Source organism: Callospermophilus lateralis, chromosome 10 (genome assembly GCF_048772815.1).
Source record: "Callospermophilus lateralis isolate mCalLat2 chromosome 10, mCalLat2.hap1, whole genome shotgun sequence".
In the NCBI taxonomy this organism is placed as follows: Eukaryota; Metazoa; Chordata; class Mammalia; order Rodentia; family Sciuridae; genus Callospermophilus; species Callospermophilus lateralis.
The window spans coordinates 74,860,263-74,932,351 of NC_135314.1; the positions used below are offsets into that span (position 1 = coordinate 74,860,263).

The window sequence follows — 72,089 nt, forward strand, 5'->3', positions numbered from 1 at the left end:
TTTATATTTAAGATTAGAATAAAATTTTTAAAAAACTGCTAAAATATATAATCCTCTAGTAGAGAAGTACTTAGATTTCAATTGTACTAGAGACTTTATTACTCACAATCTTCTAGAAAAAGTGATATTGTTACTATTTTACTATTTTCTAAGTAGAAGAGGGATTTAACATTATTTATTTATAGTTCCTTTATCTCTCAAGGAGGTCAGGAAATCTGGGACTGTAATGTAAATGTTCTTTGGCAATCTATAGGAAAAGCAATATAAGTTTTTAACACCTTATAAAATTTATCTTTCAAACTGAAAAAAAGAGATGATCTGTAAATGACTACTTTAGAAATGTTTGAAGGTAAGCAGCCTGTGTTCCCTAAGCCTATCAACCTGAAGGTGTTAAAACCAGGGAACAAAGAATCATGTCAGTAGGCACAGAAAGGTCACTTAGGGTGCTAAGGTAACAATCTTCACCTTCTACAGTGGAAATTCATCTGTATCCGGATAAAAAAACTTAAGTAGCAAGCTGCTGACTTCAAAATTCCAGGTGCAAAAGAAACATGCTGTATGATAAAGAAATGCACAATATGATAACATAAAGCTCTTTGTTGTTTGGAAGATATCCAAATGTACTAAACACAGAAACATAGATGGGAAGAAAGCATACCAGCTTTATGACAGTGATTTTTTTCTGGGCACACAGATAAAAGGATTAGATTAGAAAGGGGGACAAAATGGACTTCAATTTACATGGAAATTTCTTTTCATATATCTGAAGCAATTAAAACAAAATATGCATACTTGTTAATCCAAGATGGTAGAACGTCTGTGGTTGTTGTGTCACTTCATTTATTTTTCTTATAAGTTTAAAAGTTCCAGAAATTAAAAAGGGAAGATTACAGATACCTTTAACTTCTCTTACATTTTGCCATTCACTTGGCCTCTTTTCTCAAACCTCACTTCTACCCTTTTCTAACTTAAATTAGATGTACATAAAAACAGAATTCACACAAACTTCCCACCACACCAAATTTTATTTACAGGAAAGGAAAACAAGGTTAAAGAGAATGCCTGAAATCATCATGGCACAATGCTACAGGCATTTTGATGACAAATTTATGAAATTAAAGAAATGCTGGGTGGGTATCCACTAACTGAAAAGAAAGCATGAAAATTTGATATATCTCTTAATGAGTGAATCACCTTTGCACTGCATTGTATTTAGAGAATAAAGTGGGACCCCAGAAAAGCACCCGTGATTTTTCCCAGATTTTTCTCAGATTCAAGAAGTAATATTGGGTTCGATTCCTTTCACAGTAGGAACTCAACATTATTATCTGCCATCTTCTTTGACCTACCACACAAACATGGGAGCAAAACAACAGCATTTAAATAAGTCTAATTACCAATTAGTAAATATTACTTTTAAACAAGTATAATTGCTCTACAGAAAGCTTGCATTTTAGTCAATTTTTCACTCCTATTTAAAAAATAAGTTCCAAAACTACATTCAGGAGGAGAAATAGCTTCGGGACTTGTATAACTCTGAGTTAAGAATTGCATGAAATTGTCTAACTGCAACTCTCCCAGGATTTCCAGTGTGAGTTGATTAGTCAAACCAGCAGGCTTACTCAGTAACAGATTCTGCTTTGGGCGATGCTAGTCTAGCTATGCACCTGATCAAATCTAACCAAGGAATTTGGGCCACACTGTTTTTGATTGAAGATCCATGCCATAAGAGCTCTGCTCTTTTCTATGTAGGACATGAAAAGGGGAGTTGACGTAATTATGTGCCAATTAAAGTGAAAAAGGAAACATCCAGATACTTAAGGCAAAGGGATTGCAGGTTTGAACTATGCAGATAGCAATCTGAGTTCTCATTTTCATTCTGCCTAGAATAAAAAGCATTTTATAAATAAACAGTACTGAGCAGAGATTTATAAATATTGTGTGTAGTATGATGAGCAGAGATCCCCCAAACCTATTCTTTCCTTGCTATTTGCAATCGTGGTACTAATCAAGGCCATTTTAGTTCTTTTCATGTTTTTCAAATTTGCAGAGACTGATGCTGTTTGTCCATGAATTATCAGGCAATATATTCTCACATGTATGAAAATATAAATTTTTTTAATCCAATTTCCACTTACCTTGGAACTCTGAAGGAGACAGGCTAACATCATGTGGAATATGGGTAACAGCTATCAACAATTCTGGTTTGTCCTCCGGCCTGCAAGCTAGTTCTTTCTAAGAAGCAGATTCTCCTCCGGATCCCCATCACTTTCCTATTACCTTCCCTTGTTATCTCTGCTACCCTGTTGTATGCTTTTCATTGCTCTGACGTGTCATCACTGGTAATATCATTTCTCTTCTCTTGGGTACAAGCACCTTCCACGCCAACCCTGTAGGATGTGGATCCAATGGGTACTTCAGACCATGCCTACTTGAACCCTGTCTGTCCTGATGTTGTGGAATAATTTGGCATGACTTCAGAACACATCACTGCTCTTCTACTCATAACTCTGTCTTTTTTTCCCTTTGATCCATATTATTATGTTAATGTAAATTAAGACTCTGCTCACGAATCTTCATATCAACGTATTACACTATTATTACAATATTATAAAACCTATTCAACTGTACTGCAAAATTTGGTAACACTTTTATTTATTCATTCATTATTTGCTTCTTTTTTAGCAGTGTGATATATACAGTCTATCAAAAGTCTGAATAAAACAAAAAGTCTGATGTTCCTTGAGTAAGAGGGAACCCCTCCTTCCTCACTGAAACATCAATTCTTCCTGGGTCTCAGGTCTGCCATCTTTCCAGTTTGAACCACACTATGAGTTCCTCTGGGTCTTTAGCTTGCCAACTGAAGATTTTGGGACTGTTTAGCCTCCATAATTACACAAGCCTAATATATATATCTCCTAATACACCCAGGTATTTGTTTTGTTTACTACCCAAGTTTTTTTTTTTAATTTGTCTTCTGAATTACAAATTTGTATGGTTTTATTTCCCCCACTTGTAAATAATTGAAGAACCTCAATCCCAAAAGATCTATGACCACCTTCATCCTTTCTCTCCTGTCAAGTGCTCTGGGAATTTCCCAAACGATGCCTCATATGTGTTCATGAGCATGTGTCTCCCATCAACTTCCCCTGTTCTGCTCTCACTCCTTGATGTCTGCCACCTGTGAAGCTTCTTAAAGTGACCTCACATGTTCCACCACTGAGAAGCCACCCCACCCTCACCCATAAACCAGTAGATCTTGTGATCTTCCCAAAGCCAATTGCTGATATATGAGTGCTCAGAGTAGTGCCCACTTCTGTATGACTGGGTTATCCCTACACCAGGCAAAGGATTTCCCCTCAACACTGTGTCATTTCTCAACTCACCCTCATATGATAGCTAGACCCTGCTGGGACTATTATGAGAGCTTGTGAAACTCTGGAAAGAAGCTGAGCTATGTTTCTTTCCAGGTTTACTGTATCCACCCAAGTTTTAAAATTACTGGTTCCATTAGAGTCTGAGCTCTAGCTCAAAGAAAGGGTAGTTCCTTTCTTTAGATGATATAAGGCTGTGTAAGCCTTGGCCATGTAGCTCAGTATCAAGAGGACAGACTTTATCTACCTGCAGAGATCAACAACCTTGAAATAGGCAGCTTATTTTATACTAAATCTTCTCAACATTTGTGAAAATAAAATAGGATATTGACAGTAGATATCTTTAAAAAAACAATATTCTCAAAATATTCATTTGTAATTATTTTATTAAACAATCATCTTTTACATGTCATCAGACCTCACCCCTGAAGTGCAAAAAAAAGAAAAAAAAACAGTTTGAGGTATTAAAACTGAAAGAACATTTGCACATATATTTGTAAGGTTGTTATACTACAATTACCAGAAAATTCACTAAATACTACATATAACTTCAGGCTTATTTAAATCTACATGAAACAAACATGGTTTATCTCATTCAGTTCTGATTCTGCCATTTATGATGAAAGGGTGGAAAAAAATGAGACTTAAGTTATTTCCAAAATGATATGTGTCCATTATTCAGTTCTATCAAATGGAGTATAGGATTTAAAAGGTCAACAGCTGAAATAGTAGCCATCCCAAAGCATAAAAATCAAACTGACAAACTAGCTTCAATGATATAATATCCCATTGGTAGAACTTCATCTTCAGATCAATGGCAATTCACTTAAGTAATCTGAGATAGATTTACCAGAATATTTCAATATTATCCATGTACATATAAGGTCACATTAGTAGCAGAGTCAGTTAATCATATTAACACAGATAAAAGTTCAGAATAGTCACTTCAAAGATAGTTTGAAGTAACATGGAAGAAGAGATTGGCTTTTTAAGTGAGTTAAACATTTTTAATATTGAAGAAATTATCCAGAGACGTTTTAGGTCCCATTTTACTTTGTGTCTACATCTTGAAATAGAAAAGTTAAGGCAATTATATAGTTAATTATCATACTATAAACATTTGCCCTGAATATTCAGGTAAATTGGAGAAAAAGTAGTTTTTGACTTGGTGATTGATTTAATTGTTAACTCAGTGTAGACACTCATGTGAAGGAAATCTAAAATCGTATAATTATTTGCATGTATCATAGTAAAATAATTCCTGAACAATGGGTCACAAATGTTGAATAAAAATTAGTTTTACAGCAATATTTAGTTAACACAGCATTTCTAGTAGCTGCATATGCTAAGTTTGGGTTTTGTCATTGAATTGTTTCATTTGCTCATTGTGTGAATAACTTGAACAAATAGAAGGTTGATTTTTTTTTTTTTATTAAAGTGTGGACTACTTAAAATTTGGCATTTTTATTTTTTACAAAACTGATAAAGGATCAAATTGTCTCACATGTACTCTTATAGGAAAATACTGTTTATTCCATGGCAATTATGACATCTATATGAAGATACCTTAAAAAGAAGTCCTCTCTAGACTATTTGGTTTGGCTGGCATCAAAAACTGGGGTAGGAAGGGAGTGCTGGGGTTGTAGCTCAGTTGGTAGAGTGTTTGCCTTGCATGTGTGAGGCACTGGGTTTGATTCTCAGCACCACATAAAAACAAATAAATAAAATAAAGGTATTGTGTCTGTCTACAAATAAAAAAAGAATTTTAAAAAAAAGAGTGGATTAAAAAAAAAAAACCTGGGGGAAGGTCACTTGTTTTTTCCCACATAGACTATAATAAATTTTTGTAAAATACACTTAATGTAAATTTTCTATTTGTTTCTAGGGGCGGGGAAAGAATATGGTTAGTTAGAAACCCTTATAGGAACTCCAAGCATATGTGGTAGTGACAATGTCCTCTTCCCACAAACATGATTTATTTACTTATGTAATGATTTTTAAATTAAGAATAACACTTGCAGGGCTGAGGGTGCAGCTCAGTGGTTGAGCAGTTGCCAAGTATGTGCAAGGCCCTGCACACAGTCCACAGAATTGCAAACAAGAAAACAAAACAAAATGCAAAAAGAATAACCTTTGCAAGGTTGCTGACTGCTCTAAACACAGCTGCAACAGCTGAATTGTTTACCTGTAAAGAGAGTAAACTAAACGGTGCTGATGGTCTCATATGAATCAGGAGAGAAAACCCATTATAGACTATTCCTTTCCAAGTTAATATGATCACTTAGTATCCTTTGGAAGTTATTTTCATTATTTTCTACACAAATGAATGTCCCAGGTTAAAATACATTTCCCAAGAGTTTGGTTTTTTCATTTGTATTATTTTTTAGTGAATGTTGACAGACATGAAAATCAGCCCCAAACACAGGAGGTCATAAAGTGAATAGTTAAATCTCAGGCATCCAAATTGGACAGTCCAATTACTATATACCCCCAAGCTAGAATTATGTGAAATAAAACAAAAAAAACCTGTTATTTTTAGGATCAAATATGCAAATCTAATATCATTGCATTGGGCTTTAATGTGTGGAGGGAAAAATGCAATATATTTTATTTTTTTCTATACCTACCTTTTATTTCTTAAAGCAACAACCAAAAGAAAACTGAAATGAAATGAAATATGACTGATCCTGTGAGATTTAAGTCTTGAATATTTAAAAATTATTGTCATTATGTCCATTGGTGCCATAAAAATAGGGTTGACCATGTTTATAAGTGACAATAGAAATATAATAAAAATTATTTCACTATCATCATGCTGGTAAGCTACACTATGTAATCTATCACATCTACAAACATCAAGTGCTGGCTGTCATTCAACTCAGAAGAACACTGACTACAGACACACACCATAGTCAGTGAAGCTTTCCCAGAGTTGCACCTGTCATCTTTACTCAAAGACTGGGTTTCTTATGCCATTCAACACCAAACTGGTGGGTCCCTTTCTGTGTAGAAGGGTCAGTGAGCACAGGAGAAGGGAAAAACTCATGACTCCCAGAATGACGATTCCTGATATCAGCGCACTGGTGACGGTGTTCAGCTGGAAGGGAGGCACATCCCGGGATCCTGCAAGTAACAACACACAGTTGCAGAGGCCCCGTATCATCTATCTCACGTTCCCTCAATCCATACCTGCAAAACATCTGCCACCAACATCTTGTACAATAATAGCAGGACACTAGATTATGCTCTAATCTATTTGGCTATAATTCAACCCAATACCCAGAGAATTGCATGGGTTAGAGGCTGGTATCACAATCAAGAACAGCCCCCAAAACTGTAAAATGCTATTAAAATTGACCAGCAGATCACATATGAGTTCAAAACTCCTCAGTCAACTGTCATGTAAAATACAGCAAACCTGTAAAACTAAAGCTCATTACATTTAGTAGCTTACAGTTTTGTAACTGTGCACACACACAAAAAATTAAAACATAGCCCTTTTGTTTATAATACATGTTAATTATCTTACCAAGCTGTGAATTGTTGGTTGGAGTCTCATCTGAGGGGGGAAAAAAAAAGGAAAGAGAAGTGACAAAGTCTCTTTGAATATTTACTTTTGTTAATTCTGACTCCATAAAACCTTTTTACCTACATCTCTCTTGACCTCCACTCACAGGCTGCACCAGGAAGGTACGAATGAAAGCCCTCCTTAAACCATTCTGCATTTCCATTTTCTGTTCCAAATGTTTTACATTTCATCATCAGTCTATTCCCTGAGCCCATAGCCTGCCATCACCCTGAGTATACAAATATAATCGCAAAATATATTGTGTTGTATTCTTTCCTGCCAACTTTGTCTCATCATTATCTTTCCACTCAGGTTAGTGGGGGCAGTAACTGTTAACAGCTATTACATTTTTTATGGCCCTATAACCTGCCATTTGTTATTCTGTTATAGGGAAATATTCATTATTTAGTGTCACTCTGTTTTAAGTATTGCCAATTTGCCCAACATTATCTGCAAAAACATCATTTTAAGTTCCAAGAAAATAAATTCACACTTAATAACTAAATGAAAGGAAAACATGACTCCTGAGCTCAAGTTGTAGTTTATTTGCATCTGCTAAGTACAAGATTGAAGTTGTTGATTTTTCATTTTTCCTTGGCAAACATAATAATAGATGCAATGAACACTTTCATTTGGTTTCTTGATATTTGTAGTCCAATTTGTAATCATTTTGCTATTAACCCTTGAGCTTATATAACCAGTTAATTTCATATTTGTGTTAACATGTGGGTGTATATGCGTCTGTGTGTGTTATTTGAACCACAAAATGTGTGCAGCTGATTGTTTATTTCTGAAGTATAAATATTATCACAATTAATGCATGTGTAATGCCACACATTTTATAAAATGCTACTTCACATGTCATCACAGTTAATCCTCATGATAGCCATATGGCTTAGATGTTATTGCTACCCCCATTTTACAGATGAAGAGACTTCCATCTGTCACAGTGTCTATGGCAAAGCAAACATATGTTAAGTTAAAGCTTCATTTTAGTCCTTTTTAAAAATTAATGTAAATTGGCCAAGTGTAGAAAACTTCTTTGATTATGGAAATGAACACCTCAAGCTATAAACTCCAGGATTAGTATTTGAAGTAATTAATGGGATAACCTGGTGAGATATGTATAAAACTACAATGCCATTTCTTTTCAGATACATGAATCTTGGCAGAAATGATAGTTCTGCTGACTGATCTTGAAGCACAGTATACAAAATTAATATGGCACTCATTCATAGGATATTTTAGAATGATACACTGCATTGCAATAGGACAAAATAGAAAAATAACACATATATTCATTATAGGACACCCTCAGGAAGGTCTTAACCTCCAACCAACACTACTTTATAGAGACCTTTCTTCTCATGGAAATATATGGAATGAATGAACTATGATGAATTCATCCAACAAATTTATATGTTCTTTTCACAAGATAAGCTGCTTCACTTGAACAGGAGAGACTATATAATGCCCCAAATTTCTGTTTTAAAAGTTTTCTTCTTTTTTTAAAATAAATCTCAATTATTTTTAAAATGTTGTTATTAAAGAATAGAAAGCACCTCTCTACTTACAGTCTCAAATAAGAAAAAAGTATTTTGGACAGGGTCCCCTAATGTTTTCTACATCCTGAGGTTAATACTAGTCAGACTATCTCCTCTACTCCACAAATTACTGTCAACATCTATAGGAACAATAGCCTAGATGTCACCCATGAGGACTATGCTTTGTACAAAATCTGCCTGTGTGCTGGGTCAGGTCAAATGAGCACACTGGCTTCAGGTTTCACAAGTGAAAAACTAAAAGCATCCAACCACTGGCAGATGATCAAAATCAAATAATGTAGTATTAGAATACAGTTTGAAATTGTATTTGGACATAGGGAATTGTTACATCTGGTTGCTGTTTCAGACATTCTCGCTTGTTTTCATCATCATAATAAGAGACATGTCCAGCCCGGAAAGGGTAGGTAGACATTGCCTAGGAGCCTCTTGTCACCACACTCTTCAGTTTTCTCTCATACCTACTTGGTCTTGCCAAGTGCATATATGCTAAAAGGAGCACAGGAAGCCTTCTGGAATTAGAACAGATGGGAATACTAAGCTTGATGAGCTCTTCAAAGAATACTATCTGAGGATTCACAGGAGAAAAGCAATCATAGCAATGCCATAGTTGTTGGAAAGCCAGATATGGCAAAGTGTCATTCTCTGCTCTCATATAAAAAGTTAAGATAAATGAAAAATACAATAAATATCACTTATGCTCATATAAATTTTATTTATTTGTTTATCTATCTATTTATTTATCTATGTGAGTGTGTGTGTATGAATGTGTCTGTGTGTGTGTGTGTGTGTGTGTGTGTGTGTGTTAAGGGGGATAAAACCTGAGGGTACTCTACCACTTAGTTACATTTCCCAGACCTTTTATTTATTTATTTATTTTTAAAATTTTGACAGTCTTGCTAAATTGCCCAGGCTGGCCTCAAACTTGGATCTTCTTGCATCAACTTTCACATTGCTGGGATTACAGTCATGGGTCACCACACCTGGCTTCACATGAATTATTAATTACCCATAAAACTCAATGATACCAGTTCTACAAGAATTTGGTTTGGACTTCTCCACAGGGATATATGCTGAAAAATAATTAGGTATTCTTGTTTCTGAATGTTTATATCAGAATTGTACTCAGTAGGCATTTTTATACTTAATCTGTTTTAATATTTTGGAATTTAAATAAGAACACTACAGAAATTTTTGCATTTTGAAAAATGTGAATTTTTCTTAATAAACTAAAAAGAGGATTAACACTGTTGGGTAAAAATAATCAAAGTAGATTTGATTGCATTAAAAAAAAAAAAAAAACAGAACAGGAATTCTAAGGCTTAGCAACTTAGAAAACTTGACCTCAGTCAAGTACCTAGGGGAAAGGCGTGGTTCGATGAGTAAATAGAGCAAAACTTTTAAGTATTAGAGAGATTTGAAGAGAGCAAATCAAGCCTGAAATTGGACTTGTCCATGTGAAATTGGCCATAGGACCTGGAGAGATAAATTCTAGCTGACTTAAGCTAAAAATACAGTGAGAGAAAAGAAAGAGGGTAACCTTGGTCATTAGATGAACATTAAGTTTACACAGGATTTGCCTGTGGATGGACATTCTGAATTCTATGTTCTTGTGCAAATTAGAAAAAAAAAAAGAACTGAATGGATATTATACAGTCCGTAATTGTATCCAATTCTATCCATAGATTTATAATATAAACACTGTTGTGTATGAACCTCTAAGCAGTGAATCCACAGTGATCATCAAAAGTGAAGAGCACCTGTTTTAGTCAGATTAGTTGCTATGACCAAAGTAACTAATAACAACAAGTAAAAGGAGGAAAAGTTTATTTGGGGCTCATGGTTTCAGAGGTCTCAGGCCATAGATGGCCAACTACACTGCTCTGGGCCCAAGATGAGGGAGCACATCATGGTGGAAAGGCATGGAGAAAAGGCCCTGGCCTCATTCACAGCAGCCAGGAAACAGAGAGCAAGATGGTGGTGAACCTTTCCAGGGCACACCTCCAGTGACCCACTCCCTCCCGCCACTCCCCATCTGCCTACAGTTACCACCAAGTCCATCCATTCAGATTATGATGAACTATGATGTGAGGTTACAGCTCTCACAATCCAATAATTTTATTTGCAAATATTCCTGCACTAATACATGAGCTCTCAGGGGACACCTCATTCAAATCATAATACCAATATACTGTTATTTATCAAAATAATAAAAAATAAATCCAAGGAGACTGAAGGAAGACACAAGGGGATCCAGAAGGCTTTAACATGATCCTTTTTTTTTTTTTTTCCACTTTTTGCCAGTGGAAAAAACTGAGGGGACTCAGAGGCAACAGTAGTGTGTTGGTGAACAGGTGACATCCTTGTGATGGAGACACGTAAGAAGCTGGAAAGCAAGAAATCCAAGCAGGATGTTGGAGGAATCGTGCTAGCTCTTTGAGGTTTTAGCATAGCTGTTTTGGCAGGTGGACACAAGACAAGTGAAATATACAAACCCGGATGGTGGGTTAGCTATGCTGGAATTAAAGATTTCTACTCAATAAACTTTATGGGATTTGGGAGTCTTAGAATTTTGGGGAGCCTTTCTAAGAATTATACTAACAAATCATTCAAATTTTGTAATACTTAAATTTGTTCCAGATAAGAAGCTAGCAAGAGGAAAAGCCATCTATTCAAGCTAGACAGAAAACATGTCTCTTTCAAGGTTCTTTTCTCATTAGCTAACTGACTCTAGTTATGTTCCACATCAATAAAAATATTCTTTATTTTGCCTGCCCCAAAGCATTCCTAATTATTGGAAATAAGAACTGAGTTTTCATTCAATGTAGTTTTATGAACAATTTCTTACAGCTAGATAGAGATAAAAATTGGGTCTTTAACAAACCCCAAAACAGTCATTTTCAAGCCATTCAAAGCATACACAAAACCCTCAGAGAAAAGGGACTAAGTTCAAAATTTCAAATTTAATATACTTCTGCATTATTTAAAGGCTTATTAGTTTCTTTTTAAATAAGGTTATGTCTACACAAACATAGTGAAGTGAATAATTAAAGAAACTGCCTGAGCTTTTTTAGGCCAAATCCACTTCTTTCTTAATTATTTGCCGATTGGGGGCAAACTTTCTTTTTACTATGAGGCAGCATAAGGGAAAAGGAAAAGAAAATCTCACTGAAACAGCATCAGTAGTACAGCAAATATAAAATGGAGAACACATTATCAGCATATAATCTGAACCAGAATAGTCCATTTTTAGACAAATTTGGAACCACTGAAGTAGAATGAATCTTGATGCCTACTTTTTATTATTTGCCCAGAGAAAGGAAGTAAAATTCTAAGACACATGGGGGTGGGGGTTGCGGACCTAGAACCAGAACCAGTTTTTTCAACTTCAGTGTTGTTTGCATATGTCTATTTTATCCAAGCTATCTGGCTGTGGCTGGTTTCACACTGACTTAAATCTATATGCCTTTGCTGAAAGTGTACGTATATGTGTGAGTACACATATGTGCAAATACCTACTATACACATGAGGATATATTCTGTTTACAAGCAGTTGTGCCCTCTCCCTAAGAGAAACTCATGAGAATAAATGAGTGCACTGGATGAGGTATATCATATATGGGATCCTGGAGGGAGACAGTACTCAAGCTGGGCAATATAAGGAGTGTTTAATGGGACTGTTTACAAAGATATAGAGCAAACACAGAGAAAGTCAAGTTCCCTGGAGTGTGAGTCAGGGGAAGGGTTTGCAAAACCCAGAGGGAGCAGTTTTGTAGAAGAAGTGACCTAACTGAATCAGTGTGGACTTCACATTTCTAGGCCCACCCACCTGCTGACTGCACTTCTAGAACCCCAGCCAGAAACCAGATGGTAAGGAGCCAGTGGGTGCAGTCCCTATAGGTGAGGTCATGGATCACGCAGGACAGGGTGGGTAGGGCAGATTCAGAGGGAGAGGGATGAGAGGGGAAGAAGAGGGAGAGGGAGAGAAAGAGGGAGAGAATGAATATGAAGGGAAAAATTTAGGGAGGACAATATTGTCCTTTGTGTGAAAGCTGAGTAAACAGGAAACTACTGTGAAATTAAAGCTGCTTAGCAGTTTATCTTGTCTCCCAGTTAATTAGTGCTGTTTAGGAACCACTTTGAGTTCTCCTTAGAAGCCAAGTACAGAGCCATTTTAGAAACGGTCTATTACTACATAGGAAAGGAAGAGCTCTCCTACCACTCCGGGTAATGATGGGACCCGCGGAGAGGACTGCGTTGCCTGAAGTGCTCTGGGGGCTCCAGGTTGTCTTCCTCCCAGCATCTCTCCTTTCTCTGTGGCCACAAATCTGAGGTGTTAATGAAAACAAATGAATTTCCACACTAGCACAAAATTGTTTCTTTATGGCCATTTGGAAAGCAGATTCTTTTGGAAGAGATACCACATGTTTAATTTTATTCATTTCCTTCTGTGCATTTATTTAATTACTTTGTATATAACTGCTACAGTGTTTCTTATCCTGGCTTGGGCCAAATTTCTGATTTCCTTCCCCAGCAATTGTGTGCTGCCTCATTAATTTACATAGCTCAATGGTTCTCCTGAAAAAAAGAGCTGTGTTTATCAAACTTTTTAACTTTTATCTCTCTCAAGCCTTTAATAAATTTCTTCCCTAAAATGTTGGTCAGCACAGACCCAAGGTAATGCAGACTCTCCCTCTACCTCCATCGGATACAATTAGGTGAGACCAAAGAGATCAATGTGCATAAAGAAATAGCTTCCTATTTATGCATGAACTGAGCATAAATATAAGCATATTAAAGTTACTTTGAATAAAAAAAATTACCTGCATTTTTCTCCCCAATATTGATTTAACCCTAAGTGGCTTATCAGAAGAGAATTTTAGATTTTTTTTTTTTAATTCACTTGCAACTGGATCTATATTTTAATGGTGGCTTGCCCTGTTTTAGTGTGTGTGGCTTTGGTATAGAGTCTCCTTTCCTATGGAGGGTCTCTGACTTTGCCTCTCTGGGGTTCATCCATCTTAAGAGTCATATCTGGGGCTCATCTCCTCCACCAGACCTTCTAATCTTGTCTCTCTGTCTTGTCACAATGGTGAGTACTGCCTCTTACTGAGACCCATATTTGTCTGCTTTCTTGCTTTTTCTATCTCATGATCCTAAAAGATAAGCTAATTGAATTAAGATTTCATAAACGCTTCATCCCTGTGTCTCCTGTATAATGTTTGGCACAAAGTAGACATTCAATAGATCTTTGCTGGATGGATGTATAAATCCTGCTTCAATCCATTAGACCAAATGCATGTCCACTTTCTACACAGAGATTCAATCCTGCCACATGATAACCTTTCAGCCTAGATTAATCCAACAATTCAGAATGCAGTGGCTTCAAAACCTACTGGCATAAGAAAGGGGCAGTCATCGGCTCTGCAGAGCTTGGTAACGCAGTGCAGGAAGACAGTGGACATTTTCTGATTCTTGTGTTTCACAAATCGGAACACCTCGAAGGAAAACCGGCCGCGCTGGCTTCTGCCATTTTCAATGACGGTGGTCTGAGGATCTTTGTCACAGCTATAATACAGGGAGTGTGAAAAGAGGACATCACTGCAAGGAGGCACCAATCTACTGAGACTTGTAAATTAGTCTTTGTAGTATTAAAGGTACCCCAATACATTATGCACTAACAGAACCATGCCATTTTATAGAAATTTAATAAAAGCATAAGCTAATTCAATACTTGTGACAAGAGTAACCTGGATCATAAATTTAAATATATCAATTTCTGATTACAATATTACTGTCAAATTTTAGGAAGATTACACTTCCATAAGATTAAAATAACCAACTAATATAAAATGTAAATAGTGAAGTCGTCCCCCCCATTTTTGCACTGTTCAAACATCCCATCATACCATATTTTTAAAAAAGCCTTACAGACATAACTGTTTATTTTTGCATTTTTTTAGGTTATATGAAACAGAAACACAAGAATAGATTCTTATTGTTTCCACCTCCTTAAACAAATGATAGTTTTTCTTTTTTAATTTAGTCATGTACCTTAGGGCTCTTTCCATATTAATATTTAGAGAGCCAACTCATCCCTATTATTCAGTTGTGTACTATTCCAACATGCACATATGCTAGGAACTATTTAATTAGTTCCCTATTAAGGTTATTGTATTTTTAAAATAATTTTCTCTTTGAAAACGAATATATAATGAAAAGCCTTGAAATACATTATTTTGAACATGTGTAAAATGTTATCTATTAAATACATCTCTAAGACCATTTAAGAGATATTGCCACAGTGTCCTCTATAAATGTTGTATCATTTTGGACTTCAGCAGCAATTTATGAAAACAATCTTCATTTCTTCAGTGCTTCATCAGCAAAGCATATGGCTACCATTTTGGATTTCTATTTGATAGTGAAGCAAAACTATCACATATAATTTTGACTTGCATTTTTCTAGATGTGAATGAGTTTTTGTAACTTTTCATAAATATTAGAGCCATTTTGTTTCTTTACATGAAAACTGTTTTTATCCTTTGCCCACATTGTCACGTTGTTGGCCACTGCATTTCTGATTCCTATACATTCTTTATGCAACAGGAAGAGTGACTGCTGACTTGTTAATAAATTGAAAGTTGGTTTACTTTTTTTGTCTGGCTTTACTTCAAAGTTTTAGAGGTATTTTGCATGCATGCTTTATTCTATTATTTTAAAAACTGTATTTTTACACTTGAATTAACAATCTATTTAGAATTCACTATGTTATATTGAGCAAAATATAGATCCGATACTATTGTTTCTCTCATGGTTATCAATTATCCAAAGCCCTTTCAAAATTCCTTGTCTATCCCACTAATCTGTGGTACCCTCTATCAGAGACTAAATCCCTCACATGTTTTGAGATCTGTTCTTTCACTGTTTTGTAGCATTTGTCTGCATGTCTATTCTTACCTAATATCACATTCCATTAATAATTCTAAAGGTGTTTCTAATCAGGACATCTGAAAGGGCCATACCCTCCTCATTTTCATGTTGATCCTCCACTGGTATTTTTCTATTATATACCTGCCACTTATTCTTTGGTTCCTTGATCACATTAACTTAGGATTCTACTTAATTTGCTTTTTCAAAGAATCTACATTTTCTTAATTTATTTCCATTTTTTATATGTCTTAGTTATGAGTTTTCAGACTTCCAAGTGATAAGGACATCTATTTTCTAGTATTTTTTTTTAATTTACTACCTCTCAACATAGATGTTATTGGTAATGTCATTAAGATCGTCTCTCTCCACATATAATTTGAGGCCATCATAATAAGTTTCTTGAGAGGTAGATTAAATTTTATTGTGTTTCTGACTATGTCTTTCTCAATTTCCCCTAGCTTACATTTTATGAAAGCTTTGATTTCACCCAGAGCATATTTTCACTATATCAATGTAAGTTTTCTTTTAATTTAGAAAACAATTCCTGAATTATATCTAATAATAACTATTCCTGAATTATATATGACAAATTTATTACATATAATTTATTCTATTATTTTGGCTTTTTTAGGGGGGATTCTAATTATGCACACTACACATGTATGGAATTTTCTTGACCTACCTATTATTTGTATGTTTTGTAATTTAATTCATTTTATATTATCCTTGATATTTGTTTCCTTTTATTTGTATTTCTTACTTTCACCTTCTGTGCATTCTACTTATCTGTGCTCCCTTGAATATTTTCTAATTGTGTCTTCCTTCCTATAATGTACTTATTTTTTCTATTTCCATCTTAGGTTATCCAAATTTCCTTTTTAGATGTTTATGGTTTTACCATTTTCTGTCCTTTTACTTACCTGAGTTCTTATAATTCTATCTTAATAAATACGATTATTTATTTATTTATATTTTTTATTTATATATGACAGCGGAATGCATTACAATTCATATTACACATATAGAGCACCATTTTTCATATATCTGGTTGTATACAAAGTATATTCACACCAATTCATGTCTTCATACATGCACTTTGGATAATGATGTCCATCACATTCCACCATAATTTCTAACTCCATGCCCCTTCCCTTCCCCTCCAACCTCTCTGCCCTATATAGAGGTTGTCTAAATCTCCCCTGCTCCCTCTCCCTATCCCACTATGAATAAGCCTCCTTATATCAAAGAAAACATTCAGCATTTGGGTTTTTTGGGATTGGCTGACTTCATTTTGCACTATCTTCTCTAACTCCATCCATTTACCTGCAAATGCCATGATTTTATTCACTTTTATTGCTGAGTAATATTCCATTGTATATATATATATGCCACATTTTTTTTTATCCATTCATCTATTGAAGGGCATCTAAGTTGGTTCTACAGTTTAGCTATTGTGAATTGTGCTGCTATAAATATCGATGTGGCTGTGTCCCTGTAGTATGCTGTTTGTTAGTCTTTTAGGTATAGTCTGAGGAGAGTGATAACTGGGTCAAATGATGGTTCCATTCCCAATTTTCCAAGAAATCTCTGTAATGCTTTCCCTATTGGCTGCACCAATTTGCAGTCCTATCAGCAGTGTATGAGTGTATCTTTTCCCCCACATCCTCATCAACACTTATTATTGTTTGTATTCATAATAGCTCCCATTCTGACTAGAGTGAGATAAAATTTTAGAGTAGTTTTGATTTGCATTTCTCTAACTGCTAGCAATGATGAACATTTTTTCAAACATTTGTCGATTGATTGTATATCATCTTCTGAGAAATGTCTGTTTAGGTCCTTGGCCCATTTATTGATTGGGTTATTTGTGTTTTTTGGTGTTTAGCTTTTTGAGTTCTTTATGTACCCTAGATATTAGTGCTCTATCTGATGTGTGAGGGGTAAAGATTTGCTCCCAAGATGTAGGCTCTCTATTTACCTCACAACTGTAAATCCATATGCAACAAAATGAAATTAAACCCCTACCTTTCATCATGCACAAAACTCAAATCAAAATGGACCAAGGACCTAGGAATAAAACCAGAGACTCTGCATCTAATATATAAAAAAAAAGTAGTCCCTAATCTCCATCATGTGGGATTAGGCCCCAACTTCCTTAATAAGACTCCTTTGGCACAAAAATTAAAATCAAGAATCAATAAATGGGGTGGATTCAAACTAAAAAGTTTCTTCTCTGCAAAAGAAACAATCTGTGAGATGATTAATTTTTGATTATTTAAAAAAATAATGTAGGAATGTTAAATTCCAAATCTTATGTATTCACTGACTGTGTTTTTGTTTGTTTCTGGTGAATTTAAATTAAATTCTTTTCTGCCATTTTCAACATTTTTCTTGTATTACATTGAAATACTGTAGGAAATGGCTGTATTTGTTTAACAGTTGTATTTGAAAGATTTGGGTGTCTCTGGACCTGCTATTTTCAAAGGACTCCTAAGAAAACATGGAATGAGAGTGGCTTTCCTCAGGGTTCCCCAAATTAAGGAATTATTTCACTATGACAGATAAACTGTCCACACTGTAGCAACTGCATAGCTGAGTTTTTCATTTCAGAGGGCTCTGCCATCAGCCCTGAGTTCCTCAGGTTTAGTAACCATCCTTGCCCCCAAGGGTAGGACCCTGAAGTCTCAGGTTGTTCCCTTACCTTTACAAGGGCACATTCATAAAGCCTGACACTTTATGAATACTGAGGTTCTAGGCACCATTTTCTCCTCATCTTTACTGCTTTTTATCAATGTTAATGCAAATTTTGTAGGTTTTTCTTTCTTAGATTCACTAAAAATGACATTTGGGAAGTTTTGTTTGTGTGTTTTTAGAAGATTCAGGGATAAGCTACCACTATATTCATACTATTCATGCCATATTCATACTTTTCATACCATATTCCAGATTATCAATATGTAATTATTGTAGAAACTTTGGAAACCAAATGATGCATGATTCTACCATGTATAAATAACTACTATGAACTGTTCAGTGTTTTTCCTTACAGTCTTTTCTATCATCTAAATAAAGCCTACTATATATGTAATTACATGTGCTGATTCTTCACCTTCCTATTTTAATACATTTAAATTTTAAGGAATTATATATTACCAAGGATAGAAGTATCAAGAAGATGAAAAGAGAAAGGGTAAATAAAGTAGGACCAACTATCTTTTTCCATTTAATAAATAACTATATGATTGTAGTACCTGCATGAACTTTCAATTTGCTAGTTCTCCATAATTCTCTTAGCTGTTTTCTTATTGCTGAATATACAGTTCATTCCCATGTTTTACTATCTTAAATAACACTGATAGATGAGAGCATCATAAATATTATAAAATATAATTCTCAATTTGTAAAAACAGATCCAAACAATATGAAATCCTTTAATGCTTTTGATGCTTACTAGCATTTTTTCCCCAAAAATTCTTGCCCAGATCAACTCTTCCAGTAATAGGATATGTAAGAGTGTCAGTTTGACCATACCCTCTGAACATCATCTTAACCTTGATTAGGCAATAAAACATATTCTTTTGGTTTCTCGTTATATTACTCCCATCATGTGTCAATAAGCTGCAATGATCTGAGCCAACTGCACTTTATAAGCATGCTTAGAAGACATTGCTGAACTCTCAAGCCTGTTCTGCTGTCAGATAAAAAATGCTGAAAGGGAACCAGAATGACTGAATGGCTTTATGATCAATGTCCTCTTTCCCCAGATGTAGATTACGTTCACTCTATCACTGTCTGTTGGAAAATGAAGTTATTGGCTCTGATAAAAAAAAGGAGTGGTAGGCTATATTATATACTTTCATATTAAATACTGATAAATGAGATAAAGCATTTGGGGATGTAAATTATCCAGACCACTACTTTAATTTTGCTCTCCTTTTGACACATGATGAGATGGTCTAGCTGCAGATAAATAACACCCTCCCATTGCCTTTCTCTTATTGCAAATAATATCCAACCATGCTTTTCCTAAGATAGTGAAATATTCCCATATCTCCTAAACATGAGTAAAACACTTTGGGTGGACCTAACTTAATTAAAATTCTCATTCAACAATAGCTTTACCAGCATTTTGTGTTGATCTTTGGTATCTATACACAAGTTAAGACACCTACCTAAGGAAGAGGTCATACCGAATGTCATCGTTTGGATTCCCTGATGGGGTTGTATAGCAATAATCCATTAAGACATTCCATCTGCAGAGAGAAGTAAACATAATCTAGAGTCAAAAATCCTCTTTTGAGTGTTGGATATTAATCTAAGGGAAATAAATATGAAAAAAATTTCTTATCATAACCATGGAATAATTTTTTATTACTTGTTATTACTTGTTATCTCTTATTGCAGAAGCTTCTTGTTGATTAAAATTTTCTTCTAAACTGAGCTGTTTAAAAATATAAAACTAAGTGTTATCCCCACATCAAATAGGTTGAGGCTAATGCCACACACACACACACATTCACACACACACACACACACACACACACAGAGAGAGAGAGAGAGAGAGAGAGAGAGAGAGAGAGAGAGAACATGGCAAGTAAATGGTTAAAGTCTGAAAGAAGAAAACCCCAAAGTGAGCTACACAGGTATACAGATGTTCATTTTTCGCTATGAACAAGGTTACTTTGTTTCCAGAAGTTACTGTCTCTAACATAAGACAGAGAATATTATATCAACAAGTAGAACAAATGGATTTGTTGCATAAATGATGTGCCAGAATCAGTAGGGTAGAAGTGGGAATTTATTATAGGCACTTTATTAGGTATGAGAAAGCCATGAGGCAAATACTCCTGCCCAAGGCCACAGTGGGACTAAGTTTATACATTATTTCATAACATCTTTGGAATGGGAAGCAAATACCATTAATATGGGGAAAAAATCCTGCATGCAGCAAGACAATTTTTAAAAAATCATACATATTCATGATTAAAAACAAAGAAAGAAGGTAGAGAAGAACCAAATTTCTAGATTTTACCAATCTATTCAGAATGCAGTTTAAATAATAGCTCACAAGAAGCCCCAAATAAACCATTTAATATTATATTTTTATAGAACAAGATTAGAGCTTCAACTTTTGAGTTCCCTTTCAATTTTGATTACTTTGAATTTTATAAGAATTACAGTAAACCTAACTAATTTCGTTTTTTGATGATATGTTTAATATAATTTCAGCCCAGATCCTTGTGAGGATAGTTCTTTTGTTTGTCGATAAATAGTAAGATATATATGGAAAAGCACACAAATCAAATGTGTTCCCAAATAGTCATAGTTTATCTGGTTAATCATCTTTCTGATGAAAATATAGAACATTCCGGCATCCCCTAAGATTTCCCCACACCCTCTTCCAGTCATATCCTACTTTCTTTATGGGAAGCCTTGTTATTTTCCAATTAATGGCATAAAATGAGTGTCACCCCTTAGACTTTGTAATTTGCTCTTTCTTTTTATAACCATGCCTAAATGGTGTGGCAATGACAGTAGTGTTTAAATTGAATTTAAAAATGAATAAACTAACTTTATGACTCAGGAGACTTACATGTTCTAGCCAACAAAAGATAAATTTGAAAATACCTTCCATCCAGATTAGTGGCTTGAACAGCTGCAAATACTTTGGTTTTCAAAGGTAATCCTATACTTGGGATAATTAACTGCTGACTGTAGGTTGAATCCTAATAATGAAGTAATAAATAATGTATCATTAGCTTCCCAACAATAGCACATTTACCACTTAAAACAGTGTTACAGAAAAAAAGAACAGCTAAATCAATACAACCACCTCCAAAAAGGATTCATTTAATTCTGATTCTTAGCAGAAGTTCTCTTAAACCATATTCAGGTAACAAGTTGATTTCCATACATAAATCTTTTTTTGTTTCCATAGTTTAATAGCTAATGTCCATTGTGTTTAAATTACATCCAATTGTCAGTGGCTTAATTCAGTTTGTTTAATATTCAATGGCCAATGTTCAATTTATCCAAATTAGTGTTCCATTATTTTAGATTTTAAAGAGGCTAATGCTTAGTTTATTTAAATTATACTTGCTTTGATTTAAGCCCTTTCTTTTGGGTTGGTAGATCTTAAACCTATAGTAATCTTGCATTTTCCTCAACTCACTTGCCTGCAATTTGAAATTTAATTGAAAACCAGAAAACAGACCAACACACTCTCCGAGTTGTCAAAATACATGCCACAGAGTTTCTGCACCAAAGTTCTTAGTGATTACTTATCAAAAGGCCTATTTTAACTTATTTACCTTTATTTTAGATCAACCCTAGGGAGTTTATTTATATCACTTCCCAATATTTAATAGGTTAAAGCAGTAAATTCGATATTAAGAAGTGGCATCTATAATTTGAAAATCAAAAAACAGAAAATTGTAAAATGCAAAATTGAAAATCTCAAAATTTTAGCAGCCAAATCATTCCAGTTACAGAATAATTGTTTTCCCCAAATTTAGTAATTCTAAATTTATTGCTGTTTTGCAGCTAAAGAACTCTTTTAATGTTCACTATGAAATTTCAAAGTCACCAAAGAAAGAAAAAATATAAGCTTACTGTCTTTAGAAGGCTGGGATGAGAGCAACATAGTTTGAATTTCTTTAATTAAGTTAACAATACTTTTTATGCTTTGCTTTTGAAAAAAAAATGTATTCATATAGAACACTTCATTCCCAAATAAAGCCAGATAAACGAGGAACTATGTTACACTTATAAATGGTTAACATTCTATATTATTTTCTGTATTTCTAATTATTTGCTATATTTCTGTGATAAATGATGACAATTCCCTTAAAGATGTCAGATAGTTGGTATATTTATTTAATATCTTTCTGGTTCCCTCTTTCAAAGTCTCTAAGTAAACTGCACTTCATTAACTAGACTGCTGCTTCATTTTGTTTTATCAATATTGTCCCAAAGAATGCTTACTTTTATACAAGTTATATACTGTGAAGCCATTTGCAAATGATTTGTGATCCCATTGTAATTTAATCATGAATCATGATTTTTTTTCTCCAGAAATTGCTCCTAAGAGGTCTAGTTATCTACTCTTATTTGCACTACACAGTTGCTAAAATCAATTGTATCTATTTTAGTTTTTTCAAACTTTTAAAAACTATCCATAATTATCACAACCCTATTTCATATTTGCTTTTTCACCACCCACTCAGAAAATACTAAGATTTAGGTGCACTTCAAAATGCAAGATATCCTTACTTTCCATTTCAAAAGAGAAGCAATCATTTTTACCTTGCACAAACGTAAGAGCACAGTTCAGCACAGTTCAAATCAAACCACCTTAATATATGGAAATTTCACTGACAATAAATTATTACTATTTGTAAATACAATTTTCCCGAGTAAATTTACTATATTCTAGTAAACATAAGAATAAAAAAATTGTGCTACATCTAAATTGGATCCAACTTTTCCTCTCAAAATAACAAACCAGAGAATAAGAGTGCTGTATTTAGGATGTAATATAACTTTTCAACATTCCTGAGGGTAAATAACTAAATGCTATTTTCCAAAGAAATAATAAATATGGTTTGGGATAAATTAGTAAAATTATAATTTTTTTCTACTGTGAATTGGTAATATTTTAATGTCTTCTAACGTGGCAAAATACTATGATGGTACTCTGTTAAAAAAAAAAAACTAGTTTGGGGCAGAGGAACTCTTCTGTAGGATAGCAGCAATAATGAACATGTCATTATATGATTGACAAAATCCATATGACATATAACAGGAAGAGTAAATTAAATGTAAACTATGGTTTTAGGTAACAATAAGGCATCACCACTGGTTCATTAATTGTAACATATTTCACACTAACACAAGACATAAGCAAAAGAGAAAATTATGTGTAAGGACAAAGGGGGATATGAAAGAGTTCTGTACTTTTTGATCAACTTTTACATAAGACTAAAATTACTTTTTTAAAAATCCATTAATTAAAAAAATTTAAATTAGTTTGTTGGAAATTATTGAATTTTATTCAATACCTAATTAGTAAAAACTTAAAGTTTGATTTATTTTTTTAATTCAACCATTAATAATAATTTATTGCAAATTGATTAAAATGAGAATTTTGGCACCACCTATTTCATTTATAATCTGAAATTTCAAAAAATAGTTACCTCTTACCATAGACTTAAAATAGGAAGGTTATTATTGAATGATAGCCTTCTAATTAGCATCAAGATTCTGAGAACTCTGAATTGATATCACTTTAGCAATAGGGCTACAATGCCATTTCTAATAAACTTATCCTCGAAGCCACACTCCTACATTTGGATATTCTGCTATTCTAGTAAAAGGATAGTTAATTTCACAGAATATAAGGATATCATTAAATGCCATGTGGATATATGTTCCACTTTTTAAAAGACTGAGAATTCTCATCTTGATCTCAATTATAATGAATAATATTGAATCCAAACCAGTTACCTCAATTCTACCTCAGAGAATACACTTATAAATCAATAGAAATGTTCCAATTTAAGGTTATTTACATAAATATTGCTCACTACAGTAATAAATATCTGGCCATATCAGGAATGAATATGGGCACATGTTTACTGAGTATTATAGAACCAAGTAACTTGGCAGCTTCTCTTTGCAGAGGAAAGTTTAGAAATGACAGAAAGGCAATCTTCATTCCAACACATTTTAATTTGTTGTTTAGAACTCTGTGGTGTCAGAATACAAACTTATAAACACGATTTTTTTAAATGCCTTTGGAAAATGTCCTACTACAATATTTATAGCTCATTATATTCAAAGTATAAAGCACTGACTTTTAAATCAGTTGCATGAATTATAACTCAGTGCCATGATGACATGAATAATAATGCAAAAATCAGATTCATAATTTACAAAAATGTTGGTTGATAGATTGAAAAATTGATATTTAAATCAGGCATTTAAAATGTATGAATAAAAATTTTTAATCAACATGAAAATATCATTTGGGGGATTAATGTTACAGTTATAAATAGAAATCCATGTATTTTTCACGTTTTGCTGCCACTATCGATATTTACATGACAAAAGTTTAGACAATGCTGTGTCGTCAATCCAAATTATTTCGAATGTGACAGAATTGTCATCAACAAAACCCATATTGAAAGTATTAACACATTCATCACCAAGTATGTCTCCAAGAGAAGTATCATTCAGACTTTCTATACATCTGTATCACAAAAATATTGTTACCCAAATCTTGACCCTGACCATGGCTATACGCACAGGTATATACATAAATAAAAATATACAAAGAAATGTAGAAAGACACTTGGATAAACTATTACAGAATCACATTCATGACATAAAATTTAAATCATTTATCAATGTTTAGAAAATGTAATGGAATTTGTACTGTACCTTTATGACTAAGATATATGAAAATAGAGGTAAAGGTGGGCAAATGTTACCAAAATATAATAGGGTTAATATGATTTTCAGTAGATTTTTATATAAAAGCCATTCACATAACTGGCTCCTCAAAACAATGAAAAGCAAAATAACATCCTTTACCCATCAACTTACGTTATAAAGGAGCAGGTTCAAAGTGCTGACAAATGTTCCATTGTTCTCTCTCACAGAAATAGCAGCTGAGGACCTAAAACAGATTTAGAAGAGGGAAAGCAATGGTAGGATTTTAAATTAGAAGTTTTAGTTATAAACCTGAATGCTAGATTTCAGGCAATGAAACTCTTAGAGTAAGTCTGACATACTTTTAAGTAGGCCTGGAGTAGGTGTACCATTTAAATCATCAAAAGATAATCAAAAAGCAAAGAGGACCAAGTAAAGGACAGATTGTCCTTTATGATCTTTTCTATTTATAAAGTGATCTTTTATATTTTGCATTATGTATATGAGACTTTTTTGCAAAAATAAAAAAAAGAAAAAGAAAAAACAACTATGTTATAGAACTTGAATCTGATACAAATACACTTTTATCAATTTCATTAGAAGTTTCTGGGATCAGGAATTTTGCTTGACCTTGTTCACTGCTAGAACACTGCATCAGCAAATAGCTAGATGTGTAATAAATATTGATTGAATAAATGAATGGATTTCTGTGGATAGTAAAGCTGAGGAATGTGTTCTGTGTGAGGGTTGGAGGACCGAGTGTGAGATGCTTCCTTCTACATCAGTAATTTTTTTTTTCTTAATTATTTTTTGTCTGTAGGTCATGCCACATTTCTGGAAAATTGCAGGTGCCTGTGCACCTCTGTAAAAGTCATGGAGACTCTGTCATCTGGAGCAGCAGAACCCAAGAGTGAGAGCGTATAGCAAAAGGACAGGCAGGACCAATAATGTGGTAACCAAATGCCCTACATATTGGAGGCACCACAGAGCCGTCAGAACTATTCAAGTAACCCTGGCTCTTAGGCAACTGGAACAAGGAAAACATAAGACAGGCAGAGAGATCAGTGTATGGATATCAGACTTAATAAAGCTTCTATTACATCATTTGAGTTTGGCTATTCTCAACAAATCCTGCTAACTTTATAAGTCTTTCAAAAATAAGAAATGACCCAAACACAAGGATAACATGAGAAAGCAAGAATAAAACATGAACTCACGAAGCAAGCTGGGTGTTATTAACCAGGTATTCCAGTGGATAGCTACAACTAAATTTGTAAAGAAGTCCAGGTAGGTAGCTGATGATTGTTGGTGGGTCTGGAGTATCAATATATCCTGAAATATTTCCTATTTGTACTGAAGTTGCATTTCCATAAGCACTGACACCAGGAATTGTAGACACCTGTTAGAATGGAAGACCAAGTTCAGTGATTCAATGGTTATATATAAATGTAGGCACTTGATATGCAGATGAAACATTAGATGAAATCATTTCTAGCTTCTGGTTCAATTGTAACATGCTGTGGTTTTTAAATTGTACAACATAATGCTATTTATAAGTGATTAAATATCTTTTAAGTAAATGAAAACTTCATATTTGCCAGACACTTGACTCATATTTTATTAATGAGAGAGGAAAAAGATTATATATCCAGAAAGCTAAAATGAGTAAATAAAAGACATCTGGCATAGTGTGAATGGTCCTCCCTATCAACTGTACCCTGTTTCCACATTAGTGTCCTGTCGGCAGGCTCCCACTCTTAGCAATGTTGCTCCTGTCCCAAGCTCTTGTTGCTCTGGCCTTTGTGGACAGGCCTTCTGCTGCTTCTCCCCTCCCCACTTGGCCATGCTATACCTTACTCCACAGGATCTCATCCTCCCAGGTTAACATCCTCTGCCCCTGACTCCCACACATATAGGGTTTATTTCTATCACAGCAGTAGGTATAGCACCTGAGCATCCTGATCACTGGGCAGAACCCTTCCACATCCCCAGAGCTCTCTGTGAGCAGGACTATCTGGGTCCTGTTCACTTTCACATTTTCAAACCAGCACCAGCACTGTGGGCCTCACAAATAATTTCTGAACACATAATAAAAGTCCCAAAATTTCTGAGGATTACTCTTCCCAGCATCTTCCTCTGTGGTTCACGGACATTCTGATTCCCTTCTGGGGAAAGATTTAATGAACTCCAGTAGTCAGAGGAAGATATTTTCTCTGTGTGTATTTTCTTGGAACTGCTCAACCTTTTTTTGATTATAGAATCCTACTAAAATCAAAGAACCAGCAATTTAGGAATAATCAATATTTCTGATCTTCCTCAGACCAGAGAACTTTAGTTTCTTCTCCCACCATGACAAATACAATAGGGCACTTAAGAAGTATTTTCACTAGTTCTAACTGATACCTGCAATACTTAATTTCCAGCAATATGTTAGACAAATTTCATGTGTGAACCTAACAGCACGTGGGAAATCAGAGGCAATCATCTAGCTAATTCATCCATGGGGCAAAAATGCTTGTGAATGAAAAGATTTTTGTTCTAATCCAGTGATTTACTAGTCTACTTAATTTTTCTCATGGAAGAGTGCCTTTGGAACAGACTCCAAAGCTGGTGACGTCTAAGATGAAAGATGAAAAATAAGCAAAACTTCCCCTCTTCCCACTGTTGGCCTGGATCAATAAGTATACCTATTCTGTCTGCAAACACATACACACAGAGTAATTTTTATATCAGAATTCTTCAGCTCTTGAAAACAATGTGAAAGCACACCCAGAAAGAAACAGTTTTCCTGGCTTTTCTCCTGGTTTATTTTCTAGGCAGCTGGACAAGGTGACTTGAATCCTTAAAGGAAAGACTTTGGAAGGTGATGGGAGGAGGGGAGTGCTGCTGTCTCCTCCACGTGGGCTCCCTCCCTCCACAAGGAGACAAGACATGCAATAATCAACCTGCTTCTCTCTCCCGTAGGCCCACTTCATAACCTCTCTGCACACAACTCAGAGAGATGAATAAACGTTTTTAATAAAAAGAGTCAACAATACCCAACCTGCAGGCTTGGAAGCCGTCGTGGGCACAATATTCTAACTGCCCTTTCGGAAAAGATAAAGAAGGAGATTCAAATAAATTCCCTGTCTTCCAGCTCCCACCAAATCTTAGAAACCATACCCTGAGAATAACCAAGGCTTCCCTTTTAATCTCAAACAATAATTGTGAAGAGTAAAAGCCAAGGCCTCCTTTTTTAGTGGGCAAAGTGGTCATGCACATTACATCCCAGTTTCTGTCTTTGGTAGGATTTACCAATAATCTAAACAAGAAAAGTAAAAAAAAAAAAAAATAGTACAAACCTAATTTCACTGTGACTAATATCCCCATCACAATACATTCACTTCAACTAATTTTCATTCTCTGGAAAGATAATTCCTTATTCAATTCTATTTTTGGTTCAACAAATGAATAAATAAATGAATGGTGTAGACTGCTGTTCCTCATTTGGTATGGAAAATCTCAAAGCACTCTTTTGAATTGCAAAATGATTGAGAAGAGTGCTAGTAACATTCCATGTAAGAATGCTAAACATTTTGAAATGCTAAGGACAGTCCCACACAAGGAAGAACTTCACACTAGCAACACTGGCAGCCCTCTTGCATAAAGCACTGAGGTTGATCATTCAATGGTGAACATGAAAGTGAAGAGTTCAAATTCCTCATTTTATCTCTAATCATTCAGAACAAGGTCACTCCAGCAATAGGCCAAGTGGTTCACTGTCAAACTCACTGCAACACTGCACGATCACATACTTCCATGAAGCACAGAGCTAATGAAAAACTTTAGAGAAATGCCCATGGTTGTCATTCACTCCAAAGAATGATGTTCAGAGTGGCACAGCTGACCTCAGACCCTCAACGCCCTATAAACATAACTATATTAAAAGGGAGAATTCTATACTTGGGAATGCAAGCTTCGAAGTTAAAAGAAAGTGATGTGTCCAGTTTTATCACAATTTTTTCTTGGAAGATAGACTAGGCTTCTCATTATTTCATGAAATGGTGAGATTTTTTTTTTTTTATTTATGACCCACACAGTGTCACACTAATCTTACCACTAAGTTGTTTCCACAGCCCTCCAAGGTGCTGAGATTGATGATGAAAATGACCACTGCTGGAAAGGTGTTGTTGTTGACGAACCCCCTGCAGTGGGAATCCCCATGCCTTCCATTCAGTGCCAGATCTGTTTCAGAATACCCCGAGAAAAGTACTGTGCAAAAATTAATCTTCATCGTAATAGTCTGCACTCCACAGTAGACATTGATGTCTCTTTCAGCTGAAACAAACATAAAAAAGCACAGTAGAGTACGGGAATAAATTTTACAAACCATGATACATTTATCATCATCTTAGTCTAACTCATTTCTAAACTTGAACATATCATAATCCAGTGTGCAAGTTATCAGAAGATTGATCAGGAAAAATAGTCTTTGATTTGGATATTAGGAGAGCTCTTTTGAGTGTAGAGATTATAGTTCACCTCTGTTTCCTTGTGCCTGCTGTTCAATGGGTGTGCATTAAATGTCTGTCCAGTACAATTGAAAGAATTGAGTGGAAAAAAAAGCAGGTTACTGAGGAAATTCAGAACTAGAGTAACTGAATTATTCAGATCACCTGTCTAAAATGAAATTCAGTACAAATGATGCATTTTCCCAAGTGAAAAAAGAAGCAGTTAAAATCTATCCTAAACTAAATTGTTAGGCACTTTGGTATTTGACAATTTATCCAGAATGTAAAAACAAAAGCCATCTAGAGGAATTAGAGGAATTCCTTTTTATTTGTCCTGTATTAAATCACATTAGACAAAGGGGATGAGAAATAGTGTGCTGATATTATGAACAGAAATGCATACCATGCTCTAAGAAAATTCTAATGACTTTGCATGCCAAAAAAAGAAGAAAAAAGGGAATGAAGTAGGCAGGAAATGTAAAACATAATTTGCATTGTTCTCTGTGACTCCATGAATAAGAGCTATCCCAGGTCTGTAGAATAGAGCACAAGCGTGAGTGAACGCATGCGCGCGCGCGCGCACACACACACACACACACTCACACACACACACACACAAGCTTTCCATAACTTCATTAATTATTTTTCCACATATGATAGAGAGTTTGGGATTCTTCACTGGCATAAGATTTCACTTTTACCAGTTTGGTGACTTCTACGAATTGAATTGTGTCCTCACCCCCAAAACTATACTGAAATTCTAACCCCTCCTTGTTCAGATTGTATTTGGAAATGGGGTTGTTGTTTAATTAGTGAAGTGAAGAGAAGGTCATACTGGAGTGGAGTGGGCCTCCAATTGAATAACACTGATGTCATTATAAAAGGAACTACTATGAGGAGACCAGGCAGAGAGAGAGCACCAGGTAAAGACAGGGTTGGAGCATCCAGAAGCAAGGCACACCCAGGACAGTCCTGGCACACCACCAGAAGCTGAGAAGAGAAGAAAGGATGCTTCCCAGACTCCCAGAGGGAGCACGGACCTGCCTTGATATTGAGTTTCTGGCCTTCAGAACTGTAAGCCAATAAATTTCCAGTGTTGTAAACCACCCCATGAAACAATAAATTTCTATTGTTTTAAGTCAACTTTGTTATATTCTGTTACTGCATGCTAGGAGACCTAGTACAGTAACCTCACCACCTTCTAACTCTTCTTTTCCCTTTAAATAAAGATGCTGACGCAAGCTTCAGTGTTGAGAGCCACAGCCGAAGGGGCTCCAGCAAACTTTCAGACTGCCAGCTGATGATTGGCTCACAGCGGCCCCAGCAACAACTAGCTGATTGGCTCCTCTGTGGAGATGCTCATTGAGCTGTTTCCCTGCCCTTTCAGACTACCAGCTGATGATTGGCTCACAGCAGCCCCAGCAACAACTAGCTGATTGGCTCCTCTGCGGTGATGCTCATTGGGCTGTTTCCCTGCCCTTTCAGACCACGGAGCTGCTCATTGGGGGACTTTTTTGGCTCCGCCCATGCGACCCAGCCAATCGGCCTTAAGAGCAGGAGGATTGTGGGAAGAAGAGGTTGTTGGGGTGTGTGGCTTGTGGGAAGCCGGTGGTGGCAGTTGGGCTCTGAGGGTTTTTTCCTGAGGAGCTGTTTTGTTTATCTCTTGTGGTTCTAAAAATAAAGTTAGTTTCTTTTGACAAGTGGCTCCTGAATTGTGCCCAGCCAGACTGCGGCATTTGGTGGCTCGCACGGGGAGCGACTGAGGGTAAGTAAACCGCTCGCCCCTGAGGGCAGGGTGAGAGGATGGGGAGCCATTTTAAGATTCCTCTTTTGTTTTGCTTCATTTTTGTTTTAAGTTGCCTGTCCCTGGAGATGAGTGAGACGGAAGAAAAACCGCTCACTTCTGAGGAAAAACTATTTACGTCTGAGGAACAGATAGGGAGAAAGGACGGATGCACATATAAGGAGGATAGAAAGGCTATAATGAATTTTTGTTGTTCCATTTTTATTTCATTCTGTCTCGGTTTTGTTTGGCGTCATCTTGTTGGGTTGTATTATAGTAAAAATACGGGATCAGAAACTAGTAAAAAACAAACTGAAAGAGTGTTAAGTAAATTGTTAGAGGAAGAAGGCATCCCAGTAAAATCAAGAGCAGTCAGGGCATACGTTGATACAATGCAAAAATGTAGCCCATGGCTTTTTAAGGAGGAGTTGTTAAATATATCACAATGGAACCATCATGGTGAAGATTTAAAAAGAATAGAAAAGAACAGCCCAGGAACTCTGCCAGCTGGCACATTGGCATTCTGGGCATTGGTATTTGGTTTTCTTAGTCCAAAACCTTCAATTCAGACAAAGGTAGAGGAAGGAGAAGACATATTGATTCAAGTAAATGAGGAGGTCTCTCAAGTTAGTCAGAAAGAGGAAAAGATTCAAGTAAAAGAGAAGGTCTTTCGAGCTAATCAGACAGAGAAAGAAAGTTTAGAGCAGAAAAAGCCATCAGGGGGAAAGTTACAAAAGGAGACTGCTACTAAAACCTTTCTATCACCAGAGGGCTTAAGTGTCCAACCAACAGCACCACCTCTACAGGAGACTGCTAGTAACACCTTTCTATCACCAGAGGGCGTAAGTGTCCAACTGACAAGGCCACGTCCATATGCTGAGAGGCCCCCAACGCCCACAGTGGATAGTTCAGATCCTGAGACAGGATCTCAAGTATTAACATGCCCTGTATTTGAGGTAGGAGGGCAGCGAATTTACCATACTTTAAATTTCAAAACAGTGAAGCAGCTAAAAGAGGCTGTAACAACCTATGGTCCTCAAGCACCCTTCACTGTAAGCTTGGTCGAATCCATTACCAACTTGAACATGACGCCAGCAGATTGGGCTAATATGTGTAAAGCTGTGCTAAATGGAGGACAATACCTGTTATGGAAGGTTGCCAATGAGGAATTTTGCAAGGAGACGGCTAGGCGAAATGCAGCAGCTGGTTATCCTCAGAGAAATCTAGATATGTTGTTAGGAAAGGGACCTTATGAGGATCAGCAGCAACAAATTGCATATGATCCTGGTGTATATTTACAAATTGCTGTAGATGCAGTTAAGGCATGGAAGACTTTACAAGGACATGGAGGTTTACAAGGTCAATTATCTAAGATAATACAAGGAACTAATGAATCTTATGCTGAATTTGTAGATAGGCTTATTCAAACAGCTACCAGAGTTTTTGGGAATACAGAACAAGCAATGCCATTAATAAAACAACTGGCTTATGACCAAGCGAATCGTTGGTGCAGAGATATCATTAGACCATGGAAACATGAAGATTTAAACACATATATTAAATTATGTAGAGACATTAATGAACAAGAGCAAGTCATGGCAGCTGCAGTAAAACAGGCTTTAGATGCCAGAGACATTAATGAACAAGGGAAAATTGTGGCAGCTGCAGTAAAACAGGCTTTAGATGCCAGAGACATTAATGAACAAGGGCAAATTGTGGCAGCTGCAGTAAAACAGGCTTTAGATTCCAGGCCAAGAACATGCTACAACTGTGAACAAACAGGACATTTTAAAAGGAATTGCCCCATAGGAGGAGGGTTTAACAAAACTAGGTATCAAAGAAGTAGAATACCGGGTATTTGCCCACGATGCCGTAGAGGGAGACATTGGGCTAATGAATGCCGTTCTCAAACCACCATAGAGGGTACTCCATTATCAAAAAACGAACAAGGACCAAGTGTTTATCCACGATATCGTGGAGAAAGGCATTGGGCTCCATTGCCAAAAAATGGACAGGGGGGCCCAATGCTCCGGGGCCCAAAACCACAAATATACGGAGCACTGGAGGAACCCAGCAACCCCATCAGGGTAGTGCCCAGGACACATTGTCCATCAGATCCCTCATCAGACAAACCAGAGGGAGCGCAGGGTTGGACATCTGCGCCTCCACCAGATCAGTACTAACTCCAGAGATGGGAGTTCAAATCATTCCCACAGGGGTGAAAGGACCTCTTCCCAAAGGAACAGTAGGCTTATTATTGGGACGCAGCTCTTCTACTCTAAAAGGACTTATGATAAGTCCTGGGGTAATTGATCCCGATTATGAAGGTGAAATAAAAATTATAGCCAGTTCTCCAAATGGTATATCAGTAATTTCACCAGGAGATAGAATAGCACAGTTACTAATAATACCAAGCCTACATGATAAATTTTCCAGTCGTGCTATAGAAAGAGGTTCCAAGGGATTAGGCTCCACAGGTGTAGATTGGGCTATGCTGTCTTTAAATTTAGATTCTCGCCCCATGCTAAAACTAAATATTCAAGGACATGAATTTAATGGGCTACTGGATACAGGTGCAGACCTTAGCATCATCTCTCGTCAAGAATGGCCAAAACATTGGCCATTACAACAAGCCACTCAAACGCTTCGAGGCCTAGGAGTGGCAACTAATCCCCATAGAAGTGCAATGGTATTAGATTGGAAGGATCCTGAAGGATGTGAAGGAACTATACAGCCATATGTATTGGATCATCTTCCTATAAATTTATGGGGACGAGATGTCCTAGATCAATTAGGTTTGACATTAACAAATAACATCAACCAAAATGCACCCACTATTATGACTAGACAAGGTTTTAGGAAAGGAAAAAGATTAGGAAAACAAGAACAAGGTATAGCAGCACCAATACAAATAGATCAAGGAACAGACAGACATGGGTTGGATTTTCAGAAAGGGCCACTGAGACAATAAAAATTACTTGGAAATCAGAAAGACCAGTATGGGTTCCTCAGTGGCCCCTGACTAAAGAAAAGATACTAGCAGCCCATGATCTGGTCAAACAACAATTAGCAGAAGGACATATACAACCTTCTGTATCTCCCCATAATACTCCCATTTTTGTCATCAAAAAGAAATCTGGTAAATGGAGATTATTGCAAGATTTAAGAGCCATTAATAATGAGATGGTTATTATGGGACCTGCTCAATCGGGGATTCCTCAATTGTCTGCTTTGCCAAAAACTTGGTATGTTTTAGTTATAGATATTAAAGATTGTTTTTTTTCAATTCCAATTCATCCTGAGGATAGTCCACGTTTTGCATTTACTATCCCTGCACTGAATCATGAAGGTCCTGATCAGAGATATGAATGGAAAGTACTCCCTCAAGGGATGGCTAACAGCCCAACTATGTGTCAAATTTATGTTAACAAAGCAATCCAGCCACTTAGAAATCAAAATCCTGAACTACAAATATTTCACTATATGGATGATGTATTATTAGCACACAAAGCTAAAAACACATTGCTAGAATGTTATGCCACACTTACAAACTTATTAAAAAATTATAATCTAGAGATAGCAATAGATAAAGTACAATTAAATTTTCCAATTAATTATTTAGGAGTTCTATTATCCTCAACCATGGTCCGTCCACCAAAAATTCAAATACGAGTAGATCAACTCAAATCACTTAATGACTTTCAAAAGTTATTAGGAGACATAAATTGGATAAGGCCTTATCTAGGTATACCAACAGGAGAGTTGGGACCTTTATTTGATATCCTAAAAGGTCCATCAGATCCAAATTCACCCCGAATGTTAACGCCTGAAGCAAGAAAGGCATTAAAAATCATTGAAACATATATGGAAAATATGCATTTGGATAGAATTGATATAAGTTTGCCTTTATTATTTATTGTACTACCAACAAAAAATATTCCTACAGGAGTATTTTGGCAAGAAGGCCCATTATTATGGATACATTTATCTTATTCTCCTAACACTATTCTTACTAGGTATCCTGAGGCTGTAGGACAATTAATACTCAAAGGAATAAAAGCAGCAAAGGGAGTGTTTGGAATTTCTCCCAATAAAATTATTACTCCATATACTATGAATCAAATTGATGAGTTAGCTAATGAGTTAAATACTTGGGCAATAATCATGTGCAAATCTAATGTTTCATTTGATAACCACTTACCATCTAATCCTTTATTGTCTTTTTGGTCATCGCATCCTGTAATTTTTCCAAAAATGACAAGAAAAACACCTATCGGGAATGCTCCAAATATATTCACTGATGGATCAAATAATGGTACAGCAGCAATAGTTACACCTGATCAAACTTTTACATTTTTAGTACCCAAACAATCAGCTCAAAAGGTAGAGCTTAAGGCAGTATTACAGGCTTTTGTGATGTTTAAAAATTCTGTATTTAATTTATTTTCCGATAGTCAGTATATAGTTAATGCTATAGTATCCCTTGAAGATGCTGGTAGGATTTCCCCTTCCTCTACTATTTTCTCTTTGTTTTCCACTATACAAAGTCTAATCTGGGACAGAAAAGATCCATTCTTTATAGGACATATCAGGGCACATACAGGATTGCCTGGAGCCCTTAGTTTGGGCAACGATTTAGCAGATAAAACTACACATGACATACATATTTTCTCTACACTAGAAGAAGCTATAAATTTTCATAAAAAGTTCCATGTCAATGCTAATACTTTACAAAAGCGTTTTAAAATAACTAAGGAACAAGCTAGACAAATAATAAAACAATGTCAAAATTGTGTGACCTTTTTACCACAAGTTAATCTTGGAGTCAATCCTAAAGGATTGATACCTAACCATATTTGGCAGATGGACGTCACACATTTGCCAGAATTTGGAAAATTAAAATATTTGCATGTTACAGTTGATACTTCTTCTGGATTTTTGATGGGCTCCCTTCATGCCGGAGAAAAAACTAAAGATGTTATAGCTCATTGCTTACAAAATTTTGCCACTGTGGGCATTCCAAAACAGTTAAAAACAGATAATGCCCCTGGTTATACTTCTACCTCTTTTAAACAATTTTGCTCATCATTTGGCATTACTCATATAACAGGAATCCCATACAATCCACAGGGACAAGGCATAGTTGAAAGAGCTCATCAAACTATTAAAATGTACTTATTAAAGCAAAAAGAAGGAATTGGGAAGGGGTATATATTCCCCAAAGATAAACTTAAAATAACCCTTTTTACTCTAAACTTTTTAAATTTGGATTCATCAGGGCTTAGTGCTGCGGAAAGGCATATGTGTCCAAAAAATGTACATAAGCCCAAGGTACTTTGGAAGGATATTCTAACAGGACAATGGAAAGGTCCTGACCCAGTAATTGTCTGGAGTCGGGGGTCTGTTTGTGTGTTTCCACAGGGAGAACAGCAGCCGATTTGGATTCCAGAGAGATTAACTAAGGTCCTGACCCAGTGATTGCCTGGAGTCGGGGGTCTGTTTATGTGTTTCCACAGGGAGAACAGCAGCTGATTTGGATTCCAGACAGATTAACTAAAGCGATTTCTACAGACCAAAAAGAAGATGTGATATCCAGAACTCCAGTTTGGTTATTCTTACATCTGCGACAGAACCAGAATGCTTTTTTCAATATCTATTTTATTATTGCCCTTTCCCATATTTTTTTTTTTTTGAGCTCATACAGACCTAGGTTAATGTTTTGCTGATCAGTTCTATTTTTTGACTATAGAGTTTTTAAACATTGCAATGGAGATTTCACCTGTAAAAAGTTATAAGGCCTTTACTATTATGTTATGTGTCGTATGTATTATGTGTGCACACTTGTGTTTTGTGTTTGAATGTACGTATGTCCATATGTCATATATGATGAGCGCTCATGAAAAAATGGATCCAAATAATTTTTTTTTTATTCACGTGATTTAAATGGTTTAATTTAAATTGGGTAAACAGCTGTTGAAGATTGTTTTAAAATGTGAACAAAAAAGGAGGTTAACAGATCTGTTTGTTTACTTTCACCTTTCCTTTTCATTATATTTAATAATTCTCTTAAAGATAATGTAAATTGTTAAGAAAATTGTTTTCTTTTAATGCCTTCTGGAACGTTACATAATTTTTTCTTCAGCCATTATTGCCAAAATTCCTATCTTCATCCCAGTGCCGGTGAAGACAATGTAAATTGTTAAGAAAATTGTTTTCTTTTAGTGCCTTCTGGAATGTTATATAATGTTATATAATTTTTCTTTAGCCATTATTGTCAGAATTCCTATCTTCATCCCAGTGCATGAAGACAAAGATAAAACCAATCTACAGCTTCTGCAATAGCCATCACTGAACTGCTTGCAGAACTTGCCTGGACTATGTATCACTTATATGCATTGTGAACTCACTTGTATGCATTGTGAACTATCTGTTGGTGCAGCAACTTCTGGTAGTGTTGGGGTATTTATGCTGATGGTGTCATCGGTGGTACAATTTTTCCAAAAGGAGCCGTCAGCTGGCTTGGTGTATCTTCCTCCCTTCTGTTTGTCATGATCGTTCAGCTAAAATTTGGGGGCCAACAGAGGTGAGGCAAAGAACCTCACCCCCCTGCTGGTACGAAGACCTCTACACAGGTGTGGCTGTATACTGGACTGGTAGTCAATGACGGGTAAGATCCAATTACTATGGTACCAACCTAAGACAGGAGGCTGATGCCTTGAGGTCAGCTCATCCAATAACGGGTAAGGACCATATGTACTATTGGACAACCTAAGGCAGACACGGTCCCTAAGCCACATGCTTCTTGTTTAAACAGAGAGGGGGAGATGTTGAGAGCCACAGCCGAAGGGGCTCCAGCAAACTTTCAGACTGCCAGCTGATGATTGGCTCACAGCGGCCCCAGCAACAACTAGCTGATTGGCTCCTCTGCGGTGATGCTCATTGGGCTGTTTCCCTGCCCTTTCAGACCACGGAGCTGCTCATTGGGGGACTTTTTTGGCTCCGCCCATGCGACCCAGCCAATCGGCCTCAAGAGCAGGAGGATTGTGGGAAGAAGAGGTTGTTGGGGTGTGTGGCTTGTGGGAAGCCGGTGGTGGCAGTTGGGCTCTGAGGGTTTTTTCCTGAGGAGCTGTTTTGTTTATCTCTTGTGGTTCTAAAAATAAAGTTAGTTTCTTTTGACAAGTGGCTCCTGAATTGTGCCCAGCCAGACTGCGGCACTTCAGCTTTTCAAAATGTGAAAACAAAGAAGAACTGACTATTTGGAGAATTTACCTTGATTGAAATCCAAACAAATAAAACATATTTTGGGCAAATGATAGGAAATTCACTAAGAAATAATTAAATGTCATTCAAGATTTTTACCATAGAATTAATTTGCTTAAATAATTCAGCCCTAATTTAACAGTAAAAGTGTTCAAATCATATTTCTTTGGAATATTTCTTCTCTATACATTTTTGCCAGCAAAATGAGTCATATTTTGAGGCTGTAAATAAGTATGTACATAAATTTCTATGTTTGGTAATAGGTTTAAACTCATTGTAATTATACATAAAAAAGGACAGAATTTTTTTTTTCCCAAACAAAAGGCAAATACTAGGCTGGATATTATGGAAAATTTCAAGCAAATTCATTTTATGAGTAAAAAAAATGAGATAAATTAGTTAAGAATACATTTTATCACTATAAAAATAATACATAGCATTTAAATTGGGGGGAATATCTCTATACCCTTTAGCAACATTAACTGTTGCAGTGCAACTATTATTTCTAAGTGATACTCTTTCCTAAAATAGTATAGTTCATTTCAAAAAAAAAATGCTTTTAGTGCATCTGTAAGGTTTAAACTATATCTTAAACTCATTGATTTTTCTCCATCTACTTGCTATTCCTGGGCCCATTGTCATTATCTTTCCCCTGGAACATTGCATTAACTTCCTAACTGGTTCTTTTACCTCCACTTTCAACCATTTTGGTTAGTACAGTTGTTAAAAAAAAAAACATTAATGCAGTTATTTCCACTTCTCACTCAGATCTCCAACAGTTACTCTTTTCACTTAGGTCAAAGTCCACATTTTGAGCCAGGTTTTCAAGGCTCCTTCATGATCTGCCATCTGTCCAGCACTGTATTCTCACTCCTTCTCCTACCATCCCTGCTCCCTATATCTGTTACACTGAGTGTCTTTCAGTTATCTAAAAGCATCCTACAGAGTGATAGAGTGATAGAGTGATAGATGTCCAAATAGTGGTTATCTCCTAGGGTGGAATTTTCTCAAGAAAAACTTGAGAAGAGATAAAAATGTTCTCTATCTTCCTCTGGATGGGGTAATATAAATGTATACGAATGTTGAAATTTCAAATTGCATTAAGATGATACAAACTACTTCAAATTGGTGCATTTTACTAGGTATACATTACTCCACAGTAAAGTACTGTGAGCGATTAAAAAATCATGACACAGCTTTATGTACAAGATCTTCATACAGTGCTTTCTTCTGCTTGAAACACTCCTCTATCCCCAAGCCTTGATTAAGTAACTTTCTCATCTATCAGAACTCAGGTTTGATTTCCTTTTCCCAAAGATTCCCCTGATCACAAATCAAAAGTATGCACTTTATTTTACATTGTCATATTATTTTAAAAACATTTATGTATTTCTCCAGCAAACTGAAACTCACAGAAGGCAAAAAAAAAAAAAAAAGCTATTATATTCACTGATGCACTCCATGAGTAATTATTTAATTACTCAATAATTACTGGACAATAGATTGCACTGAGGGTTTAAAAATTAGTCATCCAGAAATAGGCAAAGTGGTGTAGACCTATAATCCCAGAGACTGGAAGACCGAGGCAGGAGGACTACAAACTCAACACCAGTCTCAGCAACTTAGTGAAACTGGATCTCGAAATAAAAAAAATAAAATAAAAAGGACTAGGGATATAGCTCAGTGGCAGAGCATCTCTGGGTTCAATCCTCAGAATCAGGAAAAGAGAGAGAAGTAGTGGTCCTGTGTCTGTTCTGAAGTGTATCCGAGTCAAGGAGCAGACACATTAACGTGGCCCACATTGACAGAAAGATCCATCCAGAGAGCTTTCAGGTGGCAGAGAAAGCCAAGCTCACCTAGTTAGACCAGCTGGTCTAATGCCTTCCTGAAGAAGATGGCATTGATTTTAGTTTGAAGTATCAATAGAAGTCAGCTATGTAAGGGACAGTGTGAATAATGAAATATGATCAGGCTGATTGGGATCCATACAATTTCATTTTCATTAGGATTTAATATGTAAAGGGAAAAATGACAGGGAAGGAGACCATGTAGCAGGCACAAGCTTTCTTGGAAATCTTTACAAAATGGTCTTAAAAAAAAGTTTCTTCAGGGTAACAAAATGTTTACCTGAGTGTCCAATCCAATCCCCACCTATTAGAGAGTTCACTGAAAATTTGCTTTAGGCTCAGTGAACAAGTTTAATTGCACTGCATGATAAAGTAAATACATATCAATAAATATGTCACTGAAAAGAGGTATCTTTATCCTTAATTTAAACCAGCCCCAAACTTCAGCTTCCTCACCTCTGTTGGATGGGATTAACTGATGCTGAGAATACCTTAACAAATGGAGATGACTGCAATATCAAATGTAAAGCTCTCTTTTGCTTTCTGCTTTACAACTGAAGACTTGTAACCCCTGTATTGGAACTGAATCTGCTGTAGGCTGATCCCACCTGAAGATATGGTCACGAATTAAAGGCTTTGTGCAGTGTAAGAAAAAAGGATCTGTTCAAATCCATTCTAAACCAGTTTTCTAAAGACTTTTTACTAGCCTTCAGAGAGAAACACTTTTTTTTTTCTTTTTTTCTCCTGGTTGTAGATACTAGAGACATTCATTCAGCTAAACTTTACCATTTAGGAGGCTTTGGGGGGAAAAAATGATACTTCATGTTGTCAAAGGACAATTTCTGCCAAAAGAAGAGATATTTTTTTTCAGAGTTACTGAATAACCATTGCTTTCAACAGCGAAATACTTTGAGTTTTTTACTGTCCATGACTGGCCTGAGTTAAAACATTCCTTAGTACAATACTTGAGTATTAAACAATGAGTACAACTTAATGACAAAAATATAAAGAAATACATATCTTTAGAGGATGGTTTTTAATATTTTAGGTATAAAGATACCAAATGCATTTAAGCTGCAGAACTGGTTACAGAGCTGATGTAGTTATATTGCCAAAATGGCAATATATTGCCCTGAAATTTTTATCCAAGCTATTTTTATAGAAATATTTGGAATACAATATTCAATCAAATTGGTAAAAATAATGTCCTATACTCCACTCATATATCCATCAGGAAGTAGTATAGTCAGTCTGTCTCACATTTTCTCAAATTATGCTAATTCTAAATAAGCTGTCACACTGCCAACCATCTACTTTATCATGTATGAAAATGTGTTCTGCCTTTGAGATTCGTAGAATAAAGTTACCATGTAAATGGGATTCCAAGGAGATGGATCCCATTCCATATATGTAAATCAAGATACTGCACAACTTCTTTATCCCTGGTTGTCCTATTCCTAGAAACATTATTCTCACCTTCTCCTTGAGACACACTTTCAGACAATATATTTGCAGCATATCATACATCTATCTGATAAGCATACCTAACTTTGTTCTTTCACCAATTTCAAAGTCAACTTGCTTAAATCCAGCAACATCCTAATGAAGCTAGATTCTATTAGATTTTGATTCATGGAAACATTTTTACCTTATTTAATTACTGTTAATGGGATACCTATACTTCCTTTCACTAGCATTAGATGGTTTAAATTTTTGATTATGTTATAGAATAATAAGCACACAGATCAATTCAATTAATCATACAATTTGCACAAGTATGTTCTTTAACACAAAGATGTCAATGCCCCAAAATTTGGTTCAAATGTCCCAAACTACATGCTATTTCATGTCAACAAATTACTCAAAAGAAAAGCACCTGTTGTATACATATTATGTGTAAGTCTCTGTGCCAAACAGAAGATGAAAACATTAACAAGATACTCCAGTATTCAAGGAGCTTTGGTTGAATAGAGGAAGCAGAGGAAAATAGCCAATTGCAACTAAGCCTGATATGGAAATGGTAAAGGCTTGTGAACAGTATAAAATATACTGTACCAAACCTTGTCTTGGTAGAGTACAGGTGTTTAGAAGGTGATTCTTAGGAAGGAATGGAATAATTCCAACTGGCTAAATTTGATAAGAATTTGATTAAAAAATGGAATGAAGAGAAGGTGTGTCATTGATGGTTGGGTTTCTAACTTTGGCATTTGAGTGAATTATTTCTGAGGACAAAGAAGTCAGGATGAGAAAGTTGATGAGCTTAGTTTTTGAGAGGACATTCAAGCATAAATGTAGAGCAAGTAGTTGGAAACATGAATATAAAATGTCAGGGAAAGAAAAGAGCAAAAAACATAAATTTGAGAATTATAAATACTCAGTATTTTCAACAATTAACCATAACAACTTTGAAACTAGTCATGAGAGCACTCAGGTAAAAATAGAAATAAGCTGAGCCCAGAAAAATTTTATCAAAGTTGCCTTTCAATGAGACTTCCCCTAGTTATCAGGATAGAGTGCAATCATCCTCTTGTGTCCTGTCCCATGTCACTTCAATTGTGAGTCTACTATATCATTTACATTTTATCTGGGAGTGGATATTTGCTTTCTTGTTAGCTTATGAACTCACAGAGAACTCTGGGTTTTGGTACTCAGCAGATATTTACTAAAATACTTTTTACTATGATTCTTTTATAAATAGTGTTCATGGTGTCTAACTCTTTAATATCAAATTCCAAGATTCACATTGAGAATATACACACAATTGAGGTGGGTTCATTTTGACTGCCCAGAGCTCATATTTCCTTTCTGTTCTTTGCCAAATGCCTGAGATGATTCTTCTGTTTTCAAATTTTGGAATGAACATCAATATTCTTAATCACCAAATTTTCTGTGACTTTAAAAAACTCCATTTAAATCTAGGAAATTTGCAGATGTTTGCAATTTGCTTAGGTATTTTAGTTGTTTAACTAAAAAACTAAAGTCTTGGTATTAGTTTTGTTAAGTACGTATGTTACATCAGTTGTATTGATGACTTTAAACATTTCCCCTTAACAGTGATATATTTTGCTGATTTCTATTACCATAAGCAGGAACAAGTACATAATTGCCAGGTGGGGATGACCCAAACACTGTGGTTTCATTCATAAAGCAAGCAAGACCATTATGAATACCATGCTCTAAATATATTTCTTATACTTAACAGTGCAAACAAATCACTGGAGAAACTTGTGAAAATGCAGATTCTAATTCAGTAGATATGAAGTGGGGCCCTGAGTTTCTGCTTTGCACAAACTCCCAGGTGATGCTGATGTTACAAGTCTTTCAGTCAATTGATTAAGTCACAACTATGTATTCTGACTGGACAGAAGCTCTTAGGTGGATTCCACTTGGAGAGATTAAGCACCCCCATCAAATACCTATGTATGATCACATGTTCACAAGAGGGACAAGTTCAGATATAAAAGGGTCAGGATGGAGAGAGACATAAATCACGTCTAACTCCCTTCCTTGTCTGAGAACTTAACTGGTTTTAAATCTCAGTGAAAGAGATCTCATAAAAGTCTGTGAAATGGAGCCTAAGTCAGTCTACTTCAGTGCTCCCATGGCAACCTGTGCAACAGAACTGGGAAGAGGATCCGTCTTCTCCTGCTCGAATTTCTACCCCATTCCACAATCACAGCACTTTAATAAGGAGTTGAGGCACGACGGCCCACTTTAAAAGCCAGCTATGCCAAGTGGAGGAGTTTCTCACAAGAAACTCCAGTAGCAATAGTAGTGCCTGTGCCTCTGTAGCCAAGGAGTCCCCAGGAAGTGTCTACTTCCTGGCCATGTGTGAGATGCTGTCCTGGGGACTCTGAAATAAAGGAGAAGACACAGGGACCCCTGGGGGGTAAGGGTCCACAGCAGGTGGAGGCAATATGCTTTTAGATGCAAGGATCATGTAAACAGGATATACTGTATCCACAGGTATTTAAGAGAAATATTAGTTTAAAACTGATAGTATAAACAATAACCTATTCAATATAGTAGGAAACTTCTGAATGCTGAAGAGTGACATAGAAAATTTCATAAGGCAATAATGTACTTCCTGAGCTCCAAAAAACATTCTAATACTAATTTATACCATCTTCGTAGATTCTAAGAGTAATTTATACATATTTTCTGCTTCTATTTCTAAAATGAGCATGGTGATATTTGTACTACAGAAGCTTACAAATTGACTAAGAACAGATGCTATGTGCATTATTCTAGCTCATTTTTAAACTTATCTCTCCTCCCACCAAGTTTTTATACAAGATTGAGATTTCGGTACTAAAACAGCAAGAAGTCCTAAAGGGGTATTGATATTTCATCTACGCAAAATACCAACAGCTGATGAATTTGAAGTGGATTAGGAATTCAAGCTTTCTCTCTACATTGAACAGGTTTCTTGTCACCTTAGTTTTTCATTACAACATCTGTTTCTCGTTAGCAAATACAAGCTGTTGTTTCAATGCTGTGAGAAATTCATATGCAATCTGAGGCAAACTTTGCAGACTTAAAATCATACTAGCTGCTCCACACTTTGGAACCAGAAAAGTTTGGTCAACTTTTTCAGGGACAGGGGAAAAAAATAATATGTGTGTGTGTGTGTGTGTGTGTGTGTGTGTGTGTGTGTGTGTGTTTTACTTGTACAGAGGAAGTACAAGATTCATGCAATAAATAGTTTCATTAAAATACAGTGGAGTATGGACCCTGAATTATCCAGTCACTGCACTTGCTAACTGCTCTCTTCACTACACTTTATCACTACAGATTATTCAGAATTTGGTCAATCATCACCGCTTGAATCAGTTCTTCTGTCTCATCTGGACAGAAATTGTAGTTACAGGTGCAAGACAGAAAGCAGGCATCCTCCTGACAACTTAGAGGCCAAAACAGTGCCATTGAGCACACAAGTAGGAGAACAGGCCTTTCTTGTCTGCACAGAGGGCCAGGATATATCCCTGGGACAGTTACTTCATTCTCCATGTTTACTTCATCTTTGGGCAGAGAACAATGCAATAGTTAAGCAAATTCTAACACAAAATTAGTTCATTTTCCTAACCCACCTATGAATTCAATCCATTAAATTAATGATTCTTGATTTTATTTTCCTTGCAATTTGTTTTATTTTTTTTCATTGAAATATTAGTAGGTGTTACCATATATTCCCTTAGTCAAACAGGTCTTGAAAAGGAAAACAAATTGCCCTGCTACATGACTTCAGATTCTTTAATATGGAGGTTTCCTTTGAGATTCTCCATCCCTACATCATTTTTTAAAAAACTGCCATTCAAAGTTTATTTTTAGGCTTCAGCATTTGATAGACAGTGTTCCAGTTTTATAGCTTTGTCAATTACTAGTTTTGCAATATTAGAAGCAATTTTTAATCCTCAATTCCTTACTGTAAAGAGAGGATTAAAAAACATTGTGTATTTGTTGAGAGGAGTAATATATGGAGCATACTGCTTCCTTCCTTATTAGTGTTATTTTAAATAGAAACCAAATTACAAGTTATATAACACAGAGTTAAAATGGGCTTCTTATCACATATTAGTTGATCATAAGACAGTGTCAGGCAATTAAATCTCTGTCACCAAAAACCCACTTGCCCCTTGGTCATATCTGTACCATTAAATAACTCTATGGAGATCTGCATGTTTAGACTAAGTCTCCTACATCATTGCTGTCCAAAATCAGGTGCTAGTGCCAAAAGAAATCCATTAATTACAGTGTCCAAGCACATTTATCTGTAGGTTTTACCTGGCCAAATAGCTTTTTGGTACTCCAATAGTCAATTGTTTTGAGTTTTATTCAGGGAAGAGTACAACTATTATTTCAGTGAAGAATGAGGCTTTTCCTGGCTATTGACTTCGGTAGGCAAGAGTTAACTACCTTTAGAGTTAGAGGGTATCTCTTTAAATTTAAATGAATTAGAGCATAGGGGTTATCTTGGCCCAAGAATAAATGCCAAGGAAATTAAAGAAAATAATTCTAATGCCAAGAAACAGCAAAGGTCAGATAGGGTGAGATGATTACTCTCCTCATTATTAACATTGCTTTGCATTTAGATAGCCCCTTTCCTTTGCCAGTCTCATTCTCATTCTGCCTTATTGCTCAGGGTCTGAGCAGCTTGTGGAGCTAATGACATCACAGATGATCCTGAGTGGAACAGAAGCCAAAAAGTCAAGAGGGCAATGAGCAATTAACCTTTAGGCTTTATTTGTTCATTTTGTTCTTCTTGAACACAACATGCAAAAAAAAAAAAAAAAATGGGTATTAAATAATACCTATAAAACTTAAATCCTCTTCTGGAAATTCTAATTGTACTTGTATTTTAGGGTTTTTGTTTGTTTAAATACAAATCTTTAATTATAACAATGGTGTGAGGGATATCTTTGTACACATGTTAGGAAAGTTTGGCTATTTGTTGCCAGAGCCAGATAATACTAAATATTAGCCCTAAAAGTCCTAATATTTGTAAAGAAAAATTCAAATTAAAATAAAAGGTTTGACTTTCCCTGTTAAAAATAAAAAACTCATCCCCCTGTCTTTTCTTAAAGCATTTACATTGGAGAACTTGGAATTTGTAAATAATTTCCCCTCTCTTTGAAATATATATAAATCCTTTTTGAAACCAAGATAGGACTTTCATAAACCTTATGACCCAGGATGTCTTTCTCAAAGACTAGGGAACCATCCCTTAGAACTGTAAACCTTAAGGAAAATAGCACCCATATCTCCCAGGAAGAAGATGGGAGCCAGACTTAGTGTGAGCCTTGCTTCAAAGTGCAAAATTACCTCCTGTCATAAAGACATAAGAAGTTAATTTTTCTACTGGATAAAACCAATAAGCTAACACAGATGATCACCCCAATTATCAGGTGGATCTAGGATATGTGACAAATGATGCTGTCATGTCGTCTTACTTGAAGACCAGTTATTGCTAATCTTGAAAACATATATATAATGGGCTGCATCTGCTTGGATATATAAAAGGGTGAGATTTCTTTCTGTCTTTGCAATCTTTTCTTTATTGCCTGTGATGTGCATCACATTCTGAGTTTAATGCTTACTCAATGATAAAAGTGTTTTTTTATCTACCACCTTGATAGAGAAGATTTGGGGATTCGGAGAAGATTTTGTTTTCAATCCTATTTCCCCAACATACAATGTGCTTTACTTGGAAAAATGGATACCAGAAGATAACCAAATACACTAACACTTGTTCTTAGCCATAATATACACTAGTTCATCTGATCAATACATTCAGAGATTCTGGCAATACGTGTTTGGGGTAAAGTTGTAGAATCCACATATTCTAACTATCCAATGTGATTTTGTTGCAAGTTTATAAATGAACACTTTACCATCATTTTTAAAGATTCTCCATACGATAAGCACTTCTACTTGCTATCCTAGTCACTCTTTGGCTGTTCAATATGTTTTATTCGCACGTCCATGTACATATAACTGGAACATAGCTAAATCCTCTCTGCTGAGCAAACTTTCTACATCTTAGCTTTCTCCCCACACATCACAGGAGCAGGTCTTGATCATCCTTCCTAGTTTCATGGGCCTCTGGCCCCATTCCTCTGAAGGCCACCAGCTCCCGCTGCATGAGGAGGGGACAATGATTAGCACCTCTCACTCCTTCTGCCTGTTTCTTCATTGTTCCTTCTCTCCTAAATCAAAGAAACAGCTGGAACTTTGCAAAGGTTGACTCCCCTACCTGCATCATTCATCTCTTCTGTATTTTCTTTGCTCTTTTCATCAATTACTTCCTTATTAGAATTTCTAATCTCTGAATGCTTTGCCATCACTCAGGAATCTCTAGTCTCAAATACACTTTTCTCATTTCAATTTGTGATTCAGTTCGATCGATGTTTTCCTTTACCATAAAAGTTGTCTATATCGTCTTTTTGAAGCCCTTTATTTTTCTGTCCTCTATTAATTACCCACACAGCAACAAGGAATTCTACTCTCACATAGCTATCTTCAGTTGTGACCTCCTTTCTCAGACTTAGGTACATATTTCCTACTATTGGATAGAAGTATACTTTCTTTCTTAAAAAAAAAAAAAAAAAAAAAAAAAACCTATAAGCTATGATTTCCAAACCCAAACCTCCTTTCTAAAGCATGCAAGTGTCCTATATTTTTGGTGTCATCTAACAATATCAACACCCAGTTGTTCAAATTCAATGCATCCTCTGGTCTTCCCCTCCTCTTATCTCTCCCAATCCAATCCCTCTCAAGTCCTGCTGAGTCCAGCTTGAGGACCTCATGAACTTGCCTCCTTCTCCTGCTCCTACCACCCCTGCCTTCACAGTCTGTCTACTCCTAGTCTCTTCTTTGTTTTTTCACTTTTCCCAAAGTCTGTTTTCTAAAAAAAAAAAAAAAAAAAAAAAAAAAAAAATGTGAGCACATCCAACCTCTTAAAATGTATCTTTAAAAAAGACCCAGTGGCTCTCCAAGGTCTACAAAATAAAAGCAGAACACTGTCATTCCATGGTATGATAGACAAAGCATTCTTGCCGAAACACTTGAACCTGCATTTACCCAAGCCTCTAGCTCTAATTTACAGGCTACACAGACAAAAGGGAATGTGCTGAATGATACCATGGGTTTGCAATCAGTGAAATCCAGTCTCAGAAATATATTGAACAAGCAACCAAATGAGAGGCAACTTAGCTGAGTATTAGCAAATACCAAGAAAATATTAAAAATATTGGGTGTATACATGAAGTAAATTTCTTGTCCATCAGATATATACACTAAAGTATGAATAATAAATTTCCTTTAAAATATTACATAGATGGAAGTGATGAGGAAAGAGAGAGAAAATAAAATTTATAAATGTTGATCATTGATAAAGGTCAATGATAAGTATGAGGGCTTTAAAAAAATCTCTATTTTTATATGCTTGAATTTTCCATAATAAAACAAGTAAAAAAAGAATTAGTTTATGATATTCAGAACCATTAATGACTCTTAGCACACTTTATAATCTTACCTTTAAGTGCTCCCCACCATGACTTCTATTTTACTTCACAGGCCACAAACTTGAACTTGGTCTGGGCTTAGGACATCATTCAGAAACAAGCTAGGATTCCTTCTGAGGTAGAAATCTCACTTGTAATTCCCTGCCCTTTGCTCCACGCAGGTGTTCTATTGTGCTAGCATGCTCCAAGCACAGGACTTAGGCAGATTTAGAGAAAGCATAGTGTGGCCAAAGGTATCCAGTTTGCATGACAGACATGGAAAAGTAGTTTCTGATTCCCTAATCTTTATTTTATAAGTGTTGAATCATGGTTCTATAACTCTAGTTAATATCAAATGACAAATACTTTAATGCAATGTGCAGAACTTTCTCACTGAGTGCAGATTTTAGGAAGCTGGGGAATATGTCCACCAATAGGGTCAGAATCTCATGTCTGTCACAACTTAATGGGTTTCTGTGAAATTCATTCTGCAGTTGACCTATGTACTTTGATGATGACCAACATTTCATTGACAGAGTATTTTGAAGGTGTCACATAATATTTCACAGTCATTTTCTTAACCATTATTCTTAAATAAATCTAGTTGCAGATAAAAAAGTTCTCCAGCAAATTTTTGAATGAAATTAGCCTCTCCCAATTTTACTACCTACCAGTCAATATTTTTTACATTTGTGAACAGCCATTATAATAATATTAACTTTGATGAACACTTTGTATGTTAATGTGGGTATAAATTACAACTCCAGAAAAATGTCTCTTGTCATTTGCATTTGTTAATATCTGCTTAATATAAAAGGAGAGACCCCCATCTTCCTTATGTATTTAAATGATTTACTGTTTTAACATAATCACTCCTTTCAGAAGCAATTAGTGCATAGATTAGGTTCCAACTTACCAGGAAATCTACTGTGGAGGTTAGCATCACAGTTGTAACCATTGAACTGAGCAGACACCGGAAGCACTCTAATTGTTAGAAGCAGCAGCAACCATATTTGTTCCATTGCAGCACCTAGAAAAGAGTTATTTATGATGTGGATATCACCAGCCTTCACTCCAAGGTGCTGGAAGGACTGAGGCTGATCTCAATGTACTTTTGGATAAGGGTGTCATGCATAGAAAGCAAAAGGAAAATAAAATTATAAAGTTTTACTCAAATAGCCATGTAGTCAAAGCTCACTGAAGGCCCATGGATTATCAGAAATAATTAACAAAAACAAAAGCAAAGATTTTGGTTATGATATTTTAATACTATTTTCATTATTAGGCTTCAGTTTGCTAAGGGTGAGAAAGTCTGACTTTTGTACTAGAAAAGCTAAGGTATAAATCATAGTGTCTGAAACAGAAAAAAGGTATTATAAATAGGAAGAACTCAAACCAAACATCTGGCAGCACAGAGAGTGAGGCAGACTCACCAATTTAGAGACAGCTGGTCATTTGTAATATCAACATATTTAAGGTCAGAGGATTCCAACACTCAACCCACAGTTCTAAGAGAATTTTCAATCTTTTCATGACCAAGTAATGTCAAAAAAAAATTTCTCTTAGCAAAAGAATTCAAGACTACTCCAGCCTCTCAAAATTCAATGGTTTGGGTATAATTTTCTCAGGAAATACATGGATAAATCAAAAGGGAGACCAGGAAAACAGTATGGGTGAAGATCAGAATCTTCTAATAATGGCCCTTGATGAGCAATAAGGTCTGATGTGAATGTGTGAAAACATGGAACTCAGGAAAAAGTGATGGAAATTGGTTTTAAAGATGTTAATGTAGGTTGGACAAATAAATGGAAATTATCTTTAATCCTTAAAATACCAGTCAGTCTCAAATTTAATAAGTATTTTCCTAGATGCCCTTTTATTGGCCTGATTAGTTAAAACACCTTCCAGAAGGGCCCAACTTGCTCTCACAGCATAGTTTATGTGCTGGAAAAAAGTCTTTCAGGTTGGTGGCTTTGGTCTATGCATAAAAACAAGAAGAAAATAAAATTATAAAGGTTTATGCAAACAATTTAGTGCATCTTAAAAGCTTGGGTTTTAGGGTGAAAATGGTATTTTATTAAAGATCTGCCCTAGATAATTAATCAAGTCTTTAGCAAAAGGAAGGAAATACATCTTGCTTCTGTGTCATCATTTTAGAATAGCAAGTTCATGGTGAACAAAGTCACTTTGGTGAGGATGTGGGAAAGGAATGCAAGAGTTTACTCTCAAAAATAGAGCGAAAAAAATATTGTCAACAGGAGCTTCCTTCCTTCGGCATTATAACATACTTCTCAGTCACAAGCATAATGACTTTGTGAAGAACAGACATAATTCTGGTTAGTTCTGAGCCCCTGGGACAGTCCATAAACAGAAGCCTCACACAAATGGCTGACCCACACCTGCGTTCTGTTGACCACATCTATACCATCATTGTCTAGCTCCTCAAGACACTGAAAATAGAATAAGACAGCCCTGACATTTTGGAGTCTCTGGAAGATTGCTAGGAAGAGAGCAGCTTGTTTCTGAATACTGCACCCACACATATCTAGTATCTACTCCATACCTTACCACTGCTCCTTATGATGGGTCCCAATTATCCCCAGAAAATGCTGGAGTTTCTAGACTCCCATGCTCCCTCTCCCTATCCCACTATGAATCAGCCTCCTTATATAGCTGGGTCTTATATTACACAAAGGTGCCAAAAACATGCACTGGAGAAAAAATAGCCTCTTCAACAAATGGTACTGGGAAAACTGGAAATCCATAGGCAACAAAATGAGATTAAACCCCTATCTCTCATCATGCACAAAACTCAAAGTAGATCAAGGATCTAGGAATAAAACCAGAGACCCTGCATCTAATAGGAGAAAAAGTAGGCCCTAAACTCCATCATGTAGGATTAGTCCCTAACTTCCTTAATAAGACTTCTTTGGCTCAAGAATTAAAATCAACAATAAATAAATGGGATGGACTCAAACTAAAAAGTTTCTTCTCAGCAAAAGAAATAATCTGTGAGGTGAATAGAGAGCCTACATTTTTGGAGCAAATCTTTATCCATCATACATCAGATAAAGCACTAATCTCTAGGGTATATAAAGAACTCAAAAAGATAAACACCAAAAAAAAAAAAAAATGATCCAATCTATAAATGGGCCAAGGACCTGAAGAGACACTTCTCAGAAGATAATGTACAATCAATCAACAAATATATGAAAAAATGTTCATCATCACTAGCAACTAGAGAAATGCAAGTCAAAACCACTCTAAGATTTCATCTCACTCCAATCAGAATGGCAACTATTATGAAGACAAACAACAATAAGTGTTGGCGAGGATGTGGGGGAAAAGGTATACTCATACATTGCTGGTGGGACTGCAAACTAATGCGGCCAATATGGAAAAAAGTATGGAGATTTCTTGGAAAATTGGGAATAAATTGAATTTTTAAAAGACATCCCCATCTCTTGTTTGGGCAGGATCGATATTTTGATTCTTTATAATGTTGGCAGTATTTGTGGCATTTTCAGTTAATACATTTAACTTGTAAGAATACAAGTTATAACAAAGTGATAAAAGTAATAAACTACTAACTTGAAAATTCCATGCTCAACCTTACTTCCATCATTTTTTCTCTATATAGAAAACCCAAGTATGGATAAACAGCAGAAAACTTGGAGATGCCGTCTTACCAAAGTTCCTTTTTTTTTTTTTTTTTTTTCCTGAAATGAAAATAATTGCTTAGGACTTTAGGACAATATTGAGACTGTTTACACTCATCAAAGCATATTGTTCTGGTTACTCCTAGTTCTTAGGTGCAGTTATAGACACACCTATTCCAGTCTCAACCCCACCAAAAAACTTAGTGATACACTGATTCCTGTGATCTACTCTGGGGTGACCTGAGAAACTCATTTCCCCCCCACACCCCTATGGCTCCAGCAATTATTAAAGAATCTTAGCTGAAGCATTTCCCATCTACTCCACTATATCTAAGTGTAGCAACCAATACCCCTACTTGGGTACAAACAGTGGTGTTTACAAGACTGCCTAACACAGCCAATATTATACAATATTAATAACATTCTTAGATAATAACCTTGAAGATATGTGTACATAGGGTTTTGTTTTTCTTACTTAGTATCTTCATAAATTTAAATTGATGAGTATAGGACATAAGAAGAGGATGGTATATAAATTGTTGAATTTTTAAAAATTCAGAAGTGTTGACTTAAAGAAACAACCACATCTCTTAAACTGTTACTGATAGGCACTGTGCTTTATATTTAGCAACATGAAGGAAGTCATATGCTAAGTGATTTGCTGTCAAATAGGATATCATTTCTCATTCAAATTTGCTTTTCCAAAGATAACTTCTTCCAAAATATGATTTTTAAATTTATTTATTTAGGATTGAATTTGGAGTCTGAAAAATATAATTTTACTTCCAACTCTCACTCACTAAATTTTACACACATTAATACAGTTCTGTTATAAATACTGTTCTCTGTATTTTATTATAACCTTTTAACCTTCTTTTAATTGAGATTTATTGTATATCAGGCACAGTGCTATGTTTAATATTCAACTACTACACAGATTTTATTTTTGCTCACACTATTAATATGAAAGCTGAAGTTTAAAGGTTTTAATTGACTTGCCGAGGGTCACAGACCTACTAAATGGCAGAGCAGAATTCAAAACTGAGCTTGACCTTTGGAATTATTACACTACTCTGTTTGACTTCATTGGAGTTTGTTAAATAAATAAAATGAATGCCATGCTAATTTTCAGAAAGTAAATTATATGAATAATGTAGGCTTTAAATATGTTTCAAACTAAATGATTCAGATGACTGTGGCAAAATATTTTTAATATCTACATAAGTGTCACGACTCTATCTCATTTAGGCGATGAGTGCATAAAGAATATGCTTCTTTTCACAAACTGATTTTATGATAACACTAGTGATGTTTAAGGACTGACGAGAATGTTTTAAGGACCTCATATCTATTTTGTAACCATGAAACAGGTAATTTGTTCTCCTTATTCTGGGAGAAAGAAAACAAAGGTCCTGAAAAGTTAAAGAAATTTCCCAGGTCTAAGCAGCCAACTCATGTGAGAAGCAGGATTTATGGCCAGACAGAGCCAGAAAGCACCCCAACCATATGTGAAACTGCCTTCCAGAAAATGATGCATGCAGCACTAATCAAATGGAAATTTGATATTTACTTGGTGCATTGATCAATGTAGATTTATTCTTGCATCCAGTTATTAACTAATTACTGAATGCTAGTTTGTGCCTGGCACTGTCAAGGGGGCAGAAGTGTAGCAATTAGAAAAGTTTTCATATGTGTAGAACTTACATTCCAGTAAAAGAAGTCAGAAAGTAGCAAACTCCATAAGTTAAGTATAGAGTGTATTTGTGATAAATGCTGTGAACAAAAATAAAACAAGAAAAATAATAGGATGATCTGGGGTGGAAAGGAAGGAGTATTGAAATTTCACCTGGGATAGTCAGGGATCTATAATCAATTCATATAAATAAATCTTGGGAGAAAAATCTTCAGATATAAGCCACCGAATCTTCTGTCTTCAATTTGTACCTCACCTTTTTTTTTTTTCCCTATTTAGACACTTCCCAAATAAAAAATATTTTTTCAGTGCATAAATTGTTCTCTGGGAATAACTTAGACACTTTGGAAAGCTGCATTAACCTTTTTAAATAAATAAAGGTGGCTCTTACTGCCTGAGAAAAGTAATTTATTAAATAGAACCCATGTGACCTGAAAGAAAAGTGAACATGTTCAAAAGTATCTTTATCTACTCAAGAAATAACTTTTGCTGAGACAAATAGACTCAACAATTTATCAAGGTTTCATGCTCCCTTAATAGTATTGCCTTCGTCTAGGACAATATATAGGATTCTGTTAAAGTCGAGAGGAAAAATGCCAAATTCAAACCAAACATCATTTCTTTTCCATTTTTCCTTTTTATTAATTCATTGTAATTATACATAATAGTGGGATTTGTTGTTACATACTCTACATGCACCCAACAGAACAGTATGATTTTGGCAAATTTCATTCCCGAGTCAGTACCTCTCCTTTTCCCTCTCTTCTCCTTTTCCTCCCCAGTCCCCAGTTCCCTTTCCCTACTCTAGTGGTATGTGTTTATTAGCTTTTCTCTGTGGTAAAAAATACCTGACAAAATCAACTTATAGAGACTAGGTTTCAGCCCATGACCCATGCTCAGCTGGCTCCAAGGCAGAAGCATTAGGGCAGAAGGTTGTGGGAGAGTAAAGCTGCTCAGTTCATGGCAGCCAGGAAACAGAAAGAGAAAGAAGGGACCAGAGACAAGATAGAGTCCAGAGGGCAGGCTCTCGGTGATCTACTTCCCAAACTAAACTAATGCTGATTTTATAAAAATTAGAAATGGGTTCACAAAAATACAAAACAGGTTCTTTGGCGCTGGTGATGCTCCAGTCCTCTCATTCCCTGGCTTCCTCTGCACACCCAGCTACTCTGCATATGTATGTCCTCCCTGCTGAAGGCAAAGCCTCCTTCCCAGGGCATATGTATCAGCCATCCAAGTCTACTCTGCAGGAGAGATCAGAAGCAATCCACTAAGCTTTAAATGACAGGAAGCTGTTTAAAACACTCCCAGGAAAAGGGAGAAGAAGAAATGTGTGCTTTCAATGGAGATCACTTTAAGTTAAAGAAATGAAGGCTTCAGAAGTGACCATCAGGGCCTAGGGAAAGAGGCACTGCCACGTTACAGGTAGGTGACTGTCTTGCTGAGTTAAGCATCATGGGGTTACACAGCCCTCCCTCTGGAGAAAAAAGGACACATTGGCTCACTCTCCAAAATCACTAGTTTTAAAGTACTGGAGACCATAACTCTTTAATAAAGAAACATGGTTTCTGATGGGGTGTCTAGACTAAAACTCTATATTCTTTATTTCTAAGTTGCACTTGGATATTAGAGGCAACATACATATTAAAAGAAAAATGAAAATATAAAATCTTCATCTGAAATATCTATTATTATCTACATAAACATTCTTTAATTTAGAATGTCCTTGTCTTGCTAAACAAAGAATAAAGCACCAGGTACCTTCAGAATAATGCCTTAAAGAAGGAAATATGTTTAGCCATCAAAAAGACATGCAGAAATTTTATGGCTCTGGAGATGCTGATGTATACCATAAGGAAATATGAATGCTAAAGGCTGCTCCTAAGGGAAGAGCCTACTGCAATTTTCTCTGACACAAAGTGAGTGCTCATTTATTTCCCTTTGCCTGCCTCCTTCATTTGTCTTTCTACAGTGGGTTTCCTCAAGTAATCTGATGATTAAATGATCTACAGTGTTTTGTTTAGAACATTTATTCTAGTACCTTAGTTTTGGGGAAGGAGGGGAACTGACAGATTGAACTAGTCACTTTAAAAGCTTTTTCTTAATAATTCACTAGGTTACATTTTAGGATACTCACACACTTTATTATTCTAAGGAAACTTCGAGGGTGTATTATAGTATATTGAATTCCTCCATTCTTCATGAAGTGTAATTAATAGCAAATTAATAATAAAGTGATAATTTAACTAGTTATCTAAACGTTCATTCCCCTCTAACTAGACAGTTGACTATTAGTATGACTATTTGACAATGAAAATATTTCTTTCTTAATAGAGATGATTTACAATATATATATATAGGCAAAGCCCAGAAGTCAGTCAATCACAAGGGACAGCATGCTGATATATTATGGCTGGATATAACCCACTTCCCAATAATTAAAGTATATTTGTGGATACCAATAACAAATAATGAAAAAGTAACCCCATACCTTGGTCAACCCTTGCTTAATAGTATATGAGCCCTTTCCATTATTTGAAATTCCTGCATCAACTCATTCCTTATTCATTTATTCTAAATATTTTTATTGAGCCCTTTCTAAATGACAGACTTAGGGTGCTGGAGGCCCAGTGCTGAGGAAGACATCCATGGTTCTTACCATTACAGTGTTTACAGATTAAAGAAGGATATAATCGTTAAACCAACCATCACACACATAAAAATATATTTACAAATACATTTGGTAATGATATGGAAAAAAAAGTAAAGGGGGCTTCAAGAAAGTGTAACAGTATGAACTAATTTATTTTGTTTTTCTTGGCAGTGCTCAGGATTGAAACCAGAGCCTTGCATAAGCTAAAGTAGTTCTCTACCACTGAGCTATATCCTCCCAGTCCTGTCAACTAATTTAGATGAGAGGTGTCAGAGAGAGATACTCTGAGAAGTTCCATAGTTGATAAGAATTGAAAGATTGTTTGCAGTTAGATGAAGACAGGAGAAGATCTCTCTAGGTAGAATTCACTGCATAAGTATATAGGTCCCCAAATTTAAGAATGGTCAGTATTTTGTGAAACTTGAAAGAAGGTGCATGGTCCTAAGCAAGGAGGAGAGGGACATAAGATAGGTCTTAAGGTATAGGCAGAGATGCCCTGACACATTATTTTCCTAAATAGAACGAATGAGAAGCCATTTAACACTTTAGGGTGGGGGCTAGGATTGTAATTCCAAAGGTGGAGTGAAATAAAGAAATTTAAAATAGTACTTAGGACAGGAAATGACAGAATTTTGTGTTGAATTTAAAGTGCCGAGTGAGCAAAAGAAAGGAGTCAAGAATGGCTTTCAAGTCAGGTAAACAGAATGTTGATGGAAGTTCTTCCTCAAAGAAATGGGAGGAGGGATGAAGAAGGGACAAATGCATAGAAACCTATTTTTTCTAAACAGAAACAGAGATATCATAAAATATGAAACATATTAAGAGGCAGTACAGCAATCTTGTTTTAAGTTGTGAGCCAATTTGGTTTTCACTTAGAGTCTTACATAAATAAAATATGTACTGACCAGAGAATGTTACTAATACATTCAGAGGGATAGCATCCTAAAGAGCAATTATGTTCTACAGCCATCCACACTGCCAAAATTATCCCTGAAATTTCTCAAATTGTACACCTTTGTCTAGAATTCATGAGTAATGTAATAATATTTTGAATGGGTTTCCTCCTGATCATTTCTGTTGTCCCTTAGCTGTCAACCTTTTGAGGGAAATGAGATGGGAGCCTATCTGAAAAGGAAAACATTATCTAATTCTGACTTTCAAAGAGTCTTATTTTAAACTCAAAGTACAGAAAATAGACATAAAGACCCATGATTTTTGACTGTTAGAGATAAAGGATATTTTGGCCATCCAATATCTAGGCTTTAACAGCAAGTCTTAGAGGACTGAACACAGAGTATATAATAAAATCCACAGAAAATATGTCATAAATGTAGTGCTCTTTCCCATATGAAGAAGCAGCTTAAAGTAGAAAAGAAAAGCCAGAGTGGTTAGATTCATTCTTTCTGGTCCCCACTTGAGATAAAAATAACCCAGATAGATAAGAAAAATCAGGAAGCAAAAGGGTCATATGCCTTGATTTTGGTCTGAAACCTGGTAGAAAGCATCTGTCAAAGAACCTGTGCCAACATGGGGGAGTCAGAGTTGAGTGGCAGCATAGGACAGATATAGATAGAGAGAAGGGTTGAGAGTGTCCCCTGTTGTCTTCCCACTGACATGGAGACTACCTTCAGAAGCTCCCATAACCCCTCAAGAGAGATAGAGAGATAATAGAAAATTGAGATGCTTTGTACCTTGTTGAGAAGCCAAGAGTTGTGGATGGCTACAAGATGGAGGGTCCAAGGTCAGGGGACAGCTGGGAATGTGCTAGAAGGTCTAAGGACTGGCAGTACCAAATCACGTGTAATCACCAGTAGAGGTGTACATCCCTAGCAGGGGATGGGATAAATCACTGTACCTTCTCATTCTGAGAAAAAAGACTATAAGTCAGATCAGCCATAGTGGACATAATAATGGCATTGGGTGATACCCAAAGGCCAAACTGACAGGAAGCCTCCAATGAGGTCAGTTAGGACCACAAGATGGAAATGAAATAAATACTTTCACCAATGCCAGGATAATACAATTTTTTAAAAAAAATAATTAGTGTATACAATGATTGCTGCTACATGCAAGACACTATTCTACACATTTAGCAATATTACATTTTATTTCTCACTGAAAACTTATGTAATAGGTACTAAAATTGTCCCTATTTTACAGGTAAACATATTGAAGCACAGAAGGGTCAAGTAGCTTTAGGCCACTTACCTAGAAGGTGATAGGGATTGCACTGGATCACTGGTAATCTGGTTCTGGAGTCTGTGCCCTTAAATCTGTGCTCTGTTATCTGCCTATCTTTCCTTTCCATGCATGAAACATGAAAAAAATTAGAAGAGTGATGAGGAAAATGTTGATAATGGCTTAATAGTTATTTCCCAAAGAAGCTAAATTTTAAACCAATACTACTTTGGCAATACTAAGTGTTTCCTACCATGGGCAGCAAAACAGACTCATGTAATTTGAGTTTACTTAAAAAGAAATAATGAAAATTTCATTTAGGTATATACAAGATATAAACTAATTTTCTATACAAAAGCTCATACAGAAACACACAGATTCTTATGAGATCTTCACGACTAGTTTTTCCTTCCCAGAATGAGATCTCTATCTTTAGAAATGTGTTTTTCATGGTTTGGGTATGATATACCCCCAAAATCTACTGTGTTAATGCAGGAGGTGAAATTATTAGATTATGGGAGTCATAACCTACTAAGTAAATTAATCCATTTGATTGGTCAATAATTTGAATGGATTACTGGGTGGTAACTAGGCAGGTGGGGTGTGGCTGGAAGAAGTGGGTCACTAGGGAAATGACTTGGATATTGAATATTTTGTCCACTTCCCTTCCATACTCTTCCTTTCCCTTCCCTTTCCTCCCCGCCCCCTTTCTCTCTCTCTCCTTCTCAGTTGCTATGATCTGAGAAGCTTCCCTCTGCCATGCCCTTCCACCATGATGTTCTACCTCATCTCAGAATAATGGAGTCAACTAATTATGGGCTGAACCTATGCCACCACAAGCTCAGAATAAACTTTTCCTCCTCTAAGTTGTTCTGGCCAGGTAATTTGGTCACAGTGACAGAAAGCTAACCCAGGGACCAACATTGTCTGTGTTTTACTCTCAGAAGCTGGAACCACTAGAGCCAACACAGCCTTGAGATATGAAGATTCCAGGCAAATATTACTTTTCTCATCTTTCTATTTTACTCCCTCACTTCATTGTGGTCATGGTGGTGTACAATGATTGCTACATGCAAGACACTATTCTACACATTTAGCTTGTTTAATTTATCACGTCTTCGTGTAGTCCACAGAGTTATTCTGTGTGATGGCTTCGAAAAAGAATCTAACCATTCTGCCAGTCAAAACCTTTGACTAATAAAAGTTGCAGAATTCTCAGAAGATAAATACATTTCAGGTAAATTACCCCAGAAATATGTAAGCACAGAAGTATTTAATAAAAAACTAGAGAAACTCTTTGTTGTGCTAAAGAATATATGCAAGTTGGTATTTTGGTTAGTTCAAATAAGGCCTCTTTAAATAACAATAGTCTTTTTATTCTTAAAATAAAATCTGGCTTAAAATCTGTAACTGAATAAAAATTTTACACTATTTGTATAAAATTGAAATATTATTGAGATTGTATATAGTACTGAGATATTTATAATTGAGCAGATATAATTTTTTAATTTTCAAGCATTACCTAAACACTTGATACGGTTTGTTATAACAAATAATTAAATTTCTTCAAAAATATTAAACTACCCCCTATAAAACTTGTTATACTGGATTTCCTTTTCAGTACCTCAATTAAGTTCTTATGTATTTAAGATTTTAAAAGTTATCTAACTATAACTCTAAAATTCTAAAAAACTCAGAATTTGAACTTTAAATCTAGAGGAGTAATTGGGCTTGGGGATTTATAACTTTAGTTGAATATTAATTCTTAAAAATTTTAGAATATATTTTCCAATAACCCAATGTGGGGCATCATAAATGCCTTACAGTAAACACAGAATAAGTGGTATTTTTTTCATCAGAAGCCATGTTCAATGTAAAATTCATTGATTATATATCAAGGAGTTACATGGTAACTAAAGTCAATGAAAGCAAAAACTATGCATACTTTTAATATTAAATACACCATCCTTCCTTTCCCCCTAAGAAAACAGAGTTGAATTTGTGAACACTAAATGCTAGTCTGATTTGACTTCACTAAATGCACAGAGGATTTGTTTCTGTCCTCAGAAAGATTTTATTCAAAAGGAAATGGCTTCATTAATTGCATTCACAATATTAAAACTTCTAGAAGTGAATATAGAAGACTATCCTTATGAAATAGGAGTACTGAAAGACTTCCTAGAAAAAAAATGCTTTACCATCAGAAACTGTGGCCTGGCCTCCCAACAACTTCCTTTTAGAGGCTGGTGGTTTAGTTTTTGTGTTGTCTATGTGTTTCATGTAATATGACACATGCCACATGCACTCAGACACCTTTGAGTAGATATGACAATGGACTGTCTTAGCTCTGGTTCTCATTCTGTCACCAATTGCCTGTGTGCTCTTGGGGAAGTGTTATGATGGGCCTTACCCTGTTACCTCATGTTCAAAATGAAGTTTTAGAGACTATAGGATGTCCAAGATGATGCCAGCTATAAAGAGCCTGTGACAACTGCAGGAGAAATTAATGATAAATTCTCTAGGGACTTCTTTCAAAAAATCACCTTCTTTATTAGAAGTTAAATTTTTCTGCATCAAGGAAGCTTTTGGAGATGTTCTACTGCCTTCCTGCTCTATCCACAATTATGCGGTAGCAAATGGTAGATCAGAGCACCCTCATATCATATTACAACTTCTCATTGTAAAAAATAAAATAATCAAGGGATCTCACAGTCTAATCTCAGGGGCACTAAAGAAAAGCAACATCCCTTCCACTTTGGGACAGTTTGAGCCTTCCTTCCACAGACGAAAATGGTAAAACTATGCAGAAAAAAAAATAAGTTGCTATTGGAGTTACAATTTTATTTATTTATCTGCATGACTACATTTTTGTTTCTAAAAGCCTTTAGGAAGCAATAATAATACAATAAAACAGGCTGCTGATAATTTACAATAATACCTTACTCTCTCTGAAATACATTTTCAACCCTGCTTTCATTAAAGTTCCTGATTTCTTTCAATATTTGTTGAACTGTTTCAGGGGATGTAATACTAACCTTCATGACATCACTCTGAGGAATACAGAGAAGCTAACAGAGCCACCTTTGTTTTTTAGGTATGGGGATAGATGCCAAGTGGCCAAATGTTTTTCCCAAGTAGTTACAGGATTGTTATAAATAATATAAAAGGAGATAACAAAAACAGCTCCTGAAATAATAATTTCTAATATTTTGAGCCTATCTATGTGCTAACAATTATTACATCTACAGAATATGGTGCTTATGAACATGATGAAATCAGATAAAAAAATGTTTTAGCCAGTTAGATTACAAGTGTTACTTAAGAAGCAATGTTGAAATTAGGAAGAGCCTAAAATTTTAATCCTTGATGTTAAACCCTTCAATTAGGACCATTTTGTTACTACTTTTTTGGATTTTTAAAAATCATTCATAGACCACCGAAGATAGCCATTATATCAAATACTTACTTAAAAGTCAGTGATTAAAACGTAAGAATTGCTCTTGACTTTTGAGTACAGCAGTATTTCTGATTTAAAATGGTTCATCAAATTTAAAATAGTGTATGTGTATAGGAAATAAGGGCAAATATTAAAGATTAGACTATTTCAACTCTAATATATTTGAAATTTATAATAAAAATTAAAAAAAAACAGGTGACCAACAGATAGCATTTTCTAATTGTGATTTTTTAGCTCACTTTACCTTTCTTAAACTCTCTTGTCTATTAAAAAAAATGGGAAACTACATAATCTAAATAACTACTCAGTTTAACTAGATTACAGAACTTTGCAAAAGGGCATTTCATCTTTTAACTAGGTGGGTTAGGTAAAGATGAAGAAATCAGACTAGCTTAGAGGATCAAAGTCAATGGTGTCAAGGGATTGGAGAAAGAGAGCTCCAAAACAGAGGAGAGTTATTAGCTCTTAAGAAGGCAGCTTATGAGATTTTGAGTCTAGATGAGATGAACATAATTCTAACAAAATTATAGCCTTGTAATAGCCAGAGTTCAGAATATGAGACATAACTCTAAAACATGACTTCCAGTCCTGTCTCATCAACCAAAACTGCCCTCTGGGATCTGAAGCAGTAGGCAAGCACTGGAAAGGGTACAGGTCCTAGTTAGCAAAGTAAGCCGTCCAAGCAGTGAATCTCAGTCATAGGTAAGATGATCTTGAGGGGAAATAGGAAGGAAGTGAATAGAGGGATGTTACTATGGCCAAGACTGCAAGTAATGTTGCATTATAACTAATAAGTGGGGCCTTCTGCAAATTTGAAAATAAATCCTTATAGGCATAGAGACCCTACCTGTTTTATCAAGAACAATGTAGAAACCAAGTCTTATCATAACAAAATTGTCTCTACCCCAAGACTTAAACTAAAGATGTTACCCAGCAATAGATAATTAATTTCCAAATGAATTGCAATGATGTTTAGTGTTTAGTCCTTTTATTGGACAGTTCCATGAAAAAATAATACATAAGTGGGGCTTAAAGAAAAGTAGGGAGTAGGTCTTTCAAAAACATAAAACGATATCATTTTCTCCTGTATGTGACATTGGAAAATCAAAATAACTCTCTTCATTATAAACAAACCAAAGAAATAGGAAAAAAAAAAAAAAAGAACCCCTCTTTTGTTTCTCTTCAAAGTATCTGTACACCCCTGGAGAGTATTATGGATCTCCTTGGAGAATGTTCTACAGACCTGCTGATGAACATGGGTTTAGATCAGAACAATACTTCACAATAAATATTGTGCTAGAATATTCAGTTATCCAGTCAAAACAGCAATTTTAATGAAATAGAGTAGAATGGTATGTAATAGAAATAAATAGAATGGAAAGAAAATATCAGAAATCACTATGGTGTACTATTTTCATGAAATATGTATATATGTGCTGCCTATGGATGTGTATAGATATTAGATCATAATGCCAAATATTTACAGTGAGTCACAGGCAAAAAAGTTTGAAATCCACTATTTTAGAGTAAGACAGAATGTCTTGTAAAGATACTCATGGGCTGAACCTCCCCACCCATCAACAAGTTTTGATTGGCCTGAGAGAAAAAGCAGGAAAAAAGAAATTAGCATTCTAATACTGAACTGCCCTTGAGAACAATGTGGAGGGAATGTGCATTTCCCAGGATCTGGGTATGAACTCAAAGTTGGATTATAGAGTCTGATTCATTATTTATGAATTGATATCTTAGAAGGGTGTTTGTTATACATAGTATATAAATAGCAAGGAGGTAGTGGGAATACAGATAGGACACTTGTTTGTGAACTGAAAGAGAAAAAAAGGAAGGTACTGAGAAGGGAATTTCTTTCTAGAGGAAATTTTTTTTCACAAAGGAAAATCTTTAATGGCAGAAAAAAAAAGATGTAAAGGAAAATAGTCAAGAGACTGAAGAGGACAACTTAAAACAATAACAACAGTATTTTCTCTTTTGCTCACAGATACAATGTTACAATTAAACCACTCTAATGCTTTCCATTCTGTTTCCAGACAGATGGAAAAAAAAGAAAAAGAAAAAGTCTTACACAGAGCAGATAATTAATAACTATTTGTTGAGTCAATAAAGGATTAGGGTTGACATTTTGAGGGTTTTTTGTTTGTTTTATTTTGTTTTTTCTTTTTTTTTTCCAGAGATATAATGGCAACACTACAATCACAGTCCCTCCTGTACCACTTTAGCAACCCCCCATTTTGAAGGCCGCTATGTATGTGATCTGTAGCCAAAGAACAGAGGATGGGCTTTAGGAAGACAAACTCCCAGCCTTTCTTTCATTATACCATACTGTGTATCACATTAACCAACCACAGTGCTGGGCAGCACAAAATAAGACCTTTTTTAAAGTATACATGTGTGAACTCAGTATCTCTGTTCAAAAACTCCATATTTAAATCTCTAGTTATCTCTCTGCTACTTTAGTAGAACTCATCCATCTTGTGATATTATGTAAGAAATAGTCTAGCTCTCACTTGTTCAGTAACAGTATCAGAAAAAGCTTCCCTTTGAAAATTGTGTATGATCAGAAAATACAAATTCATTTTAACGTTAAATAGAGATGAATTCTTTCTGTCTCTGTCTCTCTCTCTTTCTGTGGTGCTAGAGACTGAACCCAGGGCCTCACACATGGTATGCTAGGTGAGAACTCAGCCATTGAGTTAAATTCCCCAGCCTCAAAATGTAACTTTTAACTGGAGAAAAATCTTCTTCAAAAATCATCAGGAAGCCAAATAAAAATAGTAGATTAATTTTCTATATCCAAAGGATGGTTCCTTGAGCTAAAATAACACAATGGTCTCCACCCTGACTGCTCATTCAAATGGTATGCTAGGTGAGAACTCACACATGGTATGCTAGGTGAGAACTCAGCCATTGAGTTAAATTCCCAACCTCAAAATGTAACTTTTAACTGGAGAAAAATCTTCTTCAAAAATCATCAGGAAGCCAAATAAAAATAGTAGATTAATTTTCTATATCCATAGGATGGTTCCTTGAGCTAAAATAACACAGTGGTCTCCACCCTGACTGCTCATTCAAATTACCTGAGGAGTTTTAAGAAACACAGATGCCCAAATCTCTTCCATAGTGGTTCTAATAAACTTGCAGGATTAAGAACTACTGAGCCAGAAGAACAAGATTTTGCTAGCTGAGATTTCATTACTAGTTGTCTGTTTTAAATTGGTAAGCACATTTCATGTTTTCCTACCATGACATCACAGAAGGAATTGAAAAACAAAACTCCAAAGGAATGATAGTGCTCCCTGATGCTGACTAACAAGGCAGCTTAGCCTCAGGAGGGGTCAGCCAGTCAGGCACATACAACATGTATGAACTGCTGGAAATGAATTAAGTTTTATTTCTTGAATAGAGTTCTGATATAGAAAGTGAAAGCTATTGAATTAAAATTAGAGCATTCATAGAGGAAGAAGTAGGGAATCCTTTTTTCCTACTAGTGGACTTTATCCCCTGTGGCTTTTCACTGATCTAATGATAAGGATTTTGTGTTTCCTTGTACTTGTGACATATCACAGCAAGGATGATGAACCCTGTACACAGACTGTCTGATCATGCCATACCCCTGTTTGAAACCACCATCATTTCCAACACCTTTCAGGAGAAAGCCCCAACTGTAGGACATGGCAGAGAAAAGAAAAATTCTTATTCATCTGCCAAATCTCAGGTTTCTATTCCCTTATACCCCTCCTATCCACTAGAGACTTTGCATAGTTCCCCAAAGTAGGTTATTTTTCATATCCAAGTCTTTGCTCACTTTGCTACCACAGCCTGGAAAGCAGCTCTTCCCAGCTCCCTTTCCCCATAGGACTGTCTCTCCATTCAGCTTCTCAAGAGTCTGCTCACACATTGCTCTTCTTTCAAGACATTTCTCCATCAAAACAACCCTCTTGCTTGTAGTATTACAGCATTTATAAAATTGTGCTCTGTTTAAGACAGAGTTTCTCTGTAACTATTGATATTTTGGACCAAATAATTCTTTGTTGTAGAATATTTAACAAAATCCTTGGCTTCTACCCACTACATGCCAGAAACATTCTCCCCTCCCCAAGTCATGACACTCTACGGTATCTCCAGACGTTGCTGGTTGTCTGAGGGGAAGCTACACCTACACTTTGTTCTCCCCTAATAAATCTGTAGGATTCTTGAGAATAAAAGCATGTATTAATCTTTATAGTTAGGATCTAACAAAATAGGAGATCCACTGTAGATCCTCAAGAAATATTTCTTAAAAGATGATTATCACATTCCGAAAGGGATAGTGCCATACCATCAAAAGGTGGATGATTAAATGGATAGACACTTAGTTCTGAGTAAGAAAATCCTTTACTGTTTAGATATTCCATCACTAATAAAATTAAAATTTCCAAATCTATCTTAATACCAATAGATTTTAAATCATTTTAGCTCACCCATCACTATAAATAATTTATATTGATTTTATGTGTTTTAATATGAAAGGAAATGAAGGCCAAGAGTAGTGGTGCATGCCTGTAATCCCAGCAGCTTGGTAGGCTGAGGTGGGAGGATCAGAAGTTCAAAACCAGCCTCCGCAAAATTGGGGTGCTAAGCGACTCAGTGAGACCCTATCTCTAAGTAAAATACAAAAATAGGGTTGGGGATGTGGCTCAGTAGTTGAGTGCCTCTGCATTCAATCCCTGGTAACAAAAAATAATTTTTAAAAAAGAGAGGAAATGGCATTTAGTGTCTGGATATTGATTTGAAATTTTGTCTCTGTATGTAAAACTCATGAATTAAAAATTGCTTAAACTTAAGTGGCTAATTGGTTGAGATTTTTTGATGTTCCACTAGTATTTTTATGCTTTATAAATGGTTTTGATCACTTTGTTCGCTTTTATAAAAATTGTTCAGCTCGTACTTTTTATGCCCTGTAAATAATCTCAGTTTTTATAAGCTAAAAATATCAAACTTAAAGCCAGGTATGGTGGCACACATATGTAATCCCAGCAGCTCAGGAGGCTGATGTGGGAGGATGGCGAGTTCAGTCAACCTCAGCAACAGTGAGGTGCTAAGCAACTCAGTGAGATACTGTCTGTAAATGAAATACAAAAATAGTGCTGAGGATGTGTCTCAGTGGTTGAGTGCCCCTGAGTTTAATCCTGGTTACCAAAAAAAAAAAAAAAAACATCAAACTTAAATAGTATAATTTCTTGTCACTATTCACTCCATGAATATGATGGCACACATTTTGATTGAATTGATAAAGAAAGGAATTTTAGAAACCAGAAATATATTACCATATCTTAATTTTAAATTCTTATTCAAAATGAGTTTCTAGAGTTTCTGTGTCAGAATTCAAATCCACAAGTACGAATACACATAATACACAAATACATATGAGGGGTGGAGAGGGTACATGGGGGCACGAAAGATTATGGAATGAGATGGACATTATTACCCTAGGTACATGTATGACTGCATATATGGTGTGATGCTACATCGTGTACAACCAGAGAAATGAAAAGTTGTGCTGCAATTGTGTACAATGAATCATAATGCATTCTGTTATCATATATACCTAATTAAAATAAATAAATTTATAAAAAAATGCATGATTTTTCTAGTGTGTATATTCTATGAATGATTTAAAATCTGTAAAAGATTAGTAATTTTTTAAACTTATGCAATTATTGTAACTAATTATACCCAAATCATGATAAATTGCATTTGAGATAAAATGTTAGTCATGAATTATTTCCAATTCCATAATATTTCTTATCTAAGAAAAAACAGTCTAATTAGAAAGTATAATTCATATAATGTAAAGAAGATTTATACTCGGCAGTGTAATGATGGTATGTTCAACCAAGAGATAGTGTAGCTCTATGAACTCTGGCTATTTCTCAGTTAATCACATTTGAGCAATTATCATACTTTAAATTCTAATATATGACAATAAGTGGTACTTATTCTGTCTTACTCTTTTGAACGATGCCATTTTTAGTTTAATGACTATAATGTTAGAGAAAGTTTCATGTTAGCCTCATTTTATAGAGAATCTCACTTTACAAACAAAGCCATTGACATTTGCATTTGGCCCCAAGGGTCTTAACCAAATTAAAAATATTTGGTTTTGTATTTAACATCTGGATTTTTCACATATATAGCAAAATAAACTTCTTAAAATTGTCCTATTAATCTAATTTTAACTTTGCTGTTCTTATGACTAAGCAGCTTTTTTTCAAAGACATTTTTGTTAACTTTTCAAGAAAAAAAATTTCCATAAAGATCCATGTGTATTTGTATATTTTGACATACTATTATATCATATATTCAGTTGTAGAAAATAAATGCTTTAAACAAAGGAATAGTTAAGTGTGGTCTAGACGCTTAATTCTGCCCACCATCTATTTTTGTATGGCTCAGAAGCTAAAAAATAGTTTCACCTTTTTAAAAATGTTTGAAAAAAAAAGAAGAATAGCATTTCATTTAAAAAATAAAAATTATATGAAATTCAAATTTCAGTGTCTATACACATATAGAATATTTGGAATACAGCTCATTTGGGTATTTTTGAGCTACAGCGGCAGATTTGAGTAGTCATAACAGTTCCACAAAGAAATATTTACTATCTGGCCCTTTATGGAAAAGTTTGATGAACCTTGCTATAAATAATTAGTATATGACTATAAACACATGCAACATCTCTGGGGTATAAGACATTTAATATATTTCTGAGTGGATTTCTTTCATCAAATACTATCTTTTTATTATTTTATCGTGCCTTGGTAAAGGTCACTGGTTATGAACAACAAAATACTTACCATGATGTTCACTCAGCATTTGGAAAGGTGTCCTTGAACTGGCAGAATTGAAGGGCTGCTTTTGTAAGGTGTTACTTTCTTACCCAATCATTGAAGTCTTGAGAATTTGGAAAATCTGTAACTTCTCAATTGAAATCAACTTAGACATCTAATAATAATCAACAATAACTCTGAATCTATAAAATTCAGCCTAATACTTCACCTTGTCATGTCTGGGAAAAGCTATTGTATTTGTCTTCCAGCTATACTGCTTTGTAATGAAGACAAAGCAGAGCAAAACAGATCAAGTCTAATCTGTAATCTTGACCTACTTTATACTCTAATTTAAAGATAGAGGGGGGAAAAGCACAGATTGGGTAAATTAACAAGAACAAAAAAAAAATTAACTCCTTGCAAGCAAACATTACAAATGTGCTTATATGATACAATGGGTTATCATTCTCTGCTAATGAACTTAATGCTACTCAAGCTACTGAAAAGACTGTAAAAGCATAAATATTGTAATTTACTCTTTGTCTAAATAATTCAGCGGGTTATAATTTACCATTAAAATATAATTCTCTAACAGAAACATTCAGTTGTTTAATAGCTCTGAATCATTGTAGGTCTTCTTAAAGAGTGGGTGAAAGCCTTAACATCTTGGAAGAAATTCGAAATTTGTTGCAATGTCCACCCTGAACTGTTCCCACGTTATGTGGTTATGTGGCTGTTAAGAATAATGATGTCTCTATCTTATTTCAAGGACATTTCTGAAAATATCTTAAATGAAACTATATACAGCATATTTCTAGATTTTTCTATTTATGTAATTATTACAATAGTAAAAAATCATTTTAGGACATTAAAAATTAACTAGGAGCAATAGTTTTCAAATAAAGGTTCTGCAATGTGTCACAATGAGGTAAAGCCAGTGACTAAAAACTAAAATAATAAAGAGATTTTCAATTATGTATTAAATATACTAGGTGTTCAAATTACATTCCACTTCTTTGTGGTTTCTTCTAAGTTTATTTAAACCAACAGTTTAGAACTGGCTTTTTTTTTTTTTTTTGACCCTTGAAATTGATCATAAGAAGCCAGTTCAAAGAAGCAAGACAAATAATGTCATAATCATGAAAACCAAAAAGATTATTATCTTGAATATAGGATCCTGAGAAGTAAGGTCTCCTCTTGAACACCAAAAAGCAACTAGTTTCACCAAAGGCAAAATAGAAGGAGGAATTGAAGGAGCCCTAGAGATCACACAAGAATTGGAAATCCCAGCACTTCCTCTGAGTCATGGTGACTTCTCCCAAATTATACTCCCAAATGATATTCTGTGTCAATTCTAACAATACAAGGTGAATCGTTAAAGTGATTTTCTTTTAATAGAAAACCAGGCCACAATTATTTTCAATTATCATATCATCTTTGTAATTAGAGATGATGCCACCCATATTCAGCCAGATTTTCTGGTGCAATGGAACCCTAATAAGAAATCTCCAATATAAATTGTCTGTTTGCCTCCATTAATGGAACATCTCTGGGATGTAGTTGACTGGCAGTGGAGAGTAGGTAGGATTTATTTTGGAAATACAACAGTATGGCAAATGCTGTATAATTTTCGACTAACCTCAAAATTAAAGCAGCTGCAGAATCAACTTCTCTGAATCTCATTAAGATATTCAGGATGAATTGCAATTCACAAAGTAAAATTCGGTTTCTACCTTTCTGATCCAAAATTCAGGGAGATATTTTCATTTCCTTTTGCTATTTTTAGGAGGCTTCCCATCCCAAGTCTTCACCTATTACTGGAACCACAACCACTTAGAAGAATTTTACCAAAGTTTGCCTTGTGTGATTTAAGAAAATATTATTAATTTAAAATGAGTGTTCCATGCTTACTAAAAAAGCAGCATTTTCAGTCACTTTAGGTGGCTTCAGAGCTGGGCACTTACCCAAGACCCTGGTTCTGTGGAGTCAGCTGTCCTCCATGTGCCTGGTTCACCGCAGTTGACCGTGTTCAAATGCCTGGCCTTACCAAACTTTTTCAGAAAAGATTCCAACCTTCAAATGAGAGAAGAGTTGCTTATTATGAAAAGTCTCTTTTTAAAAAGAAAGAAAGAAAAGAAAGAAAAAGCTGAATTTTAGACAAGCAAATACTTCCACAGGTCTCAGAAGGTTTTGCAAGACTAATCATCACCAACATGAAACCTGAGCTCCTCTTTTACAGACCTTTGATTCCTTCCAACTATGTCTCTTCTATTTTCATTTCGCTCTCATACTCCTTTTTTTCCCCACCTCCTTTTGATCTTCTATTTTATACTGTACAGAAGTCTTGAGTGGTATGTGTGAAGCGAGCCACCATCAG

General features: G+C 35.4%; 1 protein-coding gene across 1 annotated transcript; it reads right to left on the reverse strand.

Moving 5' to 3' along the window:
- Positions 1-6,321: 6,321 nt before the first annotated feature.
- Positions 6,322-50,273, reverse strand: Zpld1 (zona pellucida like domain containing 1). The gene is made up of 10 exons (XM_076868770.1): positions 50,168-50,273; positions 28,966-29,186; positions 26,087-26,268; positions 25,044-25,116; positions 21,066-21,163; positions 19,610-19,690; positions 13,901-14,072; positions 12,724-12,832; positions 6,904-6,933; positions 6,322-6,497 (listed from the first exon to the last, which is right to left on the reverse strand). The coding sequence occupies exons 1-10, from the start codon at positions 50,271-50,273 to the stop codon at positions 6,322-6,324; spliced, it is 1,248 nt and encodes a 415-aa protein (XP_076724885.1).
- Between the last annotated feature and the right edge of the window lie 21,816 nt (positions 50,274-72,089).

What these genes read in the sequence shown, in the direction of transcription:
- Zpld1 (XM_076868770.1), bottom strand. Translation starts at nt 50,273, where the DNA reads ATGGAACAAATATGGTTGCTGCTGCTTCTAACAATTAGAGTGCTTCCG. An exon ending in GCCACTAATCTGGATGGAAG is followed by an intron (nt 19,691 to 21,065) that starts GTATTTTCAAAT and finishes TTCTCTCTGCAG; the next exon opens with ATGGAATGTCTTAATGGATT. An exon ending in AACCAACAATTCACAGCTTG is followed by an intron (nt 6,498 to 6,903) that starts GTAAGATAATTA and finishes TGTTACTTGCAG; the next exon opens with GATCCCGGGATGTGCCTCCC.